This window comes from Coloeus monedula, assembly GCF_965178545.1.
Source record: "Coloeus monedula genome assembly, chromosome: 1".
NCBI classification, from domain to species: domain Eukaryota; kingdom Metazoa; phylum Chordata; class Aves; order Passeriformes; family Corvidae; genus Coloeus; species Coloeus monedula.
In genome coordinates this window covers 138,233,412-138,305,026 of record NC_138781.1, presented here as the reverse complement: position 1 = coordinate 138,305,026, position 71,615 = coordinate 138,233,412, and the positions used below count along the sequence as shown (strand labels likewise).

The window sequence follows — 71,615 nt, the reverse complement described above, 5'->3', positions numbered from 1 at the left end:
TTGTGTATTCCTGCCTGCTGCAGTTTCTCACCATACAACCCTTCCTTCTGATAACCCAAGCAATACATGTCAGGGCTCCTGTTTGCTCCCTGGCAGTGGGAATTAGTGGTATATCCTGGCTATAAAAAATGCTGGCTTTCAGGCGGACCCAACAAAAAGAACAAAGACAGAAATGGGATAGGCAGGAAAATTGAAGAGCAGAGATGAGTGCCAGGTACAGGTAACTGGACATCAGGTAAAGCATGGAGGCAAATCCCTTTCCAAGGGAACAAAATGCAGAAAAGAAAGCCTTTCATTTTGGTGCTCCAGTCCCAAACAGCCACCATTTGGCTACAGTGGAAGAAGGCTTCATCTATGACAAAGAAGTGAAGGTGGGGCAAAAGCAAAATTATACAAAAAATCAGGAAAGCCAAAGCTAATTAGCAGCAGAATTTCCTGTGGAGTGGTCTGTTTTGGGACACTCATGCCTTCCTGGGACTGATCCTTCTGGAGCAGAATACAGGATTGTTTCCACTCTCAAAATGACAGAATTACTCAGAAAGTGAGAATGAAGAGCCATGGGAAGCCAGTCCTGTTTTTCAGTTCCACATTCCTGTAGCCCAAGGGTAGTTGTGGATTCTTAACAAAATCACAGAACGGGTAAGGTTGGAAGGGACCACTGGAGATCATCTAGTTCCACCTCCCTGCATGAGCTGGGTCTCCAGAGCACATTACTCAGGATTGTGTCCAGGTAGCTTTTGAGTCATTGCAGAAGGAGACTCCACAGCCTCTCTGGGCAGCCTGTTCCAGTGCTTTGTCACCCTCACAGTAAAGAAGTTACTCCTCATGTTCAGACAGAACTTGCTGTGCACCAGTTTCTGCCTGTTGTATTTTGTCCCATTGCTTGGCACCACTGGGAAGAGCATGGCTACATCCTCTTGACACCCTCCCTTCAGACACTTACAGACATTGATGAGGTTCCCTCTCAGTCTTTCCTTCTTCAGGCTAAACCGGCCCAGCTCCTTCAGCCCTTCCTCCTAACTGAGGTGCTCCAAACCCCTAATCAATTGGACTAGATGATCTCCAGAGGCCACTTCCAACCCTAACCAACCCTGTGATTCTGTGAATCACCTCCGTTACCCTCTGTTGGACCCTCTCCAGTATTTTCCTGTCTTTCTTGAACTGGAAATCTCAGACCTGGACACCGAACTCCAGGTGAGGCCTCGCCAGGACTGAGCAAAGCGACAGGATCACCTCCCTTGATCTCCTGGCACCCTATTCTAATGCACTCCAGGATAACTTTGGTCTTCTTGGCCACAAGGGCACTGCTGGCTCATGGACAGCTTGTTGTCCACCAGGACTCCCAGTGCAAAGAATTCCTCCTGAATTTGGGAATTTTTTGGATAATAATCTGGCAACATCTGGGCTGTGCCTTGGGGAAGAAATTGAAGCTGTTAAGTCTGAGCTGCCCAGCCAGCTCTTATGAAGATGGAGGGGGAATTGCTTTTATGCAAAATAGCTGAACAGTGACAATTTGTTTTTGAAGACCAGTAACCTGGCAGCAGTGGCACTGTTGCAGGAAGCAGAGGCTGCTGTTAACCTCCTTTTGACTCCAGTGAAGCTGTGCTGCTGCCATGTGAAGCTGGCTGCAACACTAGGGAGCACAGGGACTGCTGAACAACACCCAGCATGAGCCCCACGGGACAGTGATGTCAGAAAAGACATGGAGGAGTTAGAACTCCCCCATCCCTCCCTGCTCAGCTGTGCTAGCTGGCATCAGTGCCCTTGGGCTTTGTTCTTTGCCAACATGATATGGAAGATGATTTTGGATCACTGTGCTCACTGCTGCAGATCCCTTGGGAGTCTGCCAGTGTGCTGTAGTGATACCTGCTTATTCATGCCCGTGCAGCATGTACCACAGGCAGAGAGCACAAAAACATCAGCAGCAGAGCTGAAAGGTGTAGCTGGATGAAACAGACTTGTTCTTACAAAGAAAAATACCTGGAAAAAAACCCTAGCCAACTAGAAGAAACCAGTCTACATTCACATGTAAGTCAGATCCTTGTGACTATCAAAGACAAGTTGTTTGACTTTGCATTTCTGCCTCTCCAAATCCAAGTGCACATTCACAAAGGCTTCCACACTCAAGACCACTGTAGTATGTGAGCATCCCTGCTCTCAGCGCTTGGGCATCTGACCTCACACCTCACACACAACAGGCACAACCCAGGCTGAGAGCTGCAGAAGGTGGCAGCAGCAGATTCCCACCAGGTGAAGATCTGCACTGGGATGCCCATCCCTATGCTGGCTGGACATCCCCTCTGGTGCTGCATGCCCAGCTCAGTGTCATGTTTGGTGAAAGTACTGGGTGCCTCTGTGCCACAAAGCACATCACTCATCTCAGTCTCTGGCACCCTGCAACAGCCAGAGGCATTTGCTACTTTTCTGAGCTCTGGATTTATTTTCAGTCTGGATTTCATAAAGGCAAGAGACTTGTATAATCCCAAGGGCCTGTTTCTTTTCCTCAGTATCCCTAGGTAACCTTGGTCAACTTTGGCCAAGATGCCTCAGATACACTAGAGTTCTGATAAATTTACTGGAAATTGGTAGCTGGGCATAGAAGAAAGAGATAGCAGCAGCCCTGTCCAGGGAAGGGAGGCTGAGCTCACCTGGTAGGAGCTTGGTCTGGTGGCAGATGACATGCCACTCAGCACATGCCCCAGCCACCCCTCAGCACCTGGGCACAGCTGGGGTGGCCATGCCCCCAGCTGCCTCTGGCCCAGCAGCAGCATCACTGGCAGTGAGATTTCATGGGCCAGGCAGCTCATCAGAGCTGCGTTTTGGGAGCCTGGTTTTATCCATTCCACTGCTCAACAGCTTGTTTCCTGATGCTTTCAAAAACTGGCAGCTTGCAGTGCATGAAAAGACCAGTCTTTTTTCCACATTTATATATTTCCTTGGGTTGCTTTTGCAATGACATTTTTAGTAGCTGTTTCTATTTCATTTGCCTTTCATTTTGGGTTTCACTATGCTCCTTCTACTGTAGTTAAGAATCACCAGCCACTTAATGGTTCATCTTCAATTTTAAGCAGGCATGTTTCAAGTGTTGCTTGTCCATAGGCCTTTGCCACATCCTCAGTGGATGACAGCTGACATCCTGTGCTTATTCAGAGGATCCTGTCACTTGTACTGACAGAGCAAGTGCAGAGCCGGGGGAAGGCTGCATGTGAGTGTAGTAGGAACCAGGATGGAAGGGTTTGCCTCAGGATGCTCCCCAGACTATGCAGGCCAAGCAAAGAGAGTATCAGAGATGTTTCTGAAGCTCTTGTTTTGAGTGAAGTCTGTAGTGCTGGGCTAGATGTAATTCCCTCTATGCTCCCTTTCTTCCAGTCCCCTTTTTTTGGGTTATACACAGCCCTAGTGCTATGCTTTGCCCTCCCCTTCTCCTCCCAGCCATCAGCTCAGTGTGGAGCAGAGCTCGTGCTCCACCATACAACACCCGTGGCACCCAGTCCTGGCCAAGGTGGAGCAAGGCTGATGTTGCAATGAACTGCTGGTAACTCACTTCTCTGGGCCCAGTCACCAGTGTCTGGCTCTCTTACTACATCCACCAGACACATCAGCCTGGGGGAGGAAGCCCTCACCAGGCATTCATCATGAGGCTTTCCAGTGAGCTTGCATGGGAACAACACACTATCACAACTAAGGGTTTGGGATTTCTCACTAGAACACCGTAAGTTCGGGACAGCAGGTGCATGCAACGTATGGATGGACACTGAGGTATGGATGCTTAGAGCAGGATGAACATTTCTAGAAGCAGAAAGGCACCAAAGCGTTCAGATGCCTCTAAGACACCCAGAAGCAGGCAGCATGTGCCACAGGCTCCAGCAGCCAGTGCTTTTGCTCTGTTCCTCTGCAGAAATGGCTGAGACTCAACATCCCAACACATGCTTCAAAATAAATCCAATTGCTTCAGCTCCCCAGTCAAAGGCAGCGAGTAGTCATCTTTCCTAGGAAGGGTGGGGAATTTGTATATTGTTACATCTTTTGCTAATTTTTGCTTTACCTGGCATTTTGTTACCTGTCTCTTGGAGTTGCAGGTAACTGAACAGGTTTGACTCCCTTGCACCAGGGGAAGCAGAGTCACTCTCAGCTGGGAGGAGAACAGCCCCAGCTGTTGAGGGGCCAAGGACCAAAGATGGGTCTTTTAGCTTTGCGGTTATCTTAGTTGGCTGGAGAGCTCCTGCTCCACTTCCAGCCCAGTGCTCCTCTTCCTCTGCTCACTGACTTTCTTTCTTTGCAGACTCATACAAAGCCCAAGGGGAAAGGTGCAAACCTGGCAAGAGGGACAGAGGCAGTTCTAGGAGTCTAAATTGATGACCTTACATGACGAAAAAACTTAAGTGTGTTTTATCTAACACTGATAATGTGGCAGCAATGGGAGAGGAATCTGGGTCTTCAGAGAGACCAAGGTGCTTAGCCAGAGACACACCATCTATTTTCCACACCAGCTGGGCCCTGCCCTTCTGTGAGGACAAAGGGGACACGAGCCAAACATGTTAGACATTTAATCCTGCCCTAGACACCTCTTACAGTTCTTAGTGAAATCCCCCTTGCCCTGGACAGTCACTGAAATCCTCTTCCCATCCCCAGCCCCAGGACTTGAAGCCCCTCTTGATGTATCATCTCTCTCTTCAGTCCTTTCACCAATATTCAAGCCTTAAATCTCTCTCCTTCCCTTCTGCTCTCCCCCTTTTTTAGGCAAAACAGCATGATCAAGAAATAGTGTTAATTATTCCTCCAGAATTATGCTGCAAATGACATAATTTCACAGGAGGCCATGAGGCCATTTAGCATTTTATCAGCACTGGAACAGTTTCCCTTTGTCTCTGGGCCACACACCCTGCTGCTATCTTCTGTCAGCACTGGCTCTGGGAGCAGATCTAAATCACTAAAACATCCCAAATTAACTCAGTGCAAAAAATAAAACCCTATCCTACAATCAACCAGCCCTTAAGAGGGAAGTGGTCAGGACAGCATGGACTGGAGAATGGGAGAAAGCCCTGAGGACAAGGGAAGAAGGGAGCAGGAAAGGGGAATAGTCATTCTCAGTGGTAACAAGCCCCTGGGTACATTCAGCAGATGATGGAACCACAAACAATCAGTCAGTGCCCTCTAAAGGATGGCCAGGCAGGGCTATGTTCCCAGTCTGAAAACACCAGGTTTGGCCACAATGGGTCCCAGCTGTAACCCAAAGTGCTTTGGAAGCCAGACACCACAAAACATAGCTCAACAGAACAGTTATCATGGTATGTAACAATGGCAGCACCCTGCTCCCCACCTCACACAGGTAAGAGCCATATTGCAGGGCAGTGGCTGCCGGCCAGTCTGATCCCTTTGAGCTGTGAGAACTTTGCTGTGGTGTAGTAGTGGAGAGGGGAACAGGGTCAGCTTTGGCCACAAAGCACATGTCATGCTATGGGCAAGTGGTCTGCCTCCTGTCACAAGCAAGGCCCACAGTTTGGCAACACAATAAATCAAGCTGCAATGTCCTAAAATTTGGTTAAAGGCAGAAGCATTTACTGAAATAAACTCCTCACAGTGGAACACATTTGTCCAAACAATTGTGTTTGTTTAATTTATATGAGATGGGGCTTTATGCAGGTTCTGTCATCTGTGCCTGGTCAGAGTTTCATGGCACTTCCTATAAAGAGCCTTAGAATATCTTGAGTTGGAAAGGACCCACAAGAATCAATGAGTACAACCCCTGGCCCTGCACAGAACCTTGGAGGTTTTATCGTCTGTTCCTTTTTGTTCTCCATCTGCCCCTTTATCCTCCATGTCACCAGCTCCCTTCAGTCACAGATCCTTTCAATCCTGTTTGCACCTTCTCTCTGCTATGTGCCAGTCTCTTCCTGCCTCAGATCTCAGGTCTTGTGTCCAACTCAAAAACATGTTTCTCCAGACCCTCCTGCCACAGATGCAAAGTCACACTGGAAATGGGAGCACAGCATAGAGATTGTGCTGGCAGTGGGAGAAGGGAGCCTGGCAAACAGATTCACAAATCCTTCGGTGGGTGCAGCATTGTGGAGCTGACACATATTGACCAACATGAGGAGTGAGAGTTCAATCAAGCCAACAGAGAGTCAACAAAATCTCATTCAATTATGTGTCTCCATGCCCTGTGCGCTCCTTCCTCAGCAAGCATCCTTCCCATACCATGCTGCCCCTGTGGACCCACCCCAGTGCTCAGCATCAGGCTGCAGGAGACACACAGTCTGCCACCCACTCTGCCTCTCTGCCCTCCCTCAGTCTTGCACAGGCCTGTGAATCACATTCTACTTGAGTTTCATTTTGACTTTTCCTCTCTGTACTTGGTTTTCAGACAGTCCCTGCAGTTTTCTTTTGCTCACCATGTGAACTGAGATAATTAATCACAGGCTGGCAGGGTCTGCAGGGCTGCGCTAGACGAGCTGCAGGCTGGTGTCTCAGACCAGCAGGATTTCAGCACTGGGTTAGGAGATTACAGGCTACTGATTCAAAGGTGGCAGGACCATAATAAAACAGTCAAAGAGCCTGGACTGAGACTGTGAGAAAATTTCAGGGCAAAGCATTATCCATGGAACACAGAAATTTGTCCTGTATATGGGTAATCTCAAGTCATAGTGACCAGCTAAAGGACTTTATCTATTGAAATGGACCAAGGCATCCTTTGCTATTTGGTCCTTCTGGTTCTCCTGGCAGTTGAATGAACTGCAGCTGGTCCAGTGAAAGTCCATGTTTTCTCTCAAGCAACACACTCTTATGGTACTACCATCAGCCTTTTGTAAATGGAATATCCACACAAAATCCCCACAACACAAAAGGTCTGGCACTTCATCATGCACAAGTTGTGGACATAGCACAGCAATAGCAGCTTCCTCTGGAACAGGGAATCACAGATTGGCACATGCTGGCACAAGAATCACTATCCTGTACACATGCTAATTCAGCAATGCCCATCTGAAACAGGTTATCTGTTCATGCCAGAGCTCACTCTAGTCTGACCCACTCCCTGAGCCAGCACCACAAACCAGAACACTTTCCATGCCCTGGAAGAGCAGCATGAGAAAAGAAAAAAGAAAAAGAAAAAAAAAAAAGAAAAAAGAAAAAAGAAAAAGAAAAAGAAAAAAAGAGAAATTCTGCACTTCCACTGGGGATAGAATGAGAAGGAACTGCAAAAATGGAAACCTGGGTCAGACATTAGGAAAATAATTTCCAAGTTAAGGACAGTAAGGCCCCAGACCAGAATAGACTGCCTTAGAGAAGACTGAACTGCCATTCTTGGAGGATTTATATGAAAAAACTTGAGAAATCTCTGTTGGGATGATACAGTGTTCATATTTATCATGCTTTCTTCCTGTCTCCTCCCTACACCATCCCCCCCGTCCCTCCCCAAAATTCTGTGTCTTTAACAGTCTATAATCTAGGTGCTTGCATAGAAATATGGCAATAACTTTGTTTCCCCAAGTACACAACATTTTACAGTCACTGTGTGGCACTTCAAGGACACTCGGGAACAGCAGCGCAATACTCAAATGTTTTTGATTAGAGTACTTCTATTACTGAGCTCCCTGCCGGCTCCGTGGCTCACACACACGAACACACAGACGCAGGGATGGCTTCACTAATATTAAGCTGACGGCAAGGAGTTGAGAAGGGTCCTTGTGTAGAGTTCCACAGAAAGCAGTTTATTGCTACAACTTGTGAAGGTTTCCAGAGGCAAATGACCCCAAGCACGTGACAGCCCAGGGTAAGTACAGGGGTGAGGCTGACACCAGGAGCCAACCGGGGAACCTGAACCGGGGTACAGCACCATAACCGAACATGGCATTCTGGGAGACTGCCTTACCAAGAGCTCCCTCTGTCCCTTGTGCCACTGGCCAATCGGCCACCACATACTTCAACTCTTTAGGAAGAAATACTGGAGCTACCAGTGGAGGGAGCAAGCCTCAGAGTTAACCAACTCCAACTGTAGCTAATAAAGGGCAGAGGGAAACACCAGTCTGTTTTTCACAGTACCTTGATTTGGTGATTTCTTAGTGAGAGGGGTGGATTGTATTTGGCAGAGTGAAATGGAGCAGAGGATGTTGCTGGGAGGCTGTATTAAGGACAGGGATGGAGCAGCACGAAGCTCACTCTTGGGAAGGAAGAGAGAACTGTCAGAAGACCCAGAGCAGCTGAGCCTGTCCTCAGTGCAGTCAGTGACAGCCAGGCATGGACCTGCCCTGCTCCTGCGTCTCACTGTCCCTCTACCCCAGACACAGCCTTCCCAGATCAGCTCCTTGCCCAGCCCCAGCTCCAGTACCTCTTCCTCTGCCCATCCATCTTTCCAAACCTGATAGTATCTCCTAAGGCTTAATAATTAACCAATTCTTAGAGTGAGGAAGGGGAGACAAAGTATACTCGAGGCAATATTCCTGACCAAACTTGGTTCACTACATTCCTATTTCCTCAGCTGCACTGGGCATTAGGGAAAACAATCCCACTGCATAAGCCTGTTGCTTTGTTTGCTTCAGGCACATTACAAAGTAATTAACTATAACCTTTCCCATGTCTTGATTGCCTGAGAATGACACTTCTTTCCCTGTTCTGTTGCCAAAATGATTTCTCCTTCACAAGTTCAGTGAACAGATATACAGCTCTTTGTATGAATGCAGAATAGTCCCAAAAACAAGAGAGCAAAATTGCTTTTGCCCACATTCAAGAAGACTCAAAATACAGAGCTCTGAGGTCTTGACATACCTTCCCGCCCCCCCCCCCCCCCCCCCCCCCCATTTTTTATGAAACAAATTACTCAGAATTTGTGTTTGGCTGGGCTCAAAAGATTATCTCGCACTGAAAAGACTATCTGGACTAAGTAAACTACCAAAAGCAAACAGTGTTATCAGTCAGGCACTTAGTTTAAAGAAACTGGCACTCCCCTTCAAAAGGTACGTGTTCTTCCTTATCTCTTTAACACAGACCATCAAAGTTTTAGCTTTCACACTGCCAATTTAGCACATGGCAGTGCTCTGTAGCTGAACAGAAAAGGAAAACGCTGAGATGTGAAAATGATCAAGCAGTTCCTGAACTCAGAAACAATGTGTGTATTCTAAACAATAAAACCGTAACTATCAGCTGTGTTAATAAAAAAATCTTCAATATTGGCACTCTACAGATACTATTTAAAAATGCTTCCGGTGGCTAACTATAAAGCTGGGTTTGCATAATTTCCAACAGTTTAATGCTATCCATCGTGTATCAAAAAGTCATAATTCCTAGGCAAGAGAGAAAATTTATTGAAGTCTGAATGAATTTCAATAACTTCCCTACTTCCATGATAACCTAGAAGAAAACCAATTGCATTCACAAATCATAGTACCATTGGCACAAAAGAAAAATCTTGTATCTGCTTAGAGCTTTAAGTTACAAAGGATCTTTATCTAACTTTGGTAGAGCTTATGCTTAGAAATAATGTATCTGGAACTCTGAAATATTTATCAATTACTGTCAGTGAAAAATATTGTGTACACTTTACTTTTTTTCCTATTTGTTAGTTCTATGAACAGTGAGCTGAAAGGAGGCAACATGTCCAGGTAACTTATCTGGATTGCAAAAATACTTCAAAGATTTATAATTAAAGCATTATTGCCTCTCATTCAATCCCTGTTTGACTGCAATTCCCTGAAGCTGAGTTATATATTCTAGGTAAATCTCAAACCAGGGGTTTCAAAGAGGTAGTTTCTGCTAAGAATGCCAACTTCCAGGGCCAGCCACCCACGTGTAACACCTGCAAGGACAGGACACACACCTGGTCTGGGCAATAAGCCCAGCTGATGACACAGGTTCTCTACAGTGACTTTTATCAGACACCATGAAGAACTTGAGAGCAGCAGCAGAGCTAAAATGGATCTTGGAGAGATCCAGATGAGAATATCAGGTAATACTCAACAAGGGCTCTCCTGCCAGGATTCCTCCCAGACCCCAAATCTCACTCAGGGCTCTGGACTGCAGTTCTGGTGAGCAGTCAGCAGAACCAAGCACACAAACATCTACGTCCTTTGCAAGGTTTAATCCTAAATCAACTAGGAGAATTTTGCAGTATTAGAATCTAAAGTTTAATGCAAATTCTGTGCCTCAAGCATGAAAACATTCTTTCCTGTTGCCTTAAAACACTTACGCCACATCTTGAAAAGTCAGTTTGTTACAGAGGAGGACAAGATACTGTTCTGGGCACCATGAGAGGGGCTATACCTACCTCCTACTGTGACAGGGCTTTTCTCTAAAGTCCCCTTTGCTGCTTTGAGGGGAGGCAGTGGGGAGGCAACAGACATAAAACTTCTACTAAGTTACACACTTGTTTCGGGTCAAAGCCAAAGGAGAGCAATCTATGAGGACAAGACTCAAGAACACGCTACTTTGCTGAAAGAACAAATACTAGACAAGTTTACTTAGAAAGCTACAGTGCTTTTAAGCAATAATTTGAACTCTTTTGGATATCCATATAAGGTTGAGAGTGCATTTTTACTGCCTTAATCGCATTTAGTGTTAGAAAACTCTGAAGTCATACCTCGTTAAGAGACAAGATCTCCAAGAAGTCCCTCTCTATGCTGAAAAAAAACTTGCAAATTTGATTCCTTAAATTGGGTAAAGGAGAAATGCCTTACCATGCTTTGGGCTCTGTCTTGCCATTGTCCAGGAGTGCCAAGGGTAGAAACAGAGCAACTTAAATCACAAGAAAGAGCAGGAATACACCAAGGGAAGAAAAAACATGTAATAATATGACCAAGTGCCAATGACAGAAAAGTGTGAAAGAAGCAGCAGTATGAAAAAAGACAGTTTAGGGAAAGGAGACATGCTGAAGAACAGAACCATGTAAGGAGAGGAAAGACCAGAAACAGTACATAGTACTTCCTAGGGAGGGCATTATAAACCAGTATTTGAACTAGAGAAATTTTATTTTCCTCAAAAAATCACCGTTTAAATTTTAACAAACACATCAAACCTCACTATAAGACACTGCTGACGCAGGCCATCTGCTGTACTCAGCTGACAGAAGCCACCACTGCCACAGCAGGATGTGTTCATGTGTCAGCTGCTTCAGATTCAAGTCGGTACCTCAGTTTAAAGCCAGGGCAGGGTGCAGGCTGAGCAAAGATGTCACACTTTGCCATGGCACACACAGGGAGATGCCAGCTCTGCCATGGTTTTGGTCACCTACAACAAGAGACAGTGAAACTGCAGCAGCTACAGTGCAGGTGGAATCTTCACACTTGACAGCAAAATTCCAAGTACTCCCCCCTACGACTCTACTTAAACGCATAATGGCAAATGCTGGTCAAAGAAAAATAAAACATCATACAAAATATAAAACAAGACAACAAAACAAGATACAAAACTGCAGACCATTCTTTTTCTTTATGTTGAAATAGAAGAGCAGTTATCTTCAAGATTTCTGCAAATCCACGATCTGGCTTCCTGCCTTACACTTGCACTAATGTTCAGTGTTTAGTACAAGTGTAAGTACATGTACATTTGTTTAGCAGAAACAAAGCACATTTTATTTGACTCTACTATTTTACAAGAATCTGAAACACATTTAATTAGCTGGTAATAAAAAGCCCCATAGAATTCTAATTGATAGGAAAATATTTTCCTTTCTCACAAAAGGATTAATTTTTTTCAGGACTAGAGAAGCCAGCTAAAAATAAAGCAAGGTTTTTCAAACTGCACAGGATTGCTTTGGTGTTGACATGGTGGTGTTCAGTCAAAGGTTGGACTCGATGATCTCATAGGCCTTTTCCAACCTAATTGGTTCTGTGATTCTGTGTGTGATTTTCCCTGAAAAATTCTGTATATGGCACAAGTCACGAAACTCAGCTGACAAGTTTCCACAGGTATATTCGCAATGTGGCCTTACACCACCTCCCCAGACTGCCCGGGATAACAGCGGTCACCTCACCCACCCACGGAGCTGCAAAAAGATGCCCAGTCAACTCCCAACGCCTTTCAACCTACAGCCCGAGCTTCTTTAGCACAAAACACAGCGATAAAACACGCTTAACTTAATGAACGACCAGAGCAGAGCCTAAACGCTAAACTCGGTTTATTCCCGGCCTAGTGACACTATTCCTCGCGAAGCCGCAGCAGCTCCAAACTTCCCCCCCCGCCGCTGCGCACGAGCCGAGCGGGCCCCGCCCCCTTCCGGCCCCGAGCGCGCGACCTTCCCCCGGCCAGCGGCGGAGTGGGGCGCGCGGAGCTCGCGAGCGAGCCGCTAACCCCCCGCCCCGTGCCAGCCGTTGGTCCGCTCTGCGCGCACGCGCCCTTCTACCCCCCCCCGACCCGCGCACATGTGCGCTCCCTCCCGCGCGTGCGCTCTGCCGCCGAGCTGCCCCCCCCACACACCGCCCCCTGTGACGCCGAGCGGGCGCAGGCGCGCTCCCTGCGCGGCCGCCCCCCCCCGCGCCGCCCCGCCCTTACGCATGCGCCGGAGCCGCCGCTCCGCGCCGGCTGCCGCGCGTGTCTCCACCCCTGCTCGCAGGTGCGCGTGCGCGGTGCGCGCGGCGCTCTGCGTGGCGCGCGGCGCGGCGGGGGCGGGGGGGCGGGGCGGGTATATATAGAGCACGGCCGGGGCGGCGGCCGCCCCCTTGTCCCCCGGCCGCCGTCGGAGCTGTGTGCGCAGTGCGTGTGCTCCGGACCATCCGGACACGCCGGCCCGGCCCCGCAGCACCATTTATTACTAAAAAAATATTTAAAAAAGCCAAAAAAAATCCAAAAATCTTAAAAAAACCTTTTAAAAAAATAATCCTCTTTCCTCATCCAACCTTCCCGACAACCTTTCTGTAAACGGCCGGTTTGATATAAAATAACCCGGTGAAGCGAAGTCCCCGGACCCGGCGCAGCCGAGAGGAGACATACAGCGAGCCCGACTCCGCCGAGCGCAGCACCCGCCGCCGCCTGCTCCACCCGGCCCGCACGGAGCGACCCGACCCCCGCCCGCCCATCCGCCGCACCCGCTGCAGCCGTTGAGTCCGAGCGGCCCCTCGCCGCCTCCGCCGGCCCCGCTCGCACCGACCGCCGCGGCCTCTGCCTCGTCAGCGCCCCCCCCGCGCCGGGAGACGGCGGCAGGATGAACCCCAGCGCCCCCAGCTACCCCATGGCCTCGCTCTACGTGGGGGACCTGCACCCCGACGTGACTGAGGCCATGCTCTACGAGAAGTTCAGCCCCGCCGGGCCCATCCTCTCCATCCGCGTCTGCAGGGACATGATCACTCGTCGCTCGCTCGGATACGCCTATGTCAACTTCCAGCAGCCCGCCGACGGTGAGTGCCGGGCCGCGGGCGGCGGCGGAGCCATGTTTGTCCCCTGCCCCCCGCCCCGGCCGCCGCCCCGCATCCATTTTGCCGCCCGGGACGGGGCGGACCCGGCGGGGCGCGGGGGGAAGTTGGCGGCGGGGCTGCCGCTCACACGCGGCCCGGGCCGCCCGCGCCTCGTGGCGGCCGGAGAAGCGGGGGGGAGGCGCTTCCGCGGATCGAGAGCGGCCGCGGGGCCCCGGTGGTGGGCGGGGGAGCGCCCGGGGAGCCCCCGGGGCCCGGCGGGGCTGCCCCGCTCCAGGGGAGGGGGTTGTGGATGAGTGTGCGAGCGGCTCTTCACGTCCGTCCGAGATGAAGGGTAGCTTGAGGAAAACATCGCAGTCATTAGCACCTTTTAATAACCGCGCAGGAGCTGTGTGTGTATGAGTGCGTGATTAAGAGGCCGGGAGAAGGAAGTAGGGCGCACCGGCGTGGCTGGGTAGTTTCACAGGCGTCCAGGCCGAAGCGTTTGTTAAAACACCATGGCAGGTCTGTCACGTGCAGGGAGGGCATGAAACTACTCGGGCCTCCATGTGCTTCTTCCTCATGTAGCTGGAGCCCGAGCTGTGCTCTCATCCGTGTGACTTCGCACTAAACTCTGACATTGTTTCCCAACTCGTGTTTTTATGAAACTTGGTTTTTTACAAAGTGTTGCTGCTTCTCTGCAGTTATATCGGTAAAGAAACTTTCTCTGTAACACTGGGAACAGTGTGATCCATTTGGAGGGTGTTTTGACTAAAAGAGCCGAATGTGACGGTTTTAAGTTTTATGGAGTCCAATTTAAAAAAAGTAATAACTGACCAACTAGAAAATACGTGATTTCAAGTACATTTAAGTAAACAGTTTTCTATTATAATGGTTTTATTTTCAAGCGTTTGAAAGTGAGATACTGAAATTACAAACTTTTCAAGCAATTAAATTTAACTGGCTTTCAGAATTAGCTTTAGCATACAACCATTATCAGATCAGAGTTTGGTGTACCGATGGTATCTGTATGTAAGTAGTAAAAGTTACTGCCTCATATTCTTAATAGGCAGATACTTCACCTGTTAACAGCTCTCACAATTCAGAGAGCTTTTGATTTATTCAGCCATTCTTTAGGATGAGACAATTTGAATGCTTGTTTTGACATACTTTGCTTTCATTCAATAAAAGTGTATATGGTACAGTTTCCCAGAAAGAAAAACAAGGGGGGGTTAGCACAGGTCAGTACTGTGATACAATAATGTCAGGGTATAAGCTGAAGGTGATTAAAATGCTTCTTCTCCTTTGTATTGAGAGAGTTCCATAAGGGCTGACTTTATCTTGAGCAAGCAGTATATTTTATGACTTGGTTTGTAATTTTTCAAATGTGGAAACAAATACAGCTTTTTCACCTGAGCAGTGCTTAATTCAGAGTTTTTGAATATGTCTCTTAGAAAGGTGTTGTTACTCCAGATGTTACATGTATTTTTCAGACTTTGGGAGACACACATATTTTAGGCTACAACTAGTCTAGTTCAGCTAAAAGAATTTTTCATCTGTATCAAACTGCATCTGGCACATATCTGGAAGCAGTTGTTTAAAATACAGTTCAATGGTATTGCACGATTATACTTTTTCAAGATTTTCAGAATTTTATATTCTTGGCAAATACCTAGAAAGCATTTGCTGGGGGCTCTTTGTAGATCATTATGTTAATTTATTGCAACCTTGAAATAGGAGTTTTGAGGATGAATGGTTATTCTTAAAATAATACTGGTTTTATTTTGCTTCCAAACTAGATTCCTTTTATTGGTTTAGCCAAATTTTTAGCTACATCTCAGGCGATGCCTATTAAATAGCTAGTAACAACTACCTTGGGTTTTGAAAAACAGCTTTGAAGGTGTGCTTGACATTACCAGCTGTCTGTAAACGAGGGATCTCAAAGCTCTTCCAAAAACTAATTAGGCCTGATGACACATTTGTGAGGTATGCACACATTTCAGAGTTGTGACTTTTCTGAATTTGAGTCATAGTCTGGAGTAAAACTTGGGCAATCTTACTTAATCACTAAACTAGAAATATTCTTGAGTAATCTGAAACTGCACCAGAATCCCTTGGATTTTTAGAATGGTTATATTCCTAGAGCTTTTTTATTTCATAGCTATTGCTGTTTACCTTTAGCACAGGTTAGCATTAAGTGTATATTCTGTGTGATTTTGAAATTGTTAAAGTGGACTGTCCAGTCGACTAAAATGGGAGCTGGTGAGTCATTCAACGAGAGCTCCAAGCAGAATCAGCAGAAGTACAGCCTGGGTAGGTGTGTCCATTGGTAACAAGTTCGCTGCTGAATGGAGCTGCCTCCTGCAACCGGCACAGCCTTTTATGACTGAAATGTAATGAAAGTGAGCCAGTTTCACTCGTTGGTAATTTTAATGACAGTAGCTTGTACCTGGTTGTAGATGGAGTCTACTCATGTTTTAAAAATCTACCGTGGAATGACAATGTGGTGTTGATTAAGCAGAAGTATTTAAGTTTCTTGTACTGCTGCTCCATAGGAGAGATGAGGAGAGCTGTTGGAGTTTCCATGCTGTCCTTGTGGAGAAATTGCGTTAGTCTAAGACATGGGCTCACTATTTGTTAAGAGTGGTAATGCTTACGAAGGACCCATGGACCCAACTTTGAGTCAGATGATTGGGAAATGTGTCTAGGAACACACATTTTTGAGGAGTGTCAGGATTATTCTAGAAGCAATTAGCACGAATTAGAAAAGCCTCTTTTCTAGTAAAGGAAGCCTTGTTACAACTTCTAGAAATAATGAACTGTTTGTTGCTGGCACATCTATTGGTGCTGGTAGTAATAATTCTAATGACATCCAGGGCAGTAGTGAAGTCTTACAAGTTTCTGCTGTGGTCAGTCTGATATCCACAGGTTTTTTTTAGTTTTTAATTTTTTTTTCTTTTTTCTTTTTCATTTCCCCACACCCCCCCACATTTGTTGTATAAAGCCTTCCAATTACTTTTATTTCTCATTAACAGTATTAGGTTGCCTTTTCTTTCCTGCTTAATTTATATTAAAGTTTTTGAAAGCTTTATTAACTTACTTAGAAGACTGGCATGTAGTTTTTGTGGCTTCAGTTTAAATCAGTTGCTGAGTTGCTACTGTCATGTGAATATGGTAATAGTATCAATAATATTTTTCTCCATGAAAATGTTAGATATCCATCTCTTTAATGCCCATAGATGTCTTTCAGAGAATATAATCTTAAAATTTATTTCTAATCTGACAATGTCACAAGAAAGGATAATTAAACATGGTGTATCAGCTGAATTCCAGGCTCATTGCAAATTCTTTGGCTGTGACATGCAACAACATAGCTCAAGATAAAAGCAGGACTTAAAGAACAAAAACCTTAAATAAGGGTTTTCACAATGTGATTGGCCTTTGGTCCTCCCAAAAAAAATTAACTGACATGGTTGCTGTTTTTAATTAATGCTAATCTGATTTCAGTTGTGTTAACGTGGTGGTGTTCTGATATTTGCAAATTACAGTGAAGTGAGTTAATGCCAATGGCTGTGACTTCAGGTATTTACTGGGACTTTTTTCAGTGTTCTTCCAGACTTACAGGAATAGGGATGAAAAGGAACTGCTGTACTTGAGAACTATTGCTCTTTTGTGCTTAAATACGTTGTTGACTTAGAACATCACAGACATGTCTTGTGGCTTTGAAGAGACATGTGAAAACTGAACAAGTCTTGATACTTCCCCATCTAAATACACAAATAAAATCCCCTGATTTTACATGCAGGATTTAAAAAGTTAGTTACGGAGTTCTACTGGAAAAACTACTCCATTGGAGTAACAAAACCTGGTTTACATTACCCTGGTTTGCTGTTTTAATTCTTGCTCCTTCATTGAGCTCTTATGTATTTCATTGTGAGCTTTTAAAATATATGTATCATTTCAGATTCTCAAAACTTAATAAGTGCTAGTGTTGAATCTCTTTGAACTGTCTTGCCCAGAATTTCATCACAGATCTTTTTGGTCACTGACGAAGTTGTGTGGAACAGCTGCCTGAGCGAGGTTTGAACATCCTCCTAGCAAGGAAATTTTGTTGGTTTAGAGGTATTGGTACTGTAGGTGTTCTTGGGTTGACGTTTGCACAAGGCCTCATACAGGCACAAGCAGTACCCCTACAAGCATTTTTATTGACACAGTATACACCTATGTGATCTGGGATAAGCCAGCTGGTTTTCACAAATGTAAAAACTTTGTAATGGCCACCACTTGCTGCCTTTTTTCCTGTCACCGTACCATCTTTTCACAGACCTAGTTCTATAAGCTCATGAGATTTCTACAGCCTGCTCAGCTGACTTGTGCTACTTCCTAAGTGCATCTTTTGCTGATGAGTTTTTGCCAGTTCTTCCTTGCATACAACAGACTACATTGGAGGCTTAGGTTTGCATCTTGGTGATGGTGCTGGACTTGAAATAGTAAAAATATTATTAAGCATTGTAATTCAGCTGGTATTTGTGTGCTTATTAAGATAACTAGCATTTTTACTAATTCCATAATGTTTTTCCAGCTGAACGAGCTTTGGACACGATGAACTTTGATGTCATTAAAGGCAAACCAGTGCGTATCATGTGGTCTCAGCGCGATCCATCTCTACGCAAAAGCGGTGTAGGAAACATCTTCATCAAAAACTTGGACAAATCAATTGATAACAAAGCTTTGTATGACACATTTTCTGCTTTTGGGAACATCCTGTCTTGTAAGGTTAGTGAAAAATAAAACATATTGACACAAAGACTTCTCAATTTATGCTGGAAACATTCCATGGGTATTACAACAAGGTTTTTCATTAATAGGTGGTGTGTGATGAAAATGGATCCAAGGGTTATGGATTTGTACATTTTGAGACACAAGAAGCTGCAGAAAGAGCAATTGAAAAAATGAATGGTATGCTGCTTAATGACCGCAAAGTGTAAGTACATAAATATGTATTTGGCTATCAGCAAACTGAAATTCATTTTACAGCAAAGGTTTAAAAGCTTACTTAGGAAAGGAATGTTCTAAAATTTTCTTATTTTGAGATGATGTAGAGTTTTAGTGCTAGGGATTTTAAGAATTGTGTTATCTGCCTATTCTAAAGGCAGACTAAGTTCAAAAAGGCAAATAATGGACTCTGGAGGAAAAAATCATTGTATTAATTGTCTTCCAAGCCAATACTGTAATGAGGATTTGGCATCTTCCCTGTTTTTCTGATCTTACTGGTCTGAGATAAAATACAATCCATTGAGTATTCTGAATAATACTTCCTTTGTAAGAGTTGTGAGATAGGTGTGTTACCCGTATTTTGGAGTCAGCTGATACTTAGAGTTAAAGTTACTCGGCACTAAAGAGTGGTCAGATCAGACCAGTATTTTTGTATGAATGTCTTTTAATAGGCATATCTAGGGAGTAGAAAATAAAACTTAGAGAAGCGTAATGTTTTAAACATTATCACTGTTCACCATTGTAGGAAAAAAGTTATTTGGCAACTTGTTTAATAATATTTAGGCTGGGGGAGTGAGTGTGCCTCACAGCTATGCCTAGGGGATCATTATGGTGTTTGGTATAATTGCAAAAGAACGGCTTTCTAAATACTTAGGAGGGTTTGGAAAAAAGATAACAGAAGTCAGCATCAGGTTACCATCATGGATTATTTTTATATTTAGAAATGGATAGATCAAGTCGCATATAGGGAGGACATACATGAAATGCCAGTCTTCCTGCTTGTTCTGTTCTTGACTGCCATACTGTGGATGCTTTTATTCAGCATCCATGTTTATATAACCTTAAATTAATAAAAATGGTCAGCATGCAGTCATAAAAGCATGTGGGTAAAATAAGATCATGAGAGTTAATTTTGCTTTGAATTTCTATTCAAGCTGGTCTTGTAGAAGTCAATTAAAACACTTCACTCACTATCAAAATCTGCTGAACACACTGCACTTCCATTCTTACTATACTTGATTGCTATAAACTGGGTGAAATGTTCAAAGTTTAAAAATTACTTAGTTACTGGATGCTACTGTATTGCATTTGCCAGATTTGGAACTATAAGGTTAGTACAATAAAATTTTAAAGGGGGAGTCTGCTACAGTCAGAAATCACTGTCAACCACGTACACTCTGTGCTAGGGCAGGTCCTTGGGCTGCAGAATGTTATGTTCAGGTTCTGTACTTTCTGACAGTATGAGCTGTCATTGACATTGGTGCTCCCAGCCAATTTGCAATGGTATTTGACTCAAGAGCAAATTAACTATTTATTTCACTATGTCTTTAAAAAAAAAAAGTCTTTGATATAGGCTGGAAAGGTGTGTTAGGGAGTGGGGGTAGTTAGTTAAATATTGCTTGCTTAAAAACTGGATCAGAGAGCAGTGACTGCTTTAAGGCTGCCAAGTTTTTAGTATGGCAGAGGGATTATGCTGTTATCTAGAATTTCTGTTTAGCCTCTTTACTTAGTACTCTTTCCATTGTCGAGCTCTTGTTGTCAAAGGCTGTTTTGCAAGAGTGAACAGTCTCACCAATGGCTTGAAAGTATTTTCATGCCTCTTAACTGGGATAAACATGCTGAGGTAGCAAAGGATAGTGGAATTTTTTCTGATGGAGTTTTATCATGAACATTTTATCTAAAGAATTTCATACCTATAGTGAACGAGACTGATTAAGAATAAAATACAGTGCTAGAGGACTAAAGTAAATGTTTAAACCTTGAGAGACTTGCTTTAATCTGTATTACTCTGTTCTTCCTACAACTAGATTTGTTGGAAGGTTTAAATCCCGCAAGGAACGTGAGGCAGAGCTTGGAGCCAGAGCAAAAGAATTCACCAATGTTTACATCAAAAATTTTGGAGAAGACATGGATGATGAGAGACTTAAGGAACTCTTTGGCAAGTTTGGTAATGTCTTAATGTTTATATAAACACAAGTGAACTTCAACTTACTACTTGTATCTTATCTGTACAGTGCCCTGAAATACAAGGAATCAGGGCTGTCTGATGTTGATTTAAAAATGTAATAAAGGTTACTAAAAAGTTGGTACTCTAATTTCAGTTTCAAAAGTGCAGTAATATCTGAATTTTAAATAGGCAGAATAGCATATATAATCCTGTCATCAGAACTGTTTCCAGTAATCTGAAAATAGTGTGTCTATGGGTTCGGCCATTTTTTGAAAGTTGCAAATAGAAGTGTTTTCTGGTTTAGTACAGACTGATGTTATGAATGCACCTACAGGATGTGTGACAAATGAGTTTACTGTTGCTTTCACTGACCTGCAGACTTACCTCTGTTATTCAGTTGTATTGTGGTGGTTGACCTAATACTAAATTATAAGGAACTATTCCAGTGCCAAGCTATGACATTCTGCCTTGATCCTCAGTTACACACAGGGCAAAATTATGGCAGACATATGACCATGATCTAGTAATGTATATGATGTGTCACCATCAAAAGAGGAAATGGCAAATCCCTTAATGCAGTTACAGGTTCTTCACCTTTTATTTTCAGTCTCAGCTTTTTTTAAAAATTTTCTTCCCTGTATGCTTCTGATGTTCTCCAGTGGATATTATATAAAGCAAGGGAAGCCCTAGTACAAGAAATACCCTGTAGCAGCCTTAAGCATCATGTACAGGAAATTCCTTTCTGCTCTTCAAGTATCTGTGGTTGAAACAGTAACAAATTTAGCTGCTACAGCTAAATTAGCTACTTCCAATTGAGTCTGTGAACTCCAATTTTCCAAAGATCTGGAATTGCTGAACTAGGATGCCCTTTCACCAGGATAAATAGTAAAATGTATACCTAATTGCAAGGCCTCCCTCTGGCTTTTTCAGTACCTGTTTCAAAGGATGGAAGTGCTAATACTTTTAAAAATGTCATAATTTTTAATGATAAAATAAATTTCATTCACTTTGAGGTAAAATTTTGGTTGAAAATACAGTAAAAAGAAAATCAGCATGGCAGACTTCAGCCATAATGGATGAAGTTCATTGGGGCAAATTAGTAATTTCTTATTAATGGGTGATACTATTATTGGTGCAGGAGTCCTTTGTAATACAAGTGAAATAAACTAAATATTATCTTCTAAAGAGCATGTTCAAAAGGTAAGAAGAATACACTGTATATGAAGCATAAGTATTTCATTCTCCTTTTAGGTCCTGCTCTAAGTGTGAAAGTTATGACTGATGAGAGTGGAAAATCTAAAGGCTTTGGCTTCGTTAGTTTTGAAAGACACGAAGATGCCCAAAAAGTAAGCTTTTGGACTTAATTTTAGGAATTCTATAACTGAGACCCAAGTAATATGTTTCATTGAGTGATTAAGTTTTTTTAATTGGTCAAGGACACTACAAAAAGAAGTGCTCACTCCTTAAATTACTTAACACAGTTTCTGTAATTTAGAATGCTTTCTTATGAGTGAATGTCAATTGGTCTAAGGAGCCTGTTAAGTCAAGATACTGTGATACAGCTGGAACTAGTGCAGATATGGGGAATCTTGAATAATTTAAAAACCTGTTGTAGTTGGGCTTAAAGGTCTCAATGATATTTGGACTCTCTCATGCTGAGGAATATACAGCACAGTAAATTACTACATCTCTGAATCATTGGATCCAATGTGGTTGCACAAAATGTTTGTGCAAGGCAGAAGGAATTGTGTTTTCAAACTGTAGCTCTGCAAAGTCAGCAGGAAAGCTATTAGTTTTATAAAGCATGTTTGGCACAGCTGTAAGAAAATAGTCATAGAGCCATGTGATGTTGCTTTTACTCTGAGGGGTAACTTTGGAAGAAGGGTCCTTTTTATTTGTGTATATGTCTGTAACATGCCAGTATGCTGTATAACTTAATTCTTTGTCAATTGGTTGTTTTGATATGTCAGTTGATTGTGACAGTAGGGACATAGCATCAGGAAAAAAATACAGTACAGAACAAATCATGGCAACAAACAAAAGTTTGCTTTTCAAAAGGCATTTTGGTGATTTGTCACTACTGCGAGTGTACAAGTGAGAGATTAGAACAAATCCTGTCTTAACATCTACATTTTTCAGTCTAGCATACATTAATTGATGAATAGTTTCTCTTACTGTAGTCAGAATCATGTTAGGTATTTTAAATTATACAAAATTCCATTATCTCTGTAAATATGTCTAAATTGATCATAAATATATACAATAAACTGGTGACTTCTGGTTTTAAATTAATTGAGCACATATGTGCCAGAGTTTTCACATCTGAAGAGTTGTAACAGAAGTAGTTCATATTTTCATACTTCTAAGTATTTCCTTAATGAAAGACTAAAAGTGAAAAATAAAAAAAAAAAGCTATACATGCTATCCATAGCTTAACATATAGTATAGAAAGATCTGATAAGTACTATGGTTTCAGATGTTACTTTTAAAGATAGCACTAGGTGAATTAAAGCTTTTCAACTTTATTTGCTTACTTTTCTCTGCTGTTAGCAAGATAAGGCTGGAGAAATAGCTCTTGCAACTTGGGATTTTTCATCCAGCTTCATATAAAAAAAAGTGTTTTGCATCCCTTGTGACTTGTCTTCAACAAGACAGAAGCATACTTGGAAAGCAATTTTCATGTTAGCATAAGTGGGGAAGTTTGGGGGTATTTTGTTTCAATTAGTGGTATTTTAAGATGGATTAGCTCTTTTTCTATAATCCTTATGTAGCTTTTTATATTTAAATTGCGTTTTTTTTGTATGTCTGAAAAATGCTTGAGTACGAAGCACTGCTAACTTGTTTTTTAATGAAGGCTGTAGATGAGATGAATGGGAAGGAGCTCAATGGAAAACAAATCTACGTTGGCCGGGCTCAGAAAAAGGTGGAAAGACAGACGGAGCTGAAGCGCAAGTTTGAACAAATGAAGCAGGACAGGATCACCAGATACCAGGTTCAGTTTTAAAGCAAGAGGACTAACTATTACATGGTATTTTGAGATTTACACAGAACACTTGCTTTTAAAAATAACTTGCCTGTTTTCTTAGGGTGTAAACCTTTATGTGAAAAATCTTGATGATGGGATTGATGATGAGCGTCTCCGAAAAGAGTTCTCCCCATTTGGTACAATCACTAGTGCAAAGGTAAAAGTTCATCGATTGTGCTTATCTGTTCTCTGAAAATTAGTAGTGATCTGTCACCAAAGAAAAGTTTATTTCATTCAGTAACAGATGTGATCCACTATAAATGTGGGCATAAGCTTTCTTGATTATTGTACACATCAGGTTAAATACCATATGATCATCCTTTCTTGAAATAAACTAAGTTGTGAGACTAGTGTGAGAAAAATTACATCTTTCCAGTGCAATATTGTGCTCATTATTATTTCAATGAGATTTTCATCTCTATTCAGGTAACAGTTAGCTATTAATTACACAATAATACTCATTTTTATAAAAAATACAGTAAAACAAACTGTGGTCTCACTTCTAATAAGCTGAAACAAGAAACCCATGCAAGTTCAGTAGGCATGGCACAGGACATTTAGTTATAAAATTAAATTTTGTACTGACAGGTGATGATGGAAGGTGGCCGCAGCAAAGGATTTGGATTTGTATGCTTTTCGTCACCAGAAGAAGCCACCAAAGCAGTCACGGAAATGAATGGTAGAATTGTGGCTACTAAACCATTATATGTAGCTCTAGCCCAGCGTAAAGAGGAGCGCCAAGCTCATCTCACCAACCAGTACATGCAGAGGATGGCAAGTGTAAGAGCAGTACCTAATCCTGTAATCAACCCCTACCAGCCAGCACCTCCTTCAGGATACTTCATGGCAGCTATTCCTCAGGTATGTGTAGAGATGAGTAACTGTATATTTTGTACTGTGTTTAAAATCTGCTTAGATTTAACAGTAAATATAACTTAGCATGTGTCCATGATTCCAGCATTTCAATTTCATAGTAGGATGGTGATGGGCTGTTCAGCATGCCCCTCACAGACAACAAAGTTACATGATGTTGTTGTGTTTGGCAGACTCAGAACCGTGCTGCGTACTATCCTACTAATCAGCTTGCTCAACTTGCTAGACCTAGTCCTCGCTGGACTGCTCAGGGTGCCAGACCTCATCGTAAGTCACTTCTTTACCTCTTTCCAGTGATTGCTGTAAACTCTGTAGCATTTACCTTTGCACTTTCAAATACATTTTCATGGCACTGCAGTATCAGTCTTCTCTTTGTTGTGTTGTCACCACTCAGTGTTTCAGCATGTAACAGTATATTTTTTCCAAACCACAGCATTCCAAAACATGCCTGGTGCTATCCGCCCAGCAGCACCCAGACCACCGTTCAGTACCATGAGACCAGCTTCTTCCCAGGTTCCAAGAGTCATGTCAACGCAGCGTGTTGGTGAGTTTGATTTATGCAAACTTTAGGTATTAGACTTCTGTTCCAATTTTGCTGGTTCAGCATGATCTTGCAAAAGCATTTGGAAGTTTATTATCACACATGGTAACACATCCTCCTTTTATGGCTCTTCCAAATGAATAAGCTAGTATCACCTTCTAGTAATTGCTTTAAATACTGTCCCAGCAAAGACTCCAGATGTGATCCCATCTCTTTAGGATGAAGTACTTATTCTTGTGTGTGCTTCAGTAATACAGTATGATGGCTTCTGTAATTTCTAAACATAGTTGCAGTAATTGTAATAGTAGGTTGCATGTAGAAATAGAGATGATACAATTTTAGCTCTTACTATTTTTTTTATATTTCATATATACATATTTTATTATTGTGAGCCAGTATCATGAATGCAAAATCTGCACATCACTGAATGACACCAGCATTGTCTGTAATAGAATGGTCTGGGTTGGAAGGAACCTTAAAGGTCATGCAGTTCAACCCCCAGAGGCAGGGAACTCTCTACTAGGCCAGGGTACTCAGACCCCCATCAAGCCTGGTCTTGAACATCTCCAGGGATGGGGATTCCACAACCTCTCTGGAGGCATAATTCTCCCAGAATGTATTAGACAGCCATCTACTTCCTAAAAGTATCTTTTTTAGAATGACTGACATAATGTGCTCAGGAAATCAAATGTCCTTTAGCTTACAATGAAATTACATTAATACTCAAACAAAGTGGATTTTGTATCTCAGATCTTTTTTCAGTAGCATGTAAAAAGGGTAATTCATGAGTGAAGTGACTGGATAGTAGCATCCAGTAAATTTCAGGGTTTGAACCTTTGGATGTGACCAGTAATGTGACAGTTGACAGCACTACTAAGACGAATCTATAACACAATACCTAATTTAGGTATTTGATTCAAGTTGGTTTGTTGGGCAAAAAATAATTATAATAATAATTATTTGGATATGGAATTATGTTACTGTTTTTTCAGCTAATACATCAACACAAACAATGGGTCCACGTCCTGCAGCAGCAGCCACTGCAGCCACTCCTGCCGTGCGCACAGTACCACAGTACAAATACGCTGCGGGTGTTCGCAATCCTCAGCAGCATCTCAATACGCAGCCGCAGGTTGCTATGCAGCAGGTATGTGATCTGGGGAACTGCTCTGTGCTTTTACTGATGCTCTTTGCACAGGAAGGTGGTGAGGGTGATGGAAGAGCAATTCAGGCTCTGCATCATGGCAGTAGAGTAAAAGCACTAGGGAATTGAGTATATTTCAAGTTCACCTGGGATAGGATGTGATCCTGTGTTGCTTCATACTTTTCAGTTCCCTCATACCTTAGCCTAAATTCTTATGTTTGCTCCTCAGTGGGGCAGTTTCTAATAACCTTCAGCATCATCACTCAGCTCTAACCAGTAGTAGTTGATTAAATAGACATAGCTGTTAGTTTCTTTGATGTTTCTGACACTGTAGGCATTGTGTATGCTGAGTTGTGAATTACTGGCTATTTGAAGCTGTACCTAATTATGAAGTAGAATTTCATTTTCAAATGTTGTTAAATTAATTTGCAGCCTGCTGTCCATGTGCAAGGTCAGGAACCTTTGACTGCTTCCATGTTGGCTTCTGCCCCTCCACAAGAACAAAAGCAGATGTTAGGTATGTACATGATACCTTTCTCTACGCATTGTAGCAGAAGGACAGTCAAAGTACACTTTTATCAATCTTAAAATGCAGAGTAAATTGTTTTAGCAGTAGAACAAGGTGTTGTGTTTTCCTTATCCCTTAAATTTAGGCTGGATTTGTCCCTGATTAGCTTCTTTCTCTCTAGGTGAACGTCTATTTCCCCTTATTCAAAACATGCACCCTACTCTGGCGGGTAAGATCACTGGTATGTTGTTGGAGATTGACAACTCTGAACTCCTCCACATGCTCGAGTCTCCTGAGTCTCTTCGTTCGAAGGTAGGGGGACTTTGGCCTTGCACTGGTTCCATAGGTGGTTAAGTCTACATGGATCTAACAGGTGTTTGTGCTGGTACAGTGGAGTAACAGCAATGCAGCGGTGGCTCAGGGCAAGAGTACCCTCTCAAAGGGTGACAGTGACTTACATTGCATAAACTGGAATTGTAATGTTCTCCTTTTTCTTTTTAACAATGCAGGCGTTGTTTATATATATGATTTCCACTGTATTATTAAATATAAACAAATTGCTATGCTTCCCTTAATTAATTTTTCTTTTTTACTGAACAGGTTGATGAAGCTGTAGCCGTACTACAAGCCCACCAAGCTAAAGAGGCTGCTCAAAAGGCAGTTAATAATCCCACTGGGGTTCCAAGTGTTTAATAAGTAAGTTGGACCACTGTAGTTCCATAGGTTGACTGGGGCAAGTCTTTGGTCCATAGCTCTGTGTCATTTGCAGCCACAGGAAGTAACAGCTATGGTAAAAACCTTCTGTCCTCACTTGGTTAGCAAAAGTTACTGATGTGTCGTTGTTTTTAACAGCACATTTAGCTGGAATTTGTTCTAGGCATGTGTACAAAAATGGGCAGTTCTGTCAAATGCTACTATTCATACTGTTGTTTGAGAGCAACTTATGGAATTGAAATAAACTTAAAAAGGCATTCCAACCCCTTTTTACCTTAAGTCATTAAAGAGCTTATTTACACTGTAATCTGAATATACTTACCAAATTCTAAAATTGTACAGTAAGTGAAAATTAAACTATATATTGTCTTGACTTCACATTTGGGTGAATTTAATGTCAATTAAAACAATGATTTTTCTTCATTGCCTTCTGTGGGGTTGGTGTCTTAATTGTGCATGACAGAGGCAAATGGTGGTACCTTAACAATTTTGATAGGGAAGAAATGTGAAGTTGAACATAAAAAGGAATCTGTTATCTCTTCTGTCTGGTTAGGTTTTGCCTGTGGACTTGCTTACCACATTTGTAGCTATCATTTGAAGGTGCCTGCTTTAACATCTGATCAGACAGAATTTTCTTTTTTTCTTGATATTTTAATTTCTGCAATTTTCCTTTTGGAGTCAAAATTTGAGTCATGATTTTTACACATTTTTTTTTTGCTAGTGACACTTTCACAATGGAGGTAAGTGCTGAATAGGTTGTCTCTCCTAAACTAAGATGCCCAGACTTTGAGACCATTACTCCGTCTGCTGCATGATGTTTTAATAATTGAAAATTGAAAATACTACTAGAGTAGTTATTTGATGAGCCTCAGTGTGCTGGCCTCAAGAGTAGATGTGACCTGAGGTCAATCACCGTAACACTGTGCTTAAAGTGGTGCTGTCTGAGGTACTGCCCAGTTCTAGAGTCAGTTTTGTCTTGCCAAGGATCACAGACTTTTGAATACTTTTGTGTCCCTAAAAAGTGGGAGGGACCTCTGATACTCTGCTTCTAAAGAACTTTGGTGTCATTGATACAGTGAAAGCCCAGAGTGCTGTGTGGCATACAGCAGCAGAAAGCATATCAGAAAATGTGTAAGGTGCTGCTTTCATTTTAAAACGTAACAGCATTGTTCTTCTTTGCAGAACTATCCGGGACTACAATCTAGAACTTCGCTTCACCGAAGAAAAAAAAAATCTAAACATGGAAAAACTATTAAATATTGAGAAAAACATTGCAAAATATAAAATAAATAAAAAAAGGAAAGGAAACTTTGAAGCTTACGTACAGAGCAACGCCGGGGCTAGCAAAACAAATGCTGGTCCTAGATTACTTATTGATTTAAAATTTAAAAAAAAATAGTAAAATAAAAAATACAAATTAATGTTTTATAAACCCAGGGGAAAAGAATTTTCAGCACAGTACAAAAATTTAAAGCATTCCTTTCTTTAATTTTGTAATTCTTTACTGTGGAAAAGCTCAGAATATCACCACTGTTTTAGTTGACAGTGAGAATTGATAGCTGAGCAAAGAAACATAATTTGGATTATAAAATTCTTGGTTTAATAAAAATTCCTTAAACACTGACTTAGTTGTGATGGTTTCTTTTGTACAGTGTAATTTTCATAAACTTGTCATCCAGAATGCCAAGTTAGAATCCCACTCTATAGTATGCTTTAGTGGATTGTAGAGAAGATTAGCCTACACCTGTAGACTGTAGAAGTGAAGGGAGGGGGAGAAATGTTTGGGGTTTTTTTAATAAATTGCTGCTTTATCTGAATCTGGTCTAGTGTACAATAGCACAGAAGTAATTCTGTCTTCACCCAGGGATGATGGGATCTTCAGGTCAGTTTGTGTCACTAGAAGGAGTTTGCAGTGAAATGGCTAATGGCACTAAAGTGGGAAGAGGCAGCACTGCCACATGAGCTGTTTCATTTGCTACAGAACCATACTGAGGTTGGGAGTTTTGTGGGATTAACACTTAAATGCGTAATCAAGCTAATTTTTAAATGCATAACGGAGAGAGTAAAAGGGCTTTTGTTGTAAAACAAACTTTCCTGTGTGAGTTAGCAGATACACTGAAGTTTGTCCATCCACAGATGGATTGTCCTGCAGTTGCTGCCCTGTAGCTGCTTTTCTGTCCCCCCCTCCCCCCCTTTTAGAGAGGGAGTACTTTCTGCAGACCTGTGGAATGGGAAGGGATATTTTCTGCCCAGTTTAGCCCATAATTGGCTTTATAAGTTGCTTTGTCAAAATTGATAATGCAAAGGGAGAAATGAAGCAGTGAAAAATGGCATGTCCTGCTTTTACAGAGAAGAGGGTAAAACTTGGCATGCTGGGATGGGGTTGGGAAAAGGGCACTAAGATCTGTTAGTCAGGGAGGAAGGCATGACCTTTAGCCACTGGAATCTGTTGGGTTTCAGTTGCTGTATGTAAAGAGTAAAGGCTTTATGGAATTCACAAGAAGGGAGCAAGAAGGGAGTAGTTGGTTCTGGAAGTCTCTGAAATCCATGTTGTGTGGCAGGAATAGCAGTGTTCTCTGATCTGTTGTTGCAGTCAAAACCCTTTAGTATGCTCTCTGAAGTCCCCTAAAAGACAGTTCAAGAGCCCCCTTATTTTTCCTGTCTTGCAAAGATCTTCATGTTTTCTGTTATGGAATTTGAGAAATAAGCTTAGCATAATGAGGTGAAATTGGTCTGGTGTAAATGGATTCTAATTAAAATCCTTTGCTGTAAAAGCATTAGGTTAAACTTGTGTAATTCTTACACTCAGTCCTGTCCTGTCCTGATGGTGACAGACTGGGATAGCCTTTCAGTTGCAGTCATGCTGAGATGTATGTCTAGAATTAAGAATTTTTGAAATTGGATGGTAAATCCTACAAAAGAGATAGTTCAAGGAAGATATGTACATGTTAAGAGGCTGAATTTATAACTTTGATTTTATGTAATGTCAACTATAAAGACATTTAAACTTCAGAGACAGTTTTAATGACCTAAAAATATTTAGCACCATAATGGGAATGCTGAAGAATCTGATGATATTAAAGGTTTAATGGAAGGTCTAAAGGATAATACAAAAATCTTCAGGATTCTCAGGGCACTAGCAGGAAAGTAAGAGGCCACCTCACTTGTGCTTGTTTTCCTAGATAAGTTGGGTGTTCTGTGAGTCTGCTGGAGTTAACCAAACTAATTTTTGTTTTGTAAGAATGAGCAAATTATTTAACATCTTGCCTATGGGGAAACTGAAAAAGGAGAACAGGAAGTCATCTGGTTTGTACAAGATTTCTGTAGGTGTGTCATGCACTAGCATCTGTACCAGCATGAAATACTGGTAGTAACTTCTGTGATGGAAGGAAACAGTGAGGCAATTCTGCCGAGGTGATCGTAACGGCTTAAGAAAACAAAACTGTGGGTTGATTGGGTTTATTTTTTCATCACAGTCTGCAGAGGTAATTCCCTGCTGCAGATGCCTATTTAATAAATGTCTTCTATTTTATTTCTAAATATTAAAGATAGCAAACAAGTCATTTTTTAGTGTCTTTACCAATGTGTCTTTGCAATACTACTGTAAAACAATGCAGCATGCAGAAAAATCAATTTTTTCAATGGCAGTAGAGAACTGTTCCCTTGGATTAAGAGGCAGCCTGACTAGTAAGCACTTCCTACTGCCACACGTTCCCTCTAGTATGTGTCAGAGGCTTATGCTGATCCTCTGCACCCTGCAGCCAGCCAGTGCTAAGCTAATTTTGCTGGATCCTCTGGCATTTCATTCCTTCAGTCCTTTTGTGTCTTCCATCCTAACCACAGCAAACACTTTAGAGTTTAGCAGCAGCCAAAAGCCTGCTCCTGAAATGAGTAGCAGTTTGAATGAATGTGCAGTATTATATTTGCCATCTGCTTTTCCAAGCAAAATGTGGCTTTATGAGCAACTAAATCAAAGGTTTGGTGCAGAGGTAATCTGGATTGTGCACATTCTCTTTGCTGCTCTGCTGAAGTCTAGGGAATTGAGAGTTCACTGAGTCCACAGGATGAGGGGGCAAGGTGGTGGAAATTAAGATGTTCTAGAGTCTCGCAATGTCTTATTGCCCTTTTGCGCTAATTAGGTGTCTACCCTTGAATAAATGGTGTCTTCAGTCCTTGCATCTTGAGTTTCCTTCTTTGTAACATTCTTAATGATTGCTATGGACAGATAACTGGATGTTCAAAGGTAGCCACTTAACATTTTGAGTTAGGAGTCTTGGAAAAAAGCTTTCCTGAAATCTACATCTAGTAGACATATTTCTGCTTGGGATAACTGAAAAAAAAAATCCAAAACCTCCCCCAAACAACAAGGATTTGTAATCATTTTCAATAGGTCTAGGAGTTGTGGTCCAAACTAATGCGCTAGGGAGAGCCACACTCCTTGGGGCTGCAATTCTCACTAGACTTTTGTTGTTACGTGTGAGTCCATGTGGTGTGACTACCTCGCTGAAGGAAAACTTTTAGTCTCGCTTTTCTTCTACAGGATGTGGTCAATGAGAAGGAGTGGCTGTGTGGAAATGAAAATGCAGCTGGCAAGGTTACAAATCCTTAGGATGTTGCATTTGAAGTGAATACAAATTTGAAACAAATGTTTTAAGCTACACTAAGACCACAAGGTGCGCACGTAGATGCAACTTGGGTAAGAAGAAAAAAGAGTATTTTCAAAAAAATAATTTGAAACTTAGATTTCTCACTTGTATTGGGATGAACATAATCATTAAGAAAGAAAGATTTGACAAGCTAGGCCAACATAATGGCCCTTTTGTACATGAAGTACTAAGAGCAGAATATTTGCCAAATTGACTCCTATCTCCCATGTCACCTGCTAAGGAAACATCCCTCATCATGTAGTGTTCCAACTGGCTATAGCTGGCAAGACATCTGTACTTTTTTATAGCTCTAAGCATGTTTTAAAGTATACCACATGGTATCTGAGCATTCAGAAACTAAAAATGATGCCCTGGGCAGGCTGTGTCACATTTTGGTTGCTGGGACCTTGGGTTACATGTGTTCTAGGTTAAACCTGAAATCACCAGATGACATAAAACAGAGGTTACACTTCAAAAAGTGGGCCCCAGGCATATTATGTTGTCATATCTATAAGCAGAAGCTTACTTAATCCTGTCTCTTACCACTGCTAGAGATTTGCCACCTGTGGCAAATCCTCAAACACCAAAGACTTAACTAAGTAAGCCACCTACTTCGCCCCTGCCCCTATCAAGTAAGAGTGGGACAAAGGCAGAGACTATGGGTTGGGATAACAATTTACTGAAAACAACAAGCAATGGAGTACGAAACGCACAGTAACAGCAGCAATATTAGTTACAAGAGCATGCAAAAAGAGAAGGTGCTTTACCCACAAAAAGGTGTTCACCACCTCGACTTAGTTCCACGTGGTCCCAGAACAAAGCCAAGATGGTGGCTGTTACCACGCTGGCAGCTCCCTCCTGTCCCTGGGCCTGCGACAACAGAAAACAACAATGGACAAGCTCCCAAAAGCAAGATTGTCCGTGTTGTGCTGGGGCTTGGGGAGCGCTGCAGATTTGACTCCACACCACTGCTTTGGATGCTGGACTCAATTCTGCATGGTTGCTACCAGCACCACCAATTTTGATTGCTCTGCCCGACTCCACCCAACTCTGCTCTGCTCCTTTCAGCTCAGCTTGGCTGGGCTTGGCTCAGCTTCCCCTGGCTTGGCTGGATTGGGGCTTGCCCCCACTTCCTCCGTTCCCTGGCGCCATCCTTCAGCACCACGTGGATTCTGTGTTTCGATGCTTTTTCTTCAGCACCACGTCCTGTAGCTGTGTCTCAGAGAAAACAGGAGGGGATGGATGGCAATGGCACAGGACAGGGTCCGCAGGGCTGATGCTGACAGCCTTCCCACTGGGGAGAGGGAGGTGAAAATAGTGCAGTTTGGGGTGCACTTGTTGGAAATGATACAGCTTTTAAATTTTTTGATGTAACTTTAGTCAGGAGGCTGCTCACCTTTGCCCCAGGGGGAGCGGAATTAAGTTTCTCTTCAAAAGATTCTGTTCACCAATGCTGGGTGAGGCCTGATGAGCTTAACATCTACAGATTTGGAGTAGCCACAAGATACACAGGAGATAACCAAATATTAACAAACATCACCCCCTGGTGCAGTCAGAGACACCTGGTCTGGGAAAAGATTGATAAGAGAACCATAGAATGAGGACCAAATTAGCATCAAAGGCAAAGGGATCAATAACCAATAGGAGATTGAATGCTAAGAATTGTGTAATTTAGGACCAACGAATGAGAATGTCTTTGGGATTTTTATGCATAAATATGTGAAAAGTTTGGTATAGTACTATGTGTGATGGAATGATTTTCACTGCACAACCCAAGTATGTGTGGATGAAATTATTTCTATTGCACATCCAGGCCAAAATAACATCATGGCCAGAATAATGTAATGCTAATTCTCTAACACTGAAAAGATGATGTTGGAGAGTTTCTGTTTTTCCTGCAGTTTTGGTGACACTCTCACCTTTGCTTCCCACCAAAACCATGTCCCCAACAGTGACATGTGGGTGGTATAGAACAACAACAGAGCCACGCCACACCACGACCTGCAACCAGGACACCACCAAAATAAGCTCAGTTTCCCCTCCTGTAGTTTTCAGGAACCAGATTTAGGCAGATCAGAGGAGACCAACAACCTAGAACAACAACAGTAGAAAATTCCTGTGACCTGGAGCGTAGCTCTCTCCTCTGTCTTCTATACCTCACATTTTTCCATTAAACTCATTCTGCAGGTGCTTAACCTCCCAGGTTACAGAAGTGGAGACATGGATTTGCAAAGTGGCTTGGGATACAAACAAGGATGCACATAGCAGCCTTGCTCAGGAGTAGAAGAAAAGCTCTTCCAGAGCTCCTTAGGGTGTGGGGTGCTTCATCTCCCAGGTACACCAGAGCAACTGTGACACCAAGGCTGTAAAGTTGGCTAAGAGTTGGTTGTGGGGGTGCTCCTGAAGTCACCAGACTGGTTACATTTGGCTGCACAGACAAAAAATAAAAGCAAATCAAGTTATTGAACACATTATACAATTTTATTTTACTTAGTCTTCTCCATTTCATCCACAATACTCACAGTTAATCCTGTTTCTTGAAAAATATGTATAAGCCTTGTTTTACTGGGAAGGGGTTTTTCCCCAGGTCATCCAGTCAATCACAGACTTCACAAAGCAATTTTCTTCCTTCTGCAAAAGGGCCTGTTGGTGAGGCTAGCATAGCATGCTTGCATCAGGCCCTCTGCTGCAGTGGCATCATTTCCATGTTAATGAACTCATTCCACACCTCCAGCAGTGCTGCTTGTGTAAGTCTACAAGGACTTTCACATGAGAAGACCCAGCCCTGCAGTGCCTTTCCCTCAAGGGTACCAGAAACATGGGAAAGGAAGCTGTGAAAAACAGCAAGAATAAATCACCCTTATTGTCTGGGAATTAGCGATAAACAGAAGTCCCAAGCCAGAGACGGACGTGCCATTTTAACTACACTTGACCTCCAGTGAGGCACTTTGTGAAGAAAGGATTTAGTTTTCTTACAAACCTGCTGCGTACCCCTTTCACCAGATGGTCACTAGTTCATCTTCCTTGAGAAACAGTGAATTACCATCACTTCATAATGAATTACCACTTCGTAGGCTCCTTCCCCAAGCTATTCTGAACTTCTTCTCTGCCCAGCCCCTGTGCTTCAGTGCCTGGGTCCCCCCTAAGGCACGGCAGGGCCGGGCACAGTGTGAGAGCACGGTGTGAGGGCGCGGTGTGAGGGCGCAGCGGGGCCAGGCACAGGGTGAGGGCGCGGTGTGAGGGCGCGGCGGGGCCAGGCACAGGGTGAGGGCATGGTGCTGCTGCTGGGCCCGGTGCTGCTGCTGGGTCCTGCCAGGCCCAGTGTGTGTGGAGGGGCTTCTGCTCCGCAGGGTGCGACACAGCCACAGCTCTGAGCCGGTGAGGGTGCACCTGGTGCCACCCTGAGCCCTGCCCTCCCACCTGGCCCTCACACCCTCCTGGTTCTCCTGATGCTTCCATGTCGGAAGGCAGAGCGCTGCTTGTGGAGCACACACATTTGCAGGGTGAAATCCAGCAGTGCCTGAGAGGCAAATCCAAAAGAAAGCCAAGAGTTGTGGCAGAAGGGTACGGTAAGCCTGTTTAATGGGAAACCCTGGCCAAACAGCAGCAGCTGTTGGCTCCAAGCGCCTCTTTTCCTTGGCCTCTGGCAGAGAGGTGCAGCTGCTTAATTTGGGTCATTAATCCCATGAACAACTCTAGCAAGTGTATGGCGGTCAGTCCAGGCAAATTGCACACTTGATTGCAGGATTTTTTTTTTGACAAGCTGGGGGTTAACCAAGTGTTGGATCTTGAATTGCCTAAATCCATACCTCAGGAGTGACCCTTTCCACAGAGACAGTTACAAAACAGCTGGAACACAGGTTTGAAGTATTCCAAGAAATAGTGAGCTTCAGAGAGTAATGTACGGACGGCCCCAGGCAACAGAAGTGGATGATTTCAAGGTAAATCTGCCAGTTTATCTCTACTTTTGCTTTGTTCCTTGTTGAGTTGCCTCTGTCATGTCCCCCTCTATCCTTCCTCTGGATTTCTTAGGAAAGTAAAGGGGAGCATGTGATGCTGAGCTTTTCTGTGAAAGCAGAGTGGCTGTCAGCCTTCTCTTTGCTCTCTGGCCTTTTCCAGTCCTTGGCTCCAAGCAAAATCTCTCCAAGCTTTTCCACTTGTCAGGGTACACACTGTTATCCTTTCTGAGCAGCATAGTTTTACCTCAACAGCCCTATTTCAGGGCCCTTTTTGATGAACACTTACTTATACTGGTGGGTTAGGTAGGTGCTTCTCTTGGCAACTTCCTTGCTGTGCTCTCAGTTGCAGTGATAGGACCACTCTGAAGCAGTTTTAAAGCCAGTAAATCTGGATGGGTATCAATCTATTTCTCCCAACTCTGTATGACTGCACCAACAGTAGGAGTAGCACAGTTAAAAGGCAGTTGAGTCACAGCAGGGCTGCCATGAGAAGCGATGTTTGCTGAGGTACACCCTTGGAGTAGCAGCTCTGCAATTCTGTTCCCTGTTGGACATCTCACAGTAGTGTTTTGCTTTGGTAAATGGAACATTTTGGATAACCTATCTGAACTAATAAATCAACTTATGCATTTGCTTCCATTTTTAAAAGTCCTACTGTTTGTTGCTCAACAGGTTTTAACATCATTAGTCCTCTCAGCAAAATCATTCCCTTCTCTGCATCCCTGGTAACTGAGAGTTTGCCTCATGCTGGGCTTTAGAACTTGTTAGCTGATTTTTATTCTCAGTTCTTTCATTCCTGCTGTTGGTAGCTCCCACACTTAGTCTTGAAGTTTACAACTACACTGTTGTCTCTTAACTGCCTTCCCTATTCTTCTGAGAGGTTGCTTGTCTATAATTATTATACCCTGTTCTGCTTCTTCTACTTGAAATACTCTGTTACTGTAGAAAAAATGCACATGTATGAGAAGCCTTAAACTCCAGGATAAAGTAATTTTCACCACAAGTGACCAGATCACATGTCATGACCACAGTGTCCCGCAGATGAAACAATTCTGTGATGTAAAGGATGTAGATTTCAAATAAACTTTGTCATGGATAGATTTCGGCATTGCTATACTTGAGGGTATTTCTTGAATACTACTCTGGAGGGTCTGTCTCTGGCATCTGTTGGATAAGCTGCTGAACTAACTGTGCCCCTTTCAGGGTAGCAATTTTCAAAGCTCTCCTATTCCACCTCTACAAGCTCCTCTCCTAACTTGTGATGCAAAGGACACATAATTCTTGTTTGTGAGGCTGTGCCTTATCTGCCCCTTTTCTTTTTCTGTGCATCTTCCTGCTTCCCATCACTTTTTAGTCTGAGAGTGCTTCTGTTGTTGGACGCTCCCAAAGTCTGTTTCTTCACCGTCTCCCAGAGCAGTTGTTCTCTCAAAAAGAACAGTATGAAGGGAACACCTGTTCAGAGGCACTGTGTGCTGATGGAGCATATGATGTTTTGGACGCATTGTTGAATGGGGAGGTGCAGATATACTGACTGTGAGCAACTTACCCCTTGGTGCCTCATCTCCTGAAGGGTTTCTCGGCCTTAAGCTGAGGACCCAAGGAAAATCATAAAGTGGGAAATGTGATCAACCAATAATGATATATTAAAAGAGATCTTGCTTAAAATGAGTTGCTTAGGTAGAGCTGTCAGAAATGCTGAGGAGACTGGTGCAACTTTAGCCCTTGTCCTCTTGCATAGGCACTTGGCTGCAAATTGACAGAAGGTGCCTGTCTTGGTATGAGGATCTACAGGCTCAACCTTCCTCTGGGAGATGGGGCTTTGTATTGGCTCTAAGAGAGTCCAGATGTGGCTCTATGTTCTCCCATTTTGCTTCTTCTTTTAGGAGCTAAAGCATTTGATTGCTCTAGAAATCCAGTTTTCATTTCCTCTTTTGTCTTGGTATTTTATTTAGTATTAGCAGTAGGAAGGAGAGCTGAAGGACGAGTCTCCCTTTGCTTGGGATGAATTACACATGTATTGGGCTGTTTTCACTTGCTGAACTGAGATATGTGCAGCCATTCTCTGCAAATGACTGGGAACACCTTCAGCTGGAGTGCCAATGGACATGGTAGATGGATATGCATTTGAAGGATCTAAGCTTTGGCTTAGATTTACCTGAGGACAGCCAGGCAGTGCTCTGTGATGTACTCATGCTCTCTCCTGAGAGGTCTCTGGGGATTGCACACTGACCAGAGCACCCCTAATAGAGCTCTGGGGATTTATTCTACTTATGGAGAGGCAAGGCTCTCTTGCAAGACTAAGTTACAAAAGCTTCTAGAGTGGGATCGAGATCATCTGGACAATGATTTGTGCTTTAAAAATGTCGCTGGATTTCTAGGCCCTTCCTGGTTTCTGCCTTCGTGATTTTTTCGTGACGGTGGCATTTGGCTTTTCAGTTTGGCAGCTGCTTAACAGGTCCCTCTCTAAAGAAATACCACAATCATTAACTGACTAAAGAATTATAATAATTAAGCTACTTCTATTGCAGGACTGAAAAGAACAAATCATTTCTTCCAGTTGTTGGAGTATTCACTGGGTTACTTCAAGGCAGGGAGTAAATAGGAAATGTCTTCTGTAGGGTTAAGAGCGAAATGCAACATTGGTGGATTCTGGTCATGATGCCACCCTTGACTGAGTCACTTAGCATCTGTGATACCTATAAATGACTGTTGGGGAAATAGTTCGAAAAAATCTGTTAGTCATGGTACAGCAATTGGTAAAAAGTAATTAAATATAGAAAATATCTTTTAAAGTTTCATTTAGTCAGTCATGTACCAGAATGGCTTCATACCTTTGATTGTTTGACAGTTTCTGCACACATACATTTTTATTTTCCCATGAAACATGTTCAGGCATTTTTATCTTAGAATGGTGTCTCCTCCTTTTTTTAATATTTAATCAAATGACTGAGAAGGAGAGGCCTATAGGTCTGTTCCTTCTGTATATAATCCATACATAATAGCTGTATAGTTTTAATGCTGCTCTATTTTTTCTGTTTAGCATTTTTGTCCCTGTTATTCTGTCTGACTTTGAGATCTGCACATTTCCAGCATGGCCCTGGGTGAAACAGCCGATCTAGACAGCAGAGGCAGGACTAACACCAAAGGGACCAGCCTGGTAGCTCACAGCATCAGCTTCCCCAGACCCAAATGGTAAAGGTCTGGCTGCACTGGGCAGTGCTCTTGATCCACCAGTTGGTCTGTGTGTGAAGGCAGAGGCAAGAAGGAAGAGGAGGCTCAGGTATAGTATCTGAAGCAGTACATCACCCTCACAGGAACCAGGGACTGAAAAGCCCAGAACACCCAGGTACACAGGATTTTAAAGGAAGGTGGGGCAAGGGGCAGGAACAACTTCAGGGCCAATAGAAGAAGTGAAGGGGAGGGGTCACAGGCAGGGCTGTACACAGCTACCCAATGAGAGTGAGCTTGGGGAGGGGAGAAATTCAAAGGGACCAATGGGACATTGAGGGGAGAAGAACTTTCTAGAACAGGGGAGGGGAAAGGGGTGGTATACACGGAGGATTGCCAAACAGAGCAAGGCATATACAATGCTAAAAGGGGAGGGGAAGCAACAAACTGATTGACAACATTTTAATTTGGGACAAACCATGTACGGGAAAAAGGGGACGCCAGAACACTAGACTAAGTAGGAGATAATTAATTTTGGTCAACTACACTTTGAAACTGGTGATGTCTCCTGCTGAGGAGAGAAATATTCATTGCAGAAACGTGAAAAAAAGCCAGCAGCAACTATGGCCTGTGTCTTTACTCCTCTTTTTGAAGATAATAGCTCTTAGAGCTTAAAATTGTCATAGTTAGGGAAGCTATCTATTTTAGGTGGAAGTCTTGGATGAAGACTAAGTACCTCTTCCACCAGGTTGGAACACCCTGAGTTTTCAACACTGTACACAAATACACACTTAAAGTTTATGGGCATTTTCCTTTAATTCTTTGGGACATGAAAAAACGTAATCAGTTGCAAGAAGTTTCTCTTCTCTGTAGCCCAGATCCTGAGGACTCATGATTGCCTCCTCAGCAGCAGGCACCGACATGAATTAATTATTTTTTTAAGTAGGCCGGAGTCTCAGTTTGTCTGAAGTGATGATAACGGACAGCACCACTTTGTGTAGGTGAGGCATGGTCTGAACACAGAGGGAAGGGAGAGGACCACCTGGTTGTCAGACTCCTGGAAAATTTTCTTGCTCTATTTCCTCAGTTTGCCTGCCTGTAGAGCAGAGATAAGTTTTCCCTGGAGGAAAATCATGTATGTGAAGAGCTTTGAAAATAAAAACCACTCTACGCTCTCTATTGCAGTTAGCTTTACATTAAACCAAAGCATGTACTGTATCTCTGAGTGACTCAAACATCATATCTAAAAATCAAGACCTGGGAAATGCTAGTGTGTTGTCAGTGTAGGGAAAGTGGAGTTGTGAGAATATGCTTTACTCCTGGTTTTAGCCAAGAAAAAGAAAAGGCATTGCTAATTCTTGCAGTAATAAACTTTTTTTCCTTCATACTTCAGTTGCTGGAGTCATGTGAAAGACTTAGGCAGCAAGGGCCAGAGGGGAAAATGTCATCTTTCACATGATTTAATGACACTAATTGCTGAGTAGAATACTGGTGCATAAATTTAATTAGTAGTAATGTCTCAGCATTCTGTAGGGAGTCTCATTTTACTGATCAGATGACACATTGTTTTGATTTAGGTTAAAGAATGTTTCCAGGCAAACTTGCTGTATTTTGCTGTGTTTAGTAATGTGCATTTTGAGAAAGTAAACATAGCTTATCCTTCTCTTGAGAGTGTTTGCCTACAGTAGAGAATTTTTATACTTTCAAGTGACCAAATACTGTCAAATGTCCAAACCTATTGGAGCCATCTTATATCAATTGTAAAGTAGTGTAATTGTGGTTTTCTAGTACTTCCAGGTCTGTTTATAGATGATGTAGGGTTGGTACAGAGATGTTATGCCCATCTTAGCCAGCTGTAATAACTGGGGGAAGAATCAAACTTTCTGATAATTTTGTTCATTGAAGATTTTTTTGGGTTTTTTTGGTTTAGGGTTTTTTTGATTTAGGATTTTTTTGGGTTTGTTGTTTGGGTTTGTTTTTTTGTTGTTGTTGGTTGGTTGGTTGGTTTTTGTGTCTTTTTTTCCCTTGTCAATATTAGATGATCGGATAACTTTTATCACCTCTCACAGACAAAAGAGTAAAAGCCTCTGAAGTAGCACAAGGACAGAAGTTACCAGCTCATAAAAAATAGTTATGTGGGTACAGAACAAAGAAATCCTGTATGGACATACTGGAAAGAGAAGACATCTGTAACCAGACCTTACTTGTGTGTAAGACCTAGCTGCTAAAGTTAGTATAATACTAACTTTTGTGGCTTGGAGCAGGAGCTCAGAAGTGGTAAGATTCTAAAAATGGGGACCTCACACAAAAAGAGGTTGCTCACTTGGGCTGTCTTCTGGTGGCTGCCCTGATAAAGGCAGTGCCCTTGCTGTGGGCCCTGAGGTCCATCAGGGAGGTTCTGGGTGGGTGCCCTGTGCCTTTTGCAGGACATCATGTCTTGCTGTCAAAACAAGAGAGCACTGAAAGCTCCTTGGAAACTATGGATACTTCCTCATTTTTGTTTAGCTTTCCTTTGTCTGTTTTGCAGCTGAGGCAGCTTTTTGGGAGCACTGTGCCTGCTTTCCCATCCAAAGTTTTACTGGACAATGGCCAAACCAATTGGTGAGAGAGAGGCAGTCACAGCTGGAGCAGTATCTTCAGAATGGTAAGCTTGGCTATAACAACCTGATCAGCTTTCATATGTTGGCTTAAACCTTCAAGGATGTGTCTACAACTGTGACTGCAGGGTGCTCTACCTTCTATACTGAGCTGAGTTAGGGTGTTATCTAAAAGGCTGGGGCTAAATGTTGCCACCCTGTCCTGGCTGTTGGTTCACTGGGTTTAGAACATCAGGGTATCATATTTCTCTTGTTTCTGAAGCAGCTGCCTTTCAGCAGGTTTCCCAAAATGTAAGAGTGCAGTTTCACACTGAACAGTCTGTAGTCTGTCCATTCACTGTCCCTCTGGATCAGTGAGTGGAGCCACCCACCTCCGCTGCTCCATAACTGCCAGAGCTGATGTGGGACCCAGTGTGTAAAAGGCAGAGGCAAAAAAGGCAGGCACTTGGACAAGCAGAAGTGTAACACAGACCTCCTCCCTTCAATGGTTTGCAATAAGACTTTATGAGAATTATAGGAAGAGTTTGTAGAAAAATTAAATCTCAGTGCAATGTGCTGTGTCATAGGGATCTGCAGGATCCCTAGAATGGGTCTTGTGAATTTCATGTAAGCCAAGAAAAAAGAAAAATCCATTTCAACTACCCAAAGTTGCAGGGGAACGAGCTTCAAGAGGTTTTGTAGCCTCTGGCCTCAGATATTTTGTGCCAAGACTTACATAAGAGAAACTCAGGGTTAGTCTTTAAAGTTTTACTTAGTGATTATTCTCTTTTTCCACTTGAGTATTCATTTCTTTTAAAGTTACTGTCCATGAGTGACCACAGAGTTACATGGCCAAGAACATTACTGAGGTCTTGCTTTGGGAGAAGAGCAGCATTCCATGTATTTTTTCCGTGCTCATAGCTTCAGTGATTTAACAGACTGATAAAGGCAGTTGGGCAGAAACCAAAGGATGAGTAGTAAAGTAACACTGACTGTTTAGTCACTTTTTTAGTCACAGTTTACTTTAGTGGCCATGTTTTCATCTGTTGGCTACATTTGGTTTCCTCCCTCCCCATTTTCCTTTTGTGTTTCAGTTACTTTGCACTCAAATATTACAAATAGTGATGTCTTCATAGATTCTTTTTGAAAGCTACAACAGGTAAGTTTTGAATTTTTCAGCCAAATAGTTTGCTATATGAAAGAGTTGAAATATTATCCTACCTCCCAAGTTCAAGAATTCCTTTGCTATCTTCCTTTCCTTGTGTTCTTAGCGTATCACTCTGCCTTGTAAAACAGTGAGTTCCAATGACAGAGTGCTCTCTGTGAAGCCTGGGTGGCAATAATAATAGTATTGCTATTGTTTTTTTCTCCATGTACAAACTTGTTTCTCACATGGAAAGAACTGCTTCCTTTGTTTTTATATTCTGTGGCATATCTGATGAATCTTTTGCCTCTAAACAGTTCACAGGAAAGTCTTTGTGAGAGCTCAATAGAAGGATTACACACATTCTTGGATTTTGCAATTGTAAATGCTTTTTGATAGTGTCAGTGGTTTGCACTGATGAGTGTATTGATGACTGCTGGGAAAATGTCGTGTTCTCTTATCTTGCAGTTGTAGTGATGGGCAGAATCTGGCATATATTTAGGTTGTTGTAGCCTAGATGACTTTTCAAATCCATATTAATGTGGCCCATGGCATGTCTGATCTTTCTTTGGCAGGCTTGGAGCTTTCATAACTTTTGCTTGTGTCTGACTATTGGAAGTTGCCATATGTCCCTTTTCCATTCCTCCTTTCCTGTTGCTGTGGTTCTAATGACAATAGTAGTGTTTTGGAGCAGGGGGTGCAGTATGATTCCACAGCATTTTTAGGGAGGGGATGCTGTTTTCATTTTCTGGGAAGTGCTTGGTGTGCTGTGATAACCTTGCTTGAAGTGAACTGTTCTGGGAAGTGGGCAAGTTTTGAAGGACCAAATAAGAGGTTTGTGTCTCCATAATGCTTCACTTTGCTATGTGTGACTAAGGTATGTAAGGGGAGTTCAGGAGGGCTATAGAAAATGGTGCGAATAAGTGTTTCTAACAAATTCTAGAAAGGTTTTTCCTACATACTTTGTAAATAAAAATATACTGTTTATTTACAGTCTCTTAAATTCAGACCTACTGGAGTGCTAAAGACAGTGAATGATTTCTGATTTCTGTTGTGAGAAGCAGTCTCTTTAGTTCTGATCCAATGCCTGCTATAGCCCTACAGATGACTCCCAGTAATTACTGATGAGTCTTAATTAGTCTTGATGAGACTGATAACAGGGCTGCTAAAGAAAGTTAAATCCATCAGGAATGCCTGCAATATGTCGTCAAACACTGCCAACTGACTTTTCTTCTACAAAGTTCTGGCAGGAAATAATTCTTCAAAATATCAGTCTCCAGGGTTTAAAGATGTCTTTTGACATGACAACATTGTGGATTTCTCTTAAGGCACCAGCAGAAATAATGTATATTATTTTTTTCTCTACACCAGGCCCTTTTGGTGAGGAGGGGTGATTTGGTAAGTACATGTGCAGTACTAATTTTACAGGTTATGTACACGTGTGTATGCTTATAAAGGTAGGTGATGACTGTGCTACCAAAAGCAGACAGTTATTTTGTAGAGGTCAAGATAAGCACAGAATTATTCCTTAAATGGTACAAAGTCAGTACATTCTCAAGACATAAAATGAACCCAAATTTCTGTTCCACAATACAGTGGATTTTAATAAGCTATGTTTAGGCTTCCTGGTTGGCAAAGACTGTAGTTCTACAGCTTTATTTGCTTACAATTAAAACTTAAAATGGCTGTGCTTTCATAAATGCTGCTTCATAATACAAATAGCAGTAGTGCTTTTTGTGTTCTTTTATTATGACAAAGAACAATCTCCAAATAGAGATCAAATAACTCTGTGAAAGACAAGAGTGCATTAATTGTCTTCACCTGCGCACAGTGCTTTTTATTGGTGTGACTGAGAGTTGAATAAGTATTCATTTTGGCTATTAAAGAATCTCACCCAACAAACTGGCCTTGTGCTGCATGTTCTAGTATTTATTAGCATACTGTGACTCGAGAGATGTTTTATGTCAGAGTGACAAAATTTCTCTAACAGCATTGAAAGACACAGAGTGAAGTTCATTCTTAAAGCACCTCTGTGCTGTTCTTTTCTTCCCCATTGTTGAAGATGTGTAGGCAGCACTTAGTGTCCTACGTGTTTCTCAGGAGGGAAAACATAGTGAATGTTTCTGTGTTATTGAAACTTAGTGTTAAAACCAGTCATTACCCCAAACTTGCTCATGTCATATTGCAAGAGGGATGATTAATGAATAAAAATATCATTAAAAATATGAAAAAGTATGTTTCTTTACTGGCAATGGCATGGACTGCCCTTGAGTAGTCTGTCTTGGCAGCCTGAAACAAGTTAGCACACACCTGTGCAAGCAACCTGGCAGCTGATGTGGGAGAAGTGGCAGAGGGATTGCACTGCAGGTGGTGATGAATGGGAAGCAGTCACTTTTCTGCCACCATAGCAATTTATTGAGCAGAGATATGTCTGCAGGTCAAACCAGTATAGCTTTTACAATAGAAATCTTCATTTTTAATAGAATGAAAAGATGGGAAACTAAAGGTGAATGAGCTTACTAGGGCATTTTTTCCCTAAAAGTTCTATTGCTGACCTTTTTTCACCTTCACTTCTATCTTTTACTATGAGAGAGATTAGGGCTATTCTCTCAAAAAATCCATTAGTACTTACTTCATTTTCTTGATTTGCCTTAAACAGCAGTATTTAAGCTTCTACCTGAAGGGATTTGTATGTGTCACTGACTAAAATATAATATGCAAAGGGAAAAATCAAACTGAATTTAAGACTTTTTTGGTCCTTGTTCTGTCTTTCTTCTGAATGGGGTTGTGAAGTGTGTGCTGGAGTGGGAGTGCTGTGCAAGGACCGTGGCTTTACTGCAGCTACTTGACAGTATTGAACATAACTCATCTGTGTCTGCACTCAGCATCACACCAACCAGCTGTTTCCCCCAACCGTATCTAACAGGGCCAAATTTCCAAGTTTGGAACAAGCCCATGCAGGCTAACCCTGCTTTCCGGGCACCTGGTTTTGCCTGGCACCACCTTTTCCTGCTGCAGAGGTTACAGCAGGCATACTCTGGCTGTTGGCCCAGTAACTTATCTCATGGGAGGAGTTGTCAAGGGACAGCAGAACACCCAACACGATGGGAGACAGCTTGACAGAATGGATGTCTTGCTCAAAACAAGCATTGCTGAAATATTTACCAACACTATCATGTAGTAGAGTTGAACACAGAGTTGAATGACCTAACACCCCTGCCCTTCCACTCTCTCAAACTCTGCAAACTTGACCAATCTGGAAAGACTGATTCCGTATATCCCTTACTACCTCCAGCTCCTAAAGACAAATGCTGTGGTTCTTGCAAGAAGCCACTAACAAGAGGAGACCTTGTGACTATGTTGTGTCTTCTCCTTTTTCATCAGGAGAAAGACAGTATGAGCAGGTACATATAATCCCTATCATTTCCATGCAACTCATCGATATCCTGGAATGTAACCTGAGATTATGGTCTGTGTTGGGCACCCATGGAATAATGTGGTGTATTCAGGATGCAGCTGTGAGGACAGCCAGTAATTATGCACTTATGAATAGAATTAAGACATGTTTCCTTGAAGTAGCAGAAGTTTGGAGTTGGCAATCTAGGAGGCTGACCTTTTCCAGTCTGTGTTGAACACCAGCCTCTAACATGAGAAAAAGGATTCAGGTGCTGATGAAAGGACAGATGAAAAATTTGAGTACTTGAGCAAATATAACAGAGCAGAGCCCGATAACAGGCAAAAAGTAGCCTTCTTATGTGGTTCTTCAGCAAAGGACTCTGATATAAGGTGGTTCCCTCTTTCTGAAAAGCAAGCATGAGGCCAAGGATTGAATACCATAAGAGAGTTGTGGTGTGTATGGTATTGGAAATGTAGGTAAAATGTGACCCAGAAATCTGAAGGTGTTACCAGGAATCAAAGCTGGTCTGATCACAGGCTGTTTTCTTGGCTAGAGCCCCTGTCTCTGACCATGCAATCTCTGCTTCCCTGACCTTGTAACACACCATTTGTGCAAGCAATGGAGGAATGCATGTTTGGAACATTCCTCTCTTCTCACTCAGTAACTCACAAATGTGTTGGATGTGTATGTACACAAACAGAAGACTGAGTACCTAAGATTTCAGCACTGCCCTAAAAATGTTACTTGTTCATATCAAACTAGGTTGTGTTTCTTATTTATTTAACTTCTATTTCAAAAGTGCAGGTGGACACAGAACTGAATTTCATCTGAATTTCATATGGGAAGTTCCTATACTTTCAGACTTGTATTGTGTGCTGGCCAAGGGGGAAGGTTTCTGGCATAGAAAGCTTTGAAGAATTTTAATTCAAAGGTGTCTGTTTTATTTTTGTTTCAATGTTAAGATACAGTTCAGTCTCCTGACCTGCTGTTCTTTTCAAATCTGTTGTAATAAGGACTCATTCTCATCCTTTCTCCTTTTATGGTCCATGCTTCTTAGCTGAGCAACAGACCCACTGAGAGCTTGCTGAGGATTCAGGTTTGACTCCTGTTAAAACAAAATCACTTAACTTTAAGTTCTCTAAAGGAAAAATGGGAGGAATAAAAAGATATATAGATATCTTTCTTGCTATATTAAATACATATTTTTGAGGTCTTTCTGTTTGTTTCCATTTTTGTTGGCTTATTGTTTGTTTCTGTTTTTCTTTCTTTATGAAAACTTCTCTTTTTTTCATCAAAACCAAAACCCAAAGAAAATGCCTTATCAGCTCTGTACTATTCTGTACTCCTATGTTAATGATTGAGCTGTGCTTTAAGCTACTGGGATAGACTAGTGGGTAGTAGACAGCAGTTCTAGATGTTTCAGGAGATTTTACTGCAGGTAATAGTAACACTGTTAAGGGGATATTCAAACAATATTAAGGGATACAAAAAAGTGTCCAATTCAAGTTACTTGGCATGTTTCCTGAATTTCAGGAGAAAAAGTGTAGGAAACAGGAATAATTCTACTGAACATCTACTGTTGCCAAAACACAAGGTTTCTTTATGTTGGTGCCTGTTTTGAGTAGATAAGACTCTAGTGCTCTTTCCAAAACTGAAATAGTTTCTTGGGACAAAATCTGAGCTTTTGCTGCAAATTTATTTAAAAAGAAATTTCCATCAATTTTGGAAGTGATTAGGATTGCCACGTGCACTTACGGAATGGATCATTGCTCACAGTGGTAATTGTTTTTTCTGTTGTATTTGTATTAAAGTTATGCTTGATTCTATCATGTTATTTTTGGGACATGTCTGTATTTGTATTCCTTCACTTAACACTGTCTTCTCCTGCCTTACAGACTGCACTGTTTCCTCCTTTTGTTTCATGTAAGTAATTTTCTTTGGTCTCAACAATACTTCACTGATAAGAGGCTAAACACAAATATTTGTAACACTGAACAATGTGTGGAGTTTCTGGCATGGACAGTTCTGCCTGCTGAGTTAAAAGCAGGTGATAAAAGGAAGGGGGAAGGGAAATCCCCAAACGCAACAGTTTAGGATGATTCTTATTTTTGGTTTGCTGTATCATAACCTTACTAAGGGAATCACAGAATTATGGATTGGTTTGGGTTGGAAGGACCCTTAAAGATCATCTAGTTGCAATCCCCCTGCCATGGGCGGGGACACCTTCCACTAGACCAGATTGCTGAGAGCCCTGCCCACCCTGTTCTTAAACACTTCCAGGAATGGGACATCCACAGCTTCTCTGGGCAATCTGTTCCAGTGTCTCAACACCCTCACAGTAAAGATTTTCGGCCTAGTATCTAATCTAAACCCACCCTCCATTTAAATCCATTCTCCCTTGTTCTATTACCACATGTCCCTTTAAAAAGAACAGTAATCAAAAGTTGGAGATAAGTAGTGAATTTGTCCCCAATGCCATGATGTGAAGCTGTGTTTGTAGTTCAGTAGAATCAAATAAAATAATGTCATTTTAAAAAGACAGATGTGGAAACTGCTGGTTTAAGTATTAAACAGTGATACTTAATGTGGCTGTTCTACATGAGACAGATTTCATTTCCTCTAACACATCCTTTCTTGAAGATTCTCAAATTAATCTGCCTATTAGTATGTTGCACAGTGTTCTTGGAGAACTGAAACTGCTTGGAAGTAGCTTGAACCTTTGAATCATGCTTGTCTTTTTTCCCCTCATGATTGCAGAGTAGAGAGGTGGCAACTAGGCTAGTGTGCTGTGAGATGGGACTCCCTTGGAGTGGCAGAAGGGTAACATGATCCCTGTGTTCCCAGCCCTGGGCAGCTGCAGTGGATGAGGTGCCCCGTATCCAGGTTGTAAAAGCTGTAGGGGTGGCAGTGAGGATCTGGGAGAAGTAGATGTATGAAATCCTCCATGTCCTTTCCCTGTGGAGGCTTCATCATAAACAGCACACACCCAGGAGCACTTACTGCGGTGCTTGAGCCTTTGAGCACACTTTAGCCCCCAGCACTGCTGAGCCCCGGCAAGTAAACTGGCTCTGTAATAACCTGCTTGCTCCTCGTTGAGAGTCAATGATGAGGGGTGGGTCTTTATCTCATTCTGATATTTGCATGTGTTTGTTCCACACTTCACATACATTTTTATCACATGTGAAGTATTTCATACCAAAATATGTGTGCCAAAGGTATTTGTGAGGAAGTGTCTGTTCCTTCCCGTGTCAGGAATACAGTAGTCAAGAAAGCATGGCAGATGATCCTCTGTGTAAGAGACAGAGGGGCTTTTGTAACTTCACAGAAGCATAGTGCTTATTTCAATAAGAGGAACAACTAGATAAGAAAGAAGAACAAGAAGAAAGATAAGAAAGAGGAACAACTCCCAGATAAGAAAGAAATAGATTTGGGGATAAAGATTAAATCCCTAGAAGGACTCAATGCCTTGAGAAGAGGTTCTTTTATTCCTTAATACATGTAAACAGGTGTGTGGGTATGCAGATAGGTGAAATACTGGGTGTCAGGAAAATCCGTGAGAAGTCTGTTTAAATAAGAAAGATTGTTTTGGTTTGGCTTTCGTCAGCTTTTCCCCACATATTCTACAAACTTTTATAACAGGTTCTTAATTTTCAGTTCTTGTTGGGAAAACCCCCAAACCAACATTTGTTGTTTGTACTTGATCTTACCTTGAAACAATTCTTAATTGAGCCAGATTTACGGGAAATACAGTCTTTCTGACTGAAAAAAAAAAACTTACCAATCTGAACTGAGTCAGTTAACTGGAGTCATGCATCCTAGGATGTTCTCCAAGGTACCCAAAGAGGGGTAATAGAGCACACAGCATAAATGTCAACTCTGCCACCCTGCTCTTGCTAACCTTGCAGGAGTTGGGAGATTCTCCTATACACAGACACCATGAAGACTCTGCAGAAAGGTACCAAGAGTACTGTATTGGGTTGATCCTGAGTTGATGGACAGTCTTTGAGACCAATGACGCTTCTCACAATTTACATATTTAAACCGCACGAAAAGACAGGATTTCCCCCTTTTGTCGGAGCTCGCCTGCTGGAAGCTGGGAGGGCTCCGAGCCTCCAGGCCCCGCCGGGCCGGGCTGGGGCCACTGCCCCTTTCCCCCTTTCCCAACGCTGCGGCACGGACCCTGGGTGGCTGGGGGGGACTGTCCCAGAGCCACAGGCAGCTCAAACCAGCCATGGACTGCTCACAGCTAAAACCAGCCATGGACTGCTCACAGCTAAACCCATCCAGCGCGGCTTCTGGGGACCGGCGGGTCCCTCTCCTCTCCATGCGGAGCCGGCGGAGTCAACGGGAGCCGGCAGAGCCTCCTGTCTGCAGCCAGCACACTTCGTGCTGAACTGAAGAAGACACCACGCAGCCAGCAGCACAAAGGGAGCGAGGCTTTCCCCACCGTAAAGCCTGAACAAGGACACCCTTCAGCATGGCAGCGTCAGAGTCAGAGAGAAAGAGAAGTGAGTCCCGTGGGACGGAGCTGGAAATGGCGACGGGAGAAAAGAGGGCGGTGCCGCGATTCTGGCGCGCAGCTTAAAAGAAACCTTCTTGCATGCCGTGGTAAGAAACTGTAATACCACAAACTGTTTGTCTCTTTAATCCATTTGAAGAACATGGGGGGATGGAGAATCTTCGTGTGGCCTGTGAAGATTGTGAAGAATGCTTATGCCAGGCTATATAGAAGTAGTAAGAGGCTGTTAGAGACTTGTGGCGAAGAAAAGCCTTTGTGTGCAGGCCAAAAGAACTTATCCTTAAAAAGATTAATAACCCCATGTGATGGCCCGTGTTTTGCAGTGTGAAGGAACTGTGAGATTTTTCATGGGAGAGATGTTCTACACACAGCAGATTGTTTGTTTCCGGGCGGATCTGCTGTTGGTGGCAGTTTGGGAACCACGTGCAACTGAAGAAAAACCCTTTTTTCCTTAAGCGTAAGAGAGAGACTTTTCAAGAACTGGAACACTGACTAACATCCCATGTTCTGTTTTCCTTGTGCGAGCTGGGTAAAAGGAGAGAAATGCTGGGGGGGGGGGGGGGGGGGAGGATTTGCTTTAATTTTATTTTGTTATTGTCTCTTTACTTTTAATTCTATTAGTAATAAAACTCTTTCATTGTACTGCAACTGTTTAAGGTTTGTGCCTGCTTTGCTTTCTCCTAATTCTTATCTCACAGAAGGAAAATAAGTAAGTAATGAATATTTTGAACCAAAACCACTACACTTAATTGGTGTTTCCGCCCGGTTTCGAACTCAACCCGCTGCAAGTACTTGAAACTTAAGGGTTCCCAGGAACCCTTCCATATTTTCTGCCAAGCTAGCAAAGGTGGATACAAGGAACTAAAATTTAATGTTTCATGCAGTTATGTGCAATTCCAGCATTTTCCTCTGCTATCATTGTCAAGGGAAGTCTCTCTTCTCAATTAACAAAAATGCCAGAAGGACCACTGCTGTCTTCTGATACAGGGCAGTCAACAGGAGGAGGAGATGCAGTGATGAGTTTCTGCCACCTAATCCAGATGGAATCCCGAAGGTGTTCTCAAACTAGTCCCCATCTTCCTGAAATGAGTAACAGACTTCTCATGCAGAGCAAGGTATGGCACTTTCTAAATATGAGCTCAGGAAAGTCTTTTAGGGACATATAAGGTCTTGATATAAAACCAGTAGAGAATAACCCATTTCTGTGCACTACCTCACTGTTAGAAATGTCAGCTTTGCCTCTAGTCTGACTCTGTGTATCATCAGCTGACAGCCAATGGATCTAGCTTTTGTGCTTTAGTTTTCCAGATTGCAAATCACTCCTTTATTATGTCTACACAAAGGACAGTTCTCTGAGGTCACTTATTTGAGACCTGTTTTCTCATGACCTAAATGCTTTCCAGTTTCTTCTTTATACGCCTCTCACTGTGCAGTGGTTTGGACCTTGGGCACTGGCACTGCACAGTATTCCTGTAGCAGTGGCTCGGTCTATTCAGATACTGTAGGCTCATTATTCTCACCAGACGCTTTCCTAGGTGTAGTTACAGGGATGCACTTTTTCCTTTTGTGGCTTTAAATGTTCACCTGCATTTGTGTATCCACCTCCTGTTTTTCGAGTCTCTACTTCCTAGGAAGCCACTGCATCATGCCTACAGACACTGAGACACCAGGTAGCCTGTGTCTCTTAACACCAAAAAGACCCTCCTCTAATTCTTCGGTATCTTCCCATTTGCTGTTCTGCATATTTATTTTTTGTCATCTGCAAGCTTTAATAGTAATTTTAATAACTTTATGTGTACTAAGTGGTAATATCAATTGTTTATTTTACTTGGGTAAATAGGGAATGGAGCATCAGCATCTTCAGAAGTATTTCAACAATATGGAAACTATAAAACAATGTTGCATTTCCACCCAACAGGATACATTTAAGATCCAAACCCAGAGAGCTTTTTTGGACGTTCACCTCGCTGATGGCAGCAATATTAGACTTTATATCCAGACATCAGGCACTGCAGAAAGAATATTATAGGTAATGGCTTTCTAGAATTGTGTTGAAAGTTCCCATTTGTGAGAAGTGGACAAAAATTAATATAATTTCAATTAGGAAAGGATAAACCTCTCTATTTGAAGATATACAAGAGTATTTTCTGTGGGCTTTGAGGAGTTTATTGTTCCAGAGGGCTGGGGAGCATTGCTGGTTTTGCAGATGAGATTTTTGGGTTCTTAGAATAATCCAGAATTAACTTCTTAATGTTACATGTCTTCTGCTTCTATGGCATTTAGCTGTCAAGTTCACGTTTCCTTCACATATGATAGAATCAAAAAAATATATAGAGACACATTCATTATTAAGTTGCCTTTGGTTTGGCATAGTGTGGGTGAAAGTTCTTGAATACTGAGGTCAGAAATTATCTAGTCTTCACTTATGTCTTGGCTGGCAGCTGCTGTTAAAACTGAGTGCACAACTGATGCATCTTTTTTTCTGCGTGCTTCTCTTTGCTTGTTTTGTGTCCCTTGGTGCTTTCTGTGGAACTGTGTGTTTGCAGTGTTGGTGCAGTTCTAGCACTGGCTCTGGGATGTCTGTAACAGCTGTTGGAATACACACAGTAAACAATTGCTAGTTAAAATTTGAAACCAGTAGCAACCAAATATTGTTTACACAATTGGTTGGTTTGTGTTTGCAACTTTAGCTGGAGTTCCCTCCTTATGCCAGAAGAGGAGGAGCAGCAATGGCTCTGCCTATTTTGTGTATTTGCACGTGTGTGCATGAGCAAGGCTTCTTTGGTTGCCCTCATTTCCTAATCCTAACAGCAATAACAAAGCACACATCTGTCAGATAGGTGCTGCTCTTTGTCATGGGATTCTGAAATTTCCTCTCACCGTACGGAAAAGTGTGCACCGTGTTTCTGCTGTGCCTTTGCAATCTGAGTTTGTGAAGGCAGTTCTCAACTGGCCACAGGTATAAAGGAGCTGAACACGTATTTGCTGTGCTCTGTCTAGCTGATGGGTGTTAGTCCAGCCTCAGAATTTACACTATCTGTGCACAGGAACCATAAACTGGGTAACAAAAGGTGAGCCCTTGCTGGCTTTGTTCTGCCCTGGGGTTTGCACCACCTGAGGCAATGCTGGGACGGGTTCTTCCGGAAACATAAGTGTCAGAGTCGGCCTTAGACCCTGCAACAGGAGACTCATGAGGTGGGAGATGCCAAAGGCAAAAAGCCTTGAGGGTGGTAGGGAGATAGAAATTCTGATTTGGGGAGAGAGAAGTAGGTGCTAAGAGGATGGAAGAAGTAAGGAGACATTTTTAGACAAGAAATGTGTATAGGAGCCTTGAGTAAGGAAAGGATTTTTTTAATATACTTAAAAAAACATTAATAATTTTTGCTTGATAAACTTGTCAGTTTGCAGTGGGTCACGGTAATTTCCAAGCCAGTCAGTGGTGTTGTATATTGCTTTGTATGTTGCTTTTATATATGTTTAACGTTTATGTGCTACTGTAAAGAAACAACAACGTTTAAAATACTGCAGATACCATTTCTTCTCTTGTGGTCTTAAAGATGAAATAGGACTTTTGGGAATTATTTAACTTTTGTCACTGTAAATTGCTACTACATTCACTGTTATTTTGTGGTGGAGGTCGGTTTAACAACCATCACTCCCTAATATTCTGGTATTCAGGCAGCATATACCAGTTTGTGCTTTGAACCAAGAAATAAAACCAGCCAAAATCATATTAAATCTGAGATCTGTGTTTGCCATTCCTTGGAAATGCCATTTGGTATGCTTAGTATTATACTACTAAAGGATAACACATTAGTCTGTGGCTAGTTTCTTGAATTAATTTCTGACAACAGCACAGTGGCAGAAGAATAAAAGGTGATAGTCACTTTTTCGTCTTTTGTGTTTGGACTTCTGAAACTTTCTTCCCATCATATCTGGTGTCTGAATTGACTGTGAGACAAGTGATTTTAATGGTCTGCTGCCCTCTCTGGTAACAGCCCTGATATTAAGAGGGATAAGGGAAACCTCACTAATGTGTTTTTTAATTTTAACTGCGAACAGTTCTTACCTTTAGCTTGGTATCTACTTTTTTCTATGCACAAAACCGTCTGCTTTTTAAAACAGCTGATACAGCTGGAGAAAACCCTTCTGAACTGTGAAGATGAATTTAAAATGCCATCACTGTGACACAGAGTTTGAAGTGTATTGGAAGAAGAGAAACCTGACACTTCCACTTTATGCTCAAAGTCCATCCTCTCTGACCAAAGCATTAGGTTGCATGATCTGCCACAATAGCTATGACAGTAGTATTCTCAGGACTGAAGAGATTTCTTATAATTGCCACACCACTTTTCCTGAGCAAACTCAGGAGGTTATGGTCACTGTGGAATTTAGGAATGCTTCAATGGTACTGAATTCTTTTAGGTTATGGCAGTTTGAACTTAGGCTTTGATTTTTCAGAACCTAAACCATAATAAGACAACTGTCCCAATCAGATTCAGTGGTTAATGGGCTCACCTTTGCCTGATTTTTCTGTCCCCACTATCCCATTGTGCAGCTGGTTCTGCAAATATTGTCTTCATTTTCTGTTGGTGCTACTTCTGCCCTTTTTTCAGAGAAGATGTAGAGAGGCCACAGCAAATTAAAAGCAACCCAAATGTCAAGCCAGATAGTGTTTCTCCTCCTTATGCACTATTGATAATGAAAGCTCAACAGAGCTCAATTCTGCTCTTGCCAGAAGCCTTGACAGAGAATGCTACAAGACTGGTGTTTTCATTAAAGGGGCAGGACATGTAGATATTTCCTAGAAAAACAAGAGAACTTTATCAGCCTGGAAAAGACACAAATCCTGTAAAAATATGTATTTGTGATGCTCATGAGTAATGTTGTTAACTCAGAGCACATAGTGCTCACTGTAAAACAGGATTTGAGGATTTAGTAGTGAAGATCTGGAAACACATGGCAGATGCCTTGCATTAGAGAATAAATTCATGACAGTACTAAACAGTCTATTTTATTACATTTTTACATTGCTTTGAAAGTTATGAAACTCATCACAAATTCACATGCTGGAATATGGGAGTGGTTATATTTTCTTTTAAATGAGCAGTTAAATGGGACATAAGGGAAAATTTTAAAACAGTTACATTAATAGGTATTGAACACTTCTTTATTCATGCTAGTGTATAGTGAAGCTTCTGACCTTCTTTGTTTTTGAAGGTTACATTGTGTGAGGTGGGTCTGTCGAGAGAATTTATATAATATTTTAGCCTATTTTTTTTTTCAAGATTGTGAGGATAAAGCTCTCTGGTAAGTTTTACAAGGTGCTTAACTTAGCCCTCCCTTGGATTTTTTTTTTTTGCTGTTGTTGTTGTTGGCTGCAGTGACTGAACCTGAAATCTGAACAAGGCTTGCATGATCCTGCTCAGGTTAAAAGACCCATCTGGTCTGATAAATTCCCTCAAGCTCTCTCTCTCTACATCTTGGAAAGTCTGGTAGTGGGGAACAAAGTATGGCAAGAGAGAGTGCGGTGTAGGGGTAAGACTTTCACATATGAATGTCATCCCTTTGAGTTTGTAAGTCACGTTGCAACTTCATCACATGGGAACTATTGGGTGTGTATTCTAGGTAGGCATTTAATCAGATGGCCATACCTACATAAAACAGTTCTTAATTTACAGATCACATGCTGAGTTTAACAATAGGACAGGAAGCTCTATTGTTATGTTTATAAACAATGTCTCTAGCTTACTTTCCTTTATATCATTACATGTTTCTTTTCTTAACTGCCAGTAACTGAAGTTTGACCACAGTGTTATTAGGCAAGCTGTAAATCAGGGTTGTGAGTGTGTGAAGAGGCTTTTGTGTCTTCATTGGTCTGCTGATGTCCTGTTTCCCATGCGGGTGGGTATGTGGATAAGGCAGGATCCAGGCCTGTGTGACTGGGATAGGTTCAGGCCACATGAGGATGGTGAACACTCTTAGCTGTTGACTGGAGTTACGTTAGGCACTGCAGTCTGTTATAAACATATATTGTAATATTGGCTTCTCGCAAGTATTAAGGTAGATATTATATAATGTTAGAAATGCTTTTGCTGTGTGAATGTAGTTTTCTTTCTTTTTAGCAAGAATATTAGCAAGTGTGAGCAAGTAAGATAACCTCCAAGCGAACAGAGGATGAGGCCCGAGAAGCTGCTGATCAACACTTTGTCCAGGGAACAAAGGGGCCCAAAGGCTGCTCTGCCCGGAGAATGGCAGGGCCAGGGGGCCCCAGAGCCGCTATCACCGCTCCGCCCGGGGGGCAAAGAGGCCAAAGCTGCAATCAGCCCTGACTGTCTGGGGAATTAAGAGAGCCACCCCACCATCGACTCTTACCTAGCGGGCCCAACCTCAAGAATCGAAAGAAATAAAACCGCACGGCAGAAGAATACGCATGCTCTAAAAAGGCGGAACCAAGGAGTGGCCACGCAGAACAGCTCCTGGAAAAGTTTGAATATGCATAAGAACAGACAGTAAAAATGGTATAAAAAGGACTATCCTCGAGCATCAGGTGTGCTCTTGGCAGAGCGCCAAGGCACCCAGCCGTTACCTCTTTGCTTTATTTTATGTGTCTCTTATTGTCTTTATATTTAACCCTTTAAATTCTCACAGGAGAGTGAACCCCGTTTTTCACAAGTCATTTAGCTTTTTTCAGTCTTTTCGTTGGCATAGAGATGTTAGTGCTCTTCTGAATGTTTTTTTAAAATGAAGATCCAGTTACTACTAGACTTACTAAGGAACTCAGGCTTACTTAGTGAGGTAAGAACTTTACAGTCTGTGTCTATATTATTTATTATTCACTTGCCCATTTCATTCTGCTGTGAAAGACATCTCTGAGTACACAGTTGGCAGTTACTATGTCTCAAATGTATCTTCCACTGCAGTTCCAGATGAAATTATTTTTGCCTTGTATTGTGATATGATCAGATACACAAGAGAATAGAAAAGTTTTTCAGTTGATTACATTTCTATGCATCTTTGATAATCCTCACAAATACATCAAGTCCAAATGTAATCCACATTCCACTGCCAAAAAATGTTTAGATGCTCACAGGCTCGAAAAGGTATGTTTAAGTGTTCTGCTGAATCATGCTATCGGCTTAAAATTAAATGGTTACAGGTTTGGGCCTATTAGACTCACATTTTTTGAAAAAATAAGCAGAAAAGTAGTGATCTCTGAAGAGTGACATGCTTTTCTTGCTGTACATTGACATTTTATACATCTCGTCTGGTGATCTGTTCCAGAAAAGCACCAGTCCTGGAAGTTTGCACCCACGTGTCCTGTAATTAGCTTGTCTCCTAACTTTACTCCAGAATTTGTATTGTTTTTCTTCTCTAAAAGCACATTGCTAGCCAGCAATAATTGATACATGAAAGTAGTTGAGCTATTTCACTAGATTTCACCAAATGTCTCTGTGGTTTTTCTTCTTTTCCCAGGGGTGAAAAAAGTGGCAGAACTTGAACTTCCTTATGTGAGTCTTCAGAGCATGAAGGAGTTGCACTGTAAGCTTGGGATCAGAAAGTGGTGAGCAAGAAGCTTAAGTGAAACTACTAAGATGCATGACAACTACTACAAGCAGAGAAGGAAATCCCTTGAATAACTTAGTTATGAAGCCTTCAAGTTTCAACAGCTTGACTGTTGGTTTTTTTTTTTTTTTGAGGCCAATTTTTAATTGGAATCAGCTGGTTTCTGTGGTGCTGCATGTTTTAAATTTTAGCACTGTAGTACTCCTGAAGGGTCCTTTACTGTAGCTAGCTATTTATTCCCTCTTTCTTTCAGAATAATAGAGAGGTGTTTTGTGGCTCCTTGCCTCTTAATATTTATACTTGCACAATGCAGTGGCCACAAATAAAAATATACCCGTAAACAATATAGAAGAGAACTTCAAGTTCTGAGTTGCAAGCTGCCTCTCTGGGCAGAGATGGATTACTTTTTTTCATCTGAAGTGCTCATTTCTATACACTAATATACATAATGCTTGAGACCATAGCTTGAGCATTTCTTTTAGTAAGTGGCCTGGCTTAAACAGGAGAGCACTCTTCCCCTTTCATTTGCTTGTTCCTTGGGCTACTCCTCCGTTATGCTGGTGGAATTGTGTGGGCAGACAGTGGTGAACTGGACTGGTGAGCTAACCTGGTCTAAAAATACTGGCTCTTTATTTTTTATTTGGTTTTGATGGCCTATTTTTGGCCTGAGTCAGTCCCCTGGTTCTGTTTGCTTGCAGCAAATGGTAATGCTGACTTGTGGGTGAGGATAAACCCTGGGGACAGGGAGCCTGGTGCCAAGGTACCATTTGTCAGAGTGCCCCGAGGGGGCAGTTAGGCAGTACAGCAGGGCCAGTCTAATGGCTCCTTGCTGCAGTTGTGCTCTGGTCTACTTCTCCCTACAATGAAAAAGAAAAAAAAGAAATCTACTTTTGCTTGCTTAGTGAGTTGTATTGACTGCAGCAGACGAATGAATGGAGCGGAAGAGGAAGAACAGACCATGTCTTTTGGTGGCAGCAAGGAAAGTTGCTTGGCTTGAAGGTACTCAAGAACCTGTTGTTTGATGGTGGTGTAACTTGTCTGGTTTAAATCTACTGCAGTAGAGCTTGGCCTCTACTAATCCTTCTCTGTTTCCGTATACATGCCTTTATGAACAGCAGAGCTAGCAGTCCAGTGAAATAACTGCATGCTTCTCAGCTATGGCAAACTGTCTGAGTAGATACTTCTCCATCTAGCACTGCTCCAAGCCCAGAGGTAGGAACTGGGGCTGTCTGGGCTGCAGGACCCGGAGTAGTTCAAGTGATACATCTGTATTGGCTGTGGAGCCTGTGCTGCTCCAATTGTATGGTTGTGGAGATTTACCCAGGCTGCTTTAGATCAAAGGGCTCAGGCCAGCTGTGCCCCCAGCACGTGGATAACAGAGTGTTCAGTTTGCTCTGCTGCTGCACTGACCTCAGCCTGCTGCAGCTCCACAGTGGTTGGTGGTGCAGCTAGCTGGCTTCAGGCTAGGTCTTGTATGCCAGCACTGCAGCATGGCAGTGGCTGCTCTAGGAGCCTTACCAACTACTGTGTAGAGAAACCCAGAGTTGTTTGAGAAAAGGAGGGAAAAATGTTAGCTCTATGTAACTTCTGTGCTTGGTACTACCAAAATCAAAGTGGAGAGATTCGATAACCTGACTCTAGTTTATTTCCATTCTGCTACAATGTATAAAGAATGAGTACAGTACACACTTCAAGATCACATCTGTTGTTTGGCTGGGTGGTTTTTAATCTGGTAAGTAATGACATCTTTCTGGATTGTGCTCCCATTTTATTTAGCTGAAAAAAATCAAACCACCATTCAACAGAAGCATTTCTTCATGTTTTCCCCTTGGCTTGGGATCCTTCTCTCGATACACTGCTGATGGATTGCAGAACTTCACTGAACTTGCAGGTAAAACTGAAAGGACTTTGTAAACTTTAAGGTTACCTTTTCCACATTAAATTATTCAAATGCTTGACATATTTAGAAATGGTACCTGTTGGCATTGCTTTGTGGCACTTTTCTAAGTGTTGGATATAGCTGTTGTTGATAGTGGGCTTGCTGGTGGTTTGGGTTTTTTTTCTCCTTCAAACCCTTGTATTAGAGATTCTGATTCACCTATGTCTTATGCATGGGAAAAATATTACACAAAAAGGACACATTTAGGTATCTATCCACTGTATTTTCAAGGTGATATATGTATCCTAATGTTCCTAATATGTAGGCACTCTGCCATGATATGAGAGCATGTAAGTGAACTGTAGGTGTGTTGAGTTGTACACCTACACTCAACTTAGGAAACTATTAATTCATGAGGAAAGAACAGCATAGAGTGAATTTGTCCTAAAATCAAAGGCTTTGTTTAAAAAGCTTGTTTAAAAACCAAAATAAACCACAAGCTTTCTATTTCTATGTATTTCTAAATGTTTATGTAAAAGGAAATACGTTTTTGCTGACTTTTGCTGCTATTTTTAAAAATCCTTTTAAGGCACTCCAGGAAGTTAAGAGGAATTGGGTTAAATCAACAGACGAGCAGATGTAGGAACTTGAATTTCTACAAAAAATATAAACAAAGCAAAGGTAAAATGGTATTTAAAAAATCAATTTAAACAGAACAAAGGAGTGGGTTTTTTTAAGAAATGATACTAGGGGCTGTGACTTCAAAAACAGAGCATGGTTTTGTGGAGTCATTTGAACTAGAGACCCAGGTCTCCCATCTCCTGGTATTATACTGAATGACCAAATAGAAAAGGAGATTCCTATTTCTGTTGATATTTTTAAAAAATCCCAACAGAATGAGCTGGATCCCAAGGACTGGGAAGAAGTTTTCGACTGAATGCTATTCTTCTCTGCAAAACTCAGGTCCAAAAGTTTGTCATTCAGCTTAGGCAACCAGATGAAAATTCAGACTGCTGGGTCTGTTGTTCACAGTATTTCTTACTTGTTATTTTTATCTCTTACTGTCATCATATCTGATAATCATCCAAAAGACCCATTTCATCATATCCCGTTCAAAAAAAAAAATCAAGTTTCTAACTCTGGACTGTGAGCACTATTCTCTGAATCAAGCACTGAACCTATTGTGGTGAATCTGTGTCCTTCCAGAAGAAAGAGTATTAGGAATTTTAAACATTTGTCTTATAGCACTTTTTCTTTTCTTTTTTCCCTTTTTTTTTCTCTCCAAATCACTAGACCTACTTGCCTTTACAGCAAATTGCATTAGTTCTGTCTTTTTGGTGCAGTTCCCAATGCAAATTTGAGAAATGCAGTTCTGTGGTATGTTCAGCTTAATGTTTGATCCTTTTATTTGTGACTATCCAGAAGAAAGCTGTTCAGCTGACATCCATGTTGGCAATGATGAGATCAGCTGCTGTATAACACCACCTACTAACCAAATCAAAGAGGTCAGCTTTAAAATCAACAGGTTAAGAATTTGGCAGGTTACTCTTCTTATAAGTACTTCACTGACTTTGTATCTACATTCACTTCCTCTTCATGAAAAATATGGTTGGAAGGTCTGGGGAGAAGGGGATGATGTGTTTTAAATCTCTTCCACTTGCCCATATTCCCCTCCAAACCTCTTCTGAAACATACTCCCTTGGCAGCCTTTACAGCAGTGAAATATCTTGCTTTACTCTGCCATTTTCTTCCTTTCCTAGCATTCCGTGTCATGCTTTACCTGCCCCTTTCCTCTCCTTTTGGAGGTAGAGTTGTCAGAGTTTTGTGAGGGAGCAAAATAACTGCTTTAGCCAGGTTTATGCTCACAAAGACTCCCCCTTCCTACCTCCCACTTGCTCCTTCCCACAGGGAAAGTGTTCTGGTAGAGATTCCAGCTGTTTTATTTGTATACTGTATAAAATGAACCTAATTGACTGATTCTGATTTAAGGCTGAACACATTAATGCTCGTTTTAGCTGCTCCCTGTGTTCATTGGCTAGAGGGTTTCTGGTTGGTTTTTCTCTTTGTTTTTCCAGGGTGCTGCAAAGGATAGTAAAGATGACACACTGGAGCTCCAATTTGAGGACAATGACTCAGGCACATGAAACTGGATAATTTTGTACACAAAGCAGGTTATTTCTCAATCCTTTTAGGAAAGGATCAGAGTAAAATGTAATCTTACAGGGTTAGTCATACTGAAGCTGGGGCACAAGGAACTGCAGCTCGTTTGTTGCACTATAAGGATGTTAAGAAGAGAGTCAAATTAACTGAGTCAGGAAAATGATAGTTCAGTAGTTAGGGACTGTAATTTTCTCCTGGAGAAGGAGTAGAAGAGTCAAGTATGTCATTTTGAAGAAATCAGAAAGTTCTCTGGTCTTTAGACCTTTTTGTTCAGTAGCCGCTTGAAGAAAATGGTATCAGAACAGATGATGAAGGCAGCCAAAGGCCAAGAAATGGTGAGCATGTGTGTTGGTACAGGAATTTGTATTTAATATGAGATAAGACTGCTACTCTATCACTCTTACAACTGTGCTGAGAGAAGTACCATTGAGGAAAAGTATCTTGCACATTCCAAGATTTCAGTCCAGGATTAATTGATTAAAAAGCACATCTTTGCTCAGTTTTACTGAAATAATATTCTGAATGTTAGAAGGTTTATCATCACAGCTTTAATAATATGTTTTATGTTCTCTCTCCTTGACTTTGACTTTTTCTGAGTAAGGATATAGGTGGTATAAGGTAAGGATATAGATGGCATAATTTTTTGTATGTTCTGCACTACCCTGTTATATCCATTTTTGGCTTTCAATTTTTCCCCACTTCACTTGCTAGCTCCATCTGCTGCAATGTTAGACCAAATTGAGATCTGTGACATTCACACTGAGAAAATTTTTGATTTTAACTTGAAGTGTTAATAAACTAAAAATCTGATTTGCAGCTAAAATACTTCTGTCTTTTGTGTGGGCCTTTCAGGATGGAAGTATGTTTAGATATTGATATTTTTAAAAATTATTTCCAGCATTAGTAGTGTCTTTGTTTAACCTTGTGATATCTAAAGTCTTTGTCTGCCAACTGAAAATGTCTGAAGAGAGAAAAAGAAAAGACCATGTGTGATCTTCTAGGCCCATGCTGATTAGAGTGAGCAGTGAGGCAATGAACATCATGTTATTTCATAGTTTTAAACTATAACTGATTCAGAAGAAAAGACCAATTTTAATCTTGGGAAAGATTGGATCTCATAGAAGTAAACTTTTAATTATTAAGATTGGCATTCATTATGTAACTAATCAGCTGTTAATAGTAGTTTGTACTAAAACAGAAAAATTATGAGAGAAGGGCCACTCTGACAGTTCATTTCCTACACTGTTGCTGCTGGTTGTAACTGAATGCTGAATTGCTCAGCATATTTTATTACAGTACTTGGAAGAACATTTCAGCTTATTCTAAATTTACATTTGTCAATCTGTTCCAGAGATTAAGATGCCTGAATAGATGAAAAATAGTAAGAAATCCAGCATCCAACAAAAACAGGTTAGTGAGTGAGAAATTGTCTCCAAGATGTAAAAACACTGTGTACTTGCTTGTGGTGTTTAGCCCAACCTCTGTTTTTCTGGTTAGGTAAACTTCTAAAAAATTTAGTAAGAACTTCTTTGGGTAGGAAAAGGAGGAAAACTTGAATTTTGGGAGGAAGAAGAGGGCAAAAAACATGTCTGAATAAAAAATTTTATTTTAGCTTGATGGGTTCAACACCTTGCTTCATTTTATTTGCTTATTGCAAGTGTTTCTGAATGACACATTTGAAATTTACAGAAAGACAGAATATATTTGGAGATCAGGTATGTATAGCCATATGCACCTGCTGATATATTTTACAGACTCGTACTTAGATTCCACACTAGGATTGTTTATGCATTTGTTTTTCTCTCTAGTTGAGAATCATACCCATTTGGAAAATTTAACGTTACATATCCATACACAGACATTCCCATCATCTAAAATATGCAATTCCAAGTTCATTTGCAGGAATCAGTATCTGTTGCTGATGGTTCCTGAACAGCTAAATGACTAAAAGATGTTGATCTTTCAAGTAATTTGTTGAATGAAGGGGAATAATATAAAGTGAATTAAAATAAATACCTCTGTTACAGTGTGTGATTGGCTGAAGAAAAACATTTCTAAAAAAAAATATTTCTAAAAACTCAATCTGAATTTAAAAACAGTGATGTTGCTGTACCTTCAGAAACCATAAAACCAATCACTAACTGCTCTTCAGTAAGCAAATCGATTAAACTGTGTAGTGGGTTCACTTGCCTCTTTCTTTGAAGTGCTCAGTACTTGTTACCACTGGAGATGAGATTCCAGGTTTGGTGTGGCCTTCAGCATTCACAAATAACTTGCAAATAATATTAAGAGAAACAACACTGCCAACATTTTCTGAATAGAATTGCAGCTGTGCTGGAGAGTGAAGGATGTGGTTTAGTGGCTTTGCTGTGGCGAAGTTTTAGCAAGGACTAAGTTCTGTGGCACTCTGGGCTTGAGGCCATTGCTCTGACCTGAACATATTTAAATTTTTTTTTTTTTTGCGAGAAGAACAGCCTTGGACAGGGCAACAGAAAACCACTGAGCTTATCAGCTGTGTCTGGCTGCTGATACAAAACTCAGTGAGCTAAGAAAATTAAAGCTGATATTAGAATAGAGCTGTTAAAGCCAGTCAAGGTATGCTCTTGAGTTAAACAGTGGTAGTATGGAACAGTATATGTCATTTTATACAGCAAATTTGGAGTGGTTTAGGTCTTCATACATCAACCTGTATTTTTAAAGAATTAATATAAAATCTTAAACCATTCTTAGCTAGCTTCTAAATGCTGTGATCTCAATGTTATGGTTCTTAATGATTTTCTCTGCTATTTCTCTATTTTTCTTTCAAGCAAGATGCTTGAAAAATGTTTTAAAAGTTTATCTTTTGTACATTCTCATTTGAAAAAGTGTTGAGTTGGGTCTTTATAATTTTGGCATTAGCATCCCCAAGAGTCTTAGAAATCTTTGCTCTGAATTGGAGAAAAGTTTAACTGATGCTGTTGAAAGACTCTGGAAATTTATACCAAATATTTCCTGCTGACTCATGAGAAGAAAAATGTAAGGTTTATTTTGTTTCTTATCCTGTAGAGAGTACATGATACTACAAGATGAGCATAACAGCCTGAAAATTCTTGTCTGAATACACAATCTAGTGCAGCAGTAAGATTTAGCAGAACGAAGAAGCATAGATGGACTGTGTAGATAGTGAGGCTGTGATGTAGAAGTGCCTGCACCTAGGCAATTCTGCTGTTATGTCTTTTAGAAATCTTGAAACAGGCATGAAATAACTTTTACAGAGATAATGTATGCAAAACCTGGTTCCAGCTTCCTAATGCCTTGATGTTAGTTATTGCAGCATGGTTACCATAGCTTCATGATAGACACTTTTATTAGATTTTCAGGACATTTACTTTACAAACATATATTAAGAAGAAAAATCAGTGCCATAGATTTCCTTAATACAATAGAAGAAGGCAGATACAGGCAACAGAATAGTATAATTTGCCTGCTTATACCTGCCAGATGATATGGTATTCAGAATCTTCAGACAGTACTCGGTAGCCTTTAGGAAAAGTAGTGTTGAAAGGTAACATTTATGCAGTTGTTATGGTTACAGAATGTGTGATTAACAGAAGTCAGTCTAATTCAGAAGGCCTATTAGGCAGTTAAAGCACCTGCATATATGTCCTTGTGGTCACTCTAATGCCAAATAACATCGATGGTGGCCCATTTGGAGCTGTTCAATCGACACGTACAGTACATTGTAATCAGCCTTAGAGCAGAAACAACTGTTATTGTGTTCTATTTCAGCAGAAAAAAAAAATTCTGTTCTCTCTGAAATATCTCAGAGATCAACCAGAACAGTATTATGTGACATTTTCTAGCTTATGTTTGTATCTACCGATGCTTGTTGAAATGCACATGCCCTTCTGTTTATTTGTTCCACTGCATGTAGTTAATTTGGGTTCTATCTCAAGGAAAAGATTCTTAGTTAGGCCAAATGAAGATGACGGTGTATTTGAGAAAATAAGAGAAGAGGACCTTAATAATTTATTTTAGATACTGTCTTTCAAAATGAATTGTCTGAAAATAATAAACCCACTGTTGAAGTCCTGAATTATAAAGCAAAAAAAAACCCCAAAAACCTTCAGTGTAATTCCTTGACTGTGCACTGTTCTTTAGAGTTTTTACAACTCTAGTTACTAATGAGAATGGGTGCTGAGGCTCTGCTTTTATGTTTTGTTTTGTTTTTCTCCAGACACTGTTCAAAGGGTGGGGTTGACAGGAAAAGGTGCTACTCTATTAGCAGGGAAAAAGTGTTTACGTATCAGTTTATAATGTTTCTGTGAGTGTCTGTAATTGGTGTGATGGTTGAGCAGGCTACTGCCACCTAGGCATTGTCTGGGAAGGGCACGCATTTCCTCTGATCCTTCCAAGCAGACCAGACTGTTGTAGTTCACTTAGGGACCTGCTGAAGTATCATCCATCCAAAAAAAAAGCTACACTAATATTTTGGGTGAAGTCAAATAACTTCAGTCCCCACCCTTTCTCCCCTCTCACCCCCGCCCCCATTCACTTTTACTCAGAGAACCTTGGTGCTAAAGCACGGTAGGAACAGAGGCACTGTACTTTTGCCTGAATTGTTAGCTTGCTGATTTTTGTGGTGTTGTAGGGATAGCACACACTGCAGCGTCAAAATGGCAGAATTAGAGAATCAGGTAGGTTGGAAAAGACCTCGATCGAGTCCAACCTCTGCTGGAACACCACCCTATCAACCACACCATGGTCCAGTCTTTAAATCCTTAAACACCTCCAGGGCTGAGGACTCTCCCACCTTCCTGGACAGTGTCTAATCGCCCTTTCTGTACAGAAATTCCTCCTAATGTCCAACCCCAACTACCCCTGGCACAGCTTGGGGTGGCGTTTTTCGTCCTGTCACTTGTTACCTGGGAGAAGAGCCCGACCCCCACCTGGCTACAGCCTCCTTTCACGGAGTTCTAGAGAGCAACACGATCACTACCGAGCCTCCTTTGCTCCAGGCTGCTCCTCACAAGACTCGTGTTTCAGACCCTTCACCAGCTCCATTGCCTTTCTCTGGACTTCCTCCAGCTCCTGAATGTCCTTCCTGAATTGAGGGGCCCAGAACTGACCCCAGTGCTCGAGGTGTGGCCTCCTCAGAGCCGAGTACGGGGGGACAGTCACTGCCCTGGTCCTGCTGGCCACGTTATTCCTGATTTCCTGCCTCTCGGCGGGCCGGCACCGCACCGCGGGTCCGTCCCGTCCCGATGCCCCGGCCAAGGCGCGCCGTGAGGCGGCGGATGGTCACGGATCGCGCGGCGGCGGCGGCCTCCGCCCAGGAGGGGGCGCGCGCACCCGCCCCGCCTCTCGGCCGCTCGCTCCGCCCGGCCCCGCGCGCCCCCCGAGAGCCCCGCGCAGGTACGGCGGGAGCGGGGCCGGGAGCGAGCGGGGCCGGGGCGGCAGCGGGAGGCCGGGGAGGGCACGGCAGGGCAGGGCAGGGTGCTGTCACCCCCGCTAGGGCTGTGCCAGGCCCGGGTAGGGACCGGGGACGGGCCCTGGGCAGAGCCCGGCCCGGGAGCCGGAGAGGTGGAGCGCTATGGTGCCGTTTGGTGGGAGAACAGCGGGAGCAGTGCCAGCCTTCACGGGAGGGGGGGACACGGGGACGGGAATGGGAACACGGCCGCCCTGCTGACAAGGCGTTGGTAAGTGTGCGGCTTTGAACGTGCTTTCCAGGAGAAAACAAGATAGGTGAAACTGAAGTACGTATTTTAATCTGCTCTCATAACTGTTCTTGATGAAGCAATTACTGTTTTTAAGGGAAATGGAGTAGTTCCGGTTTTTATTTTCTAGACCACACTAAAGCTGCTGCACGTTGTTATTGTGGTGAAAAGGTAGGGATAACATCTGAATTGTTGACAGGATAGGGAAGTAACTAGAGACAAACTATGGTGGGTAATATTGAGTCGAAAATCCATCACATCTGAGTATCAGAGGGTATAAAATTAGTTCTTTGAAGATCAGTCTTGAGACCAATCTTATTAAATATTTACTAGAGGTCTTGATGTAGTATTTGAAACTTCGCTGTCTTAATTTGGTAGTAATGAAGAGTTGGGAGGTATTGGCAATATAGAAGAGGGTTATAGTACTATGCAGAAAGAATTGGGTGATCCTGAGAACTGGAGTATGAAGTAGGTACAATAACAATTTAAAGAATGAGGATTTACAGTTGTAACCTTGCAAGTAAAAAATTTGTGGAAGAAATTCTTACCAGTTGAAAGCAACGCAAAACCAAAGAATGTTAGGTAGTTACAAGATATTTAATTGTGGAAAAAGTAAATGCTGACTACAGTGATCCAGTTAAAGGAGTTACTATTATCCATGAACAGAACTCTAGAATTCTTTGTATAATGTTAATCATTCTCAGTTAAAAAGTGGAACAGAAACAGGAAGATATGCTAAGGTCAAGCAGGGAAATTAAGAGTGTTGGAAGAGGCATTTGGCTTTTTAAAATTTTGCAGAATAATTTAAATTTTGCTTTTTATTTAAGTGTCAAGATAAACACCATGAAGTGAATAAATTGAGCTGAAGGATGATGTTAATACATGAATAATTTAACATAAATTTTAGGATTAATAATATATGAAAATTTCTAAGCATCAGAGAGCACTGATATTCAGGACCAGCCTTCCAAAAGGTCAAGGAAGAGCAAAAACCAAACACTTATTAGATGGAACGTGACTGGTTTGTAAAAATAATGTTTTCGTTTGCTGCAGCAGACTCCTGAGCTTAGTGTTACCTGTATACTATGGATCAGTTTTTCTTTTTTGTTCGTTTGTGAAATAGATTATTGGCAAGAACTTAAATTGTTTTTTAGAAGAAAAATATTTATAGTAATGTTTACAGTCTGAATAGTAGGGTTGGTGACAATCAGGAAATGACAATGGCTAATTCCTGTCTTTTTTGTGTTGAAGAAAAGGTGTGAAGAGTAAGCCGAGATGAGTTGAAGGTTGAAGTGTAGTATGTGCATCTGCTGTCTTCGTACCAGAGCAGTGTGAGTTTGCAAGAGGGTGCTCTAAAATTCGGTTCTGATACGTAATCAGCAACACGTTTCCTCTCAGCAGGTTTTGGCTAACCCATGACATTTAGGTAAAGTTGTCTCACCAGCAAGAGCTAGGGATGTGAAGCAATGCTTTAAGTTGACTGTATTATCTCACCTCACATTCTTTTGAACTTAATGTTTGAGCACATGTGGACTTTAAGTCCTCATCTGCAGCTCAGGACCTGAGATACTTTGTTGTCCAAGGAGTGAGCTACTACTAGAGGCTCTTCTAGGGATTTGGGTATGCTGGAATTTTGAGGGCTGCCACTCTTTTCTTTTGATTAGTCTGTCAGTTAATATCTTCCCACATGATCTCAAGCTGTGGATATTCCACTTCCAGACAGATCAGTTAATAAGCACGTAAGATATTTTATAAGGCATTGGTTTATACGTGTTATGTGAAATACATGATCCCTGAAGCATTGAGTTTTCTGGAGAGACCGTCCATAGAATGCTGTTAGAGTAGGTGACAGGCCTGTCTTGAATGCATGGGCTTGTTCCACCAAATTTCCATTGTGAGTGTTCTATTGTGTTTCGAAGTCAAGAGCACAAATACTGAAATGGTCAGTTTTGTTGTGGTTTGCTTTGCTGTTTAAAGGTGATACTAAATATGTGGAAAAAAAGGTTTTATCTTGTGCAGTCCCTCACTGCAGCCATGTCTGTACTTCCAGGACTTAGATTCTGGCTTTCATTCATGTATCAACACCACTTTTCCGAGTGGCATTTGTTCTTTTACTTTATCAATAAAATTTCAGTTGGCTGAGTGGAACAGAGCTGCTTAAACACCAGTTTTGTCAGTCAGCAAATTTCTGACATCCAAGTAATGCAGCTACATCAGCTGAATTTTATAATATAAACTCAAAGGCATAAATCCTGTAATGCTCACTGCGGATATTCTTTCAGCATGCTCAAGACCTCTTAAGAGCGTCTGACCAGCAATAGTGGATGGTGACAGAAGAAGGGCAGCAGCACATTTCAGGAAAGGCTTCTGGTGTATGGGCTTCCCATGGATGGTGTAAAATGCTTGTCTGTCTTCTTCACCTTGGTGGTTTTTATCCACAGAAGAATATGCCTGTCCATGTTACATGTTAGGGGCTGAGATCAGGTACATTTTCAAAGAGCTTGCTACATCCAAGGCTCATCGGCTTTTACTCAGGGTTACTGAGTAGGATTGTAGGTACAGGTGATGTGGATCTTCAGGAAGCATTAAAACTAAGTACCATACCAGAGGCTTTTGAGGAGACTAGATGCTTATAGCATCAAAGAAATTTCTTACATGCAGAAGTGGTTGAGCTGAAAAATTATGAAGAAGGCAAAAAGAAATTGCCAAAAAAGGGAAGGAGGCAGAAAGATGGCACATGAGCTTCAGTGTGCATAAAGTAAGATGACGTCTTGGGTAGAATAATCTAAACCATGCTCACATGGTTGTGAACTCAAAACTGGCAGCCACCAATCAAGAGAAAGTGCTTGGAGTTACCATTGAATGTTCCCTGAAAACCTAAGCTCAGTGTGCTGTGGCAGCCAGAGAGCCAGGAAAATGGTGACTGTCCTTAGAGAGAAGAAGAGAGAGGGTACCATTTTTTGCTGCAGCTGGTGCACCTGTATCTGGGGTAGTGTGTATGGTTCCAGCATCTGCATTGGAAGAGGGATACAGTGGGATAGGGAACGGCAAATGAAAGGGACAAGGGGATCAGCTTCCTTAAGAGGAAAGACTGGAAAGTCAGGATTGTTCACAGAGGAGATTGCTGGGGCATGACCAAGACTTACACAATGAAGGCAGTGAATAAAGTGAGAGTTATTCAGCCAGTCTTGAGGCGTTGAAATGGGAGTTGCTTGCTGGGGCTGTTGGGAGGGTGGTTTCAGATGGATACAGGGAAGGATGACAGGGCCACTGTGATGGCAGTGTGAGCAGGTATAGGAAGGCATTAGAAAGTGGACAAGAAGTCTGTTGAGGGGCTGCTAAAAGAGCTGCTCAGGGAGGTCCCCAATGTACTGTAGTGGCTGCTGGGGTGTGTGTGGAGAATGGACTGCAGGAAGCAGAGAGGCTTATGTGCTCTCCCAAAGGGAGATCTCTGATGGCCACTGTTGAAGGCAGAGCACTGGGTGAGTGGGATCAGTTTGATCCAGGACACCAGTTTTAGTGAACTTAGGATCAAGACTGGAATAATTGTAGTTTTGGCTTCTGAACTGTTAGAATTTGCATGTCAAGCCTAGAAAAGGCAGTGAACAACAAGGTGATAGTGTTTGCCTGGACATGGGTAGTAAAGATAGGGTCAGCTATGAAAAGCTGCTGAAGAACCCCTGTAAAACTGAGTAACTGGATAACGCAACGTACTGGCACATGAGTTCAGTGTAGGTAGAGGGATTCAGATAGCATAAAGAGAATCCTAAATTCCCATATGAAATACTGGGCTCTCTGTAATGAGCATTTTGTATTTAAGATTAGCGGTTCAATGAAAATA

At 42.0% G+C, this 71,615-nt stretch overlaps 3 protein-coding genes across 5 annotated transcripts in view; all 3 read left to right on the top strand.

The window, feature by feature from the left end:
* Positions 1–12,654: 12,654 nt before the first annotated feature.
* PABPC1 (poly(A) binding protein cytoplasmic 1) lies at positions 12,655–28,688 on the top strand. The gene is made up of 15 exons (XM_082287448.1): positions 12,655–13,322; positions 17,899–18,092; positions 18,185–18,300; positions 20,120–20,259; positions 21,511–21,605; positions 23,114–23,251; positions 23,346–23,441; positions 23,873–24,145; positions 24,331–24,424; positions 24,591–24,701; positions 25,691–25,845; positions 26,275–26,359; positions 26,532–26,662; positions 26,951–27,046; positions 28,247–28,688. The coding sequence occupies exons 1-14, from the start codon at positions 13,130–13,132 to the stop codon at positions 27,041–27,043; spliced, it is 1,914 nt and encodes a 637-aa protein (XP_082143574.1). The 5' UTR covers positions 12,655–13,129; the 3' UTR covers positions 27,044–27,046; positions 28,247–28,688.
* On the top strand, positions 27,799–62,062 carry SNX31 (sorting nexin 31; the record flags this gene model as incomplete). The annotated part of the gene is given in 14 exon segments (XM_082287343.1): positions 27,799–27,804; positions 41,365–41,403; positions 41,405–41,443; positions 41,445–41,481; positions 42,508–42,557; positions 42,561–42,572; positions 52,392–52,494; positions 57,950–58,037; positions 59,870–59,930; positions 60,508–60,558; positions 60,562–60,574; positions 60,577–60,599; positions 61,289–61,459; positions 61,994–62,062. Coding segments are annotated over 14 exon segments (762 nt in total).
* Positions 62,063–67,445: 5,383 nt separating this feature from the next.
* ANKRD46 (ankyrin repeat domain 46) overlaps positions 67,446–71,615 on the top strand; it is a 20,632-nt gene continuing 16,462 nt past the window's right edge. The window contains exon 1 of one of the 3 annotated variants that reach the window (XM_082287472.1): positions 67,446–67,472. The gene's annotated coding sequence lies outside the window, so the exon portion shown is untranslated. Of the gene's footprint in view, positions 67,473–67,723; positions 67,814–69,032; positions 69,106–71,615 lie in introns of those variants that run through there. The other 2 variants (XM_082287473.1, XM_082287474.1) reach the window with 2 other exon arrangements.

Coding starts and splice junctions, on each gene's coding strand:
- PABPC1 (XM_082287448.1), top strand. CDS start 13,130: ATGAACCCCAGCGCCCCCAGCTACCCCATGGCCTCGCTCTACGTGGGG. Junction 13,323..17,898: donor CTTCCAGCAGCCCGCCGACG/GTGAGTGCCGGG, acceptor ATGTTTTTCCAG/CTGAACGAGCTTTGGACACG. Junction 23,252..23,345: donor ACAGGATCACCAGATACCAG/GTTCAGTTTTAA, acceptor CTGTTTTCTTAG/GGTGTAAACCTTTATGTGAA.